The sequence below is a fragment of the Pinus tabuliformis genome, chromosome 5_2 (genome assembly GCF_031772625.1).
Source record: "Pinus tabuliformis cultivar Carrire ecotype Pingquan chromosome 5_2, CPIR1, whole genome shotgun sequence".
Lineage (NCBI taxonomy): Eukaryota > Viridiplantae > Streptophyta > Pinopsida > Pinales > Pinaceae > Pinus > Pinus tabuliformis.
In genome coordinates this window covers 1,035,961,515-1,036,033,603 of record NC_142306.1, presented here as the reverse complement: position 1 = coordinate 1,036,033,603, position 72,089 = coordinate 1,035,961,515, and positions in this window count along the sequence as shown.

Here is a 72,089-nt window from a genome sequence, read left to right as displayed (position 1 = left end):
AAAAGATAGAAAAGAAAGATCAATGCCTTAGAATTCAGCCTCTTCGAGGGGGCAACCTCCTTTACATTACATAAATGAACAATTCTTGGATGTTACAAATGACAAAACCTCCTTTCTATATATAGGAGTCTAAGGAGTCACAATATAATCCAGCCGACCTAACAATAATAATATAAAGCCACAAAAATAATAATAGAGGGATTCTATGGGGCACAGAAATAAAAATATGTGGGTAATAGGGGCAGAACAATATAAATAAGGGGTATAACTACAATAGTAATGGGGTAATCACTAGTATTATAGGGACCCAACATGCCCCTCTCCTTCAAAAAAGTGTTGTCCTCAACGCTTGAGCAGTTCTGGATACTTCTGCATAAAATTCTCATCCTCCCATGTGGAATCTTCAGCGGATAAGTTCTTCCACTTGATAAGATACTCTGAAATTGATCGATTTCGTAGCTGCCGAGTTCTTGTTTCTGTGACTGCTTCCGGTTCCAATATAATTTTTCCTTCCTCGTCAAGTTCTGGCAATATTGTTTGAACTGGGAGCTTGTCGCCTATAACCTTCTTTAAACATGAAACATGGAAAACTGGGTGCAATCGAGAAGCTGCAGGAAGCTCCAATTTGTATGCCATAGTACCAATCTTTTCCAACACCTTGTATGGACCATAATACTTTGGTGATAATTTATTATCCTTCTTAGCTAGCTTTAGGGACATTTGCTTATATGGTTGTAGCCGTAGGAATACCCAATCACCTACATCAAAACTTCTTTCACTGCGATGTTGATCTGCCTGTTGTTTCATTCTATTTTGTGCCAACACGAGGTTATCCTTTAAGAGTTGGAGGACTTGTTGTTGATGTTCGATGTGATGTTCCACTGCTTGAACCTTAGAATTTTCTCTTAAATATGATGTGATTGATGGTGGTTGGTACCCATAAAGTGCCATAAATGGGGTCATTTTTGTTGCTGTATGGAAGGAAGTGTTATACCACCATTCAGCCAGAGGCAACCATTTGACCCATTGTGTCTGTTTATCAGATACAAAGCAACGAAGATATCCTTCCAAACATTTGTTTACTATCTCAGTTTGCCCATCAGATTGAGGATGATAAGATGAGCTATGAGCTAACTGAGTACCAAGACAAGAAAATAATTTTGTCCAAAAATTTCCAGTGAAAATGGGATCTCTGTCACTTACAATAATCTTTGGGTTTCCATGTAGCTTTTGAACTGTTTCCATAAATGCAGTAGAAACTGTACTGGCTTTAAATGGATGTGATAATGCACAAAAATGTGCATACTTGGTAAGTCTGTCAACTACCACCATGATGACACTCTTTCCCTCAGACTTGGGTAAACCTGTGATAAAATCCATTGAAACCTCCTCCCAACGTTGGCTTGGAATGGATAAAGGTTGTAATAGACCCGGTGTCTTAATTGTTTCAACTTTATTTTGTTGGCAAACCAAACATTCCGCTACAAACTTTTGAATATCTGATTTGAGGCCATCCCAAAAAAATTCCTTCTTAATCCTGTGGTAAGTTTTTAAAAATCCTGAGTGCCCTCCTAAGGGAGAAGTGTGCAATTCCATAAGAATATTTTGTTTTAGCTGGGAATTCTTACAGATGTATAAGCGATCTTTGTACCATAACGAATCATTTTTCCAGCTAAATGTATTAGAAGTACTTGAATCTTGTTGTAGCTTTCGAATAAGTTCCCACACTTCTTCGTCATTCTTCCATTCCTCCTTTGCTTCGTTTATCCAATCTGGTTGGATAATAGAAATGGCACACAACAATGCTTCCATATCCTCATCCTTTCTTGAGAGTGCATCTGCCACCACATTTTGCTTCCCTTTTTTGTAGATGATTTCAAAGTCGTAACCCAACATCTTTGTGACCCACTTTTGTTGCTCTTCAGAGGATAATCTTTGTTCTAAAAAGTATTTAAGGCTATCATGATCCGTTTTTACCTTGAAGTGTCTTCCCATTAGGTAGGGTCGCCATTTCTTAAGTGCATGGAGTATTGCCAACATTTCCTTCTCATAAATAGCTTTGCTTAAAAACTTTCCCTTGATTGGACGACTTTCAAAAGCAATGGGTCTTTCATCTTGCATTAGAACAGCACCAATTCCATTTCCTGAAGCATCACATTCCACAATAAAGGTTTTTGTGAAGTCCGGCGTAGCTAAGACTTGTGCTTGGCACATTGCCTCCTTAAGATGTTTAAAGGCCTTTGTTGCTTCCGGAGTCCATGAAAATGAATCTTTCTTCAATAATGTTGTTAGAGGTGCTGCTATTCTCCCATAATTCTTAACAAACTTGCAATAATACCCTGTCAACCCAAGAAATCCTCGCAGATGCTTTATGGATGTGGGGATTTTCCATTCCTTAATGGCTTTAATTTTGCTAGGGTCTACCTTAACTCCTTCATGAGATACAATATAACCCAAATATTCCACCTCCTGGACTCCAAAGAAACCTTTGGATCTTTTTGCATATAATTGTTTCTCCTCCAATAGTTGTAGCACCTTGTCAACATGTTCAACATGATCCTTCCAAGACTTGCTGTAGATTAGTATATCATCAAAAAATACTAACACAAATTTTCTAAGGAATGGTTTGAAAATTGAATTCATCAAACCTTGAAATGTTGAAGGTGCATTGGTAAGGCCAAGAGGCATGACCAAAAATTCATAATGACCCTCATGAGTTCTAAATGCCGTTTTCGGAATGTCTTCAATCTTCATTCTGATTTGATGATATCCTGAACGAAGATCCAACTTGGTGAAGTAAATTGATCCATGCAATTCATCCAGTAATTCATCAATGACAGGAATGGGGAACTTATCTTTAATAGTGAGCTTGTTGAGCTCCCTATAATCTGGACACATGCACCATGATCCATCCTTCTTGTGCACCAATACTACTGGAGCTGAGAAAGAACTTTGACTCGGTTGAATTATACCAGCCTCTAGCATTTCTGCAACCATACGTTCAATTTCACTTTTTTGGACATATGGATATCTGTACGGCCTGATGTTTGGAGGAACACTTCCTGGAATCAGATGAATAGCATGATCATGATCACGCATAGGTGGGAGACCTTTGGGAGTCTCAAATACCTTGGAATGATTGTCCAGGACTTTTTGGAGATCTGGAGAAATAGATGATTCCAATGTGGAAACATCTAGCGAACATAATTGTGCAATTACACCTCTTTGCTCCTTTTTTAGAAGCTTTGTCATGCCATTAGAGTTGATTATCTTTCCTGGTTTCCGTGCAATACCCCTTAATTCAACTTCCTTTCCTTCCACAGAAAATTTCATGAAAAGTTCTTGAAAATTAAAAGCTATTGTACCCAAGGATTGTAGCCATTGGACTCCTAGTACAACATCAACACCTCCCATTGGAATGGAAAGCATTGGGATAGTCAATACATATTCTCCCATGGATAGCTTGATATTATGGCACTTTCCAGAATAATTTATTGTTCCTCCATTTGTAATCATCACTTGACACTCTGGTGCTGGATATAGGAAGCAATTCAATTCTTTTGCTACCCTACAATGAATAAAATTGTGGGTGCTTCCTGAATCAATCAACACTATTACCTTTTTCTTCTTGATTTGTCCTTCTATCTTGATGGTTTGAGGAGTGGTAATTCCCGCCAATGCATTACAAGATATGGTCGGATTTATGTGTTCTTCATCTAGGCTTTGTTCCTGGAATATATCCTCTTCTTTTTACCTTTCTTGCTCCTTTTCTTCTTCCTCTTCACAATCTATGTAGAATAATTTCTTCTCAGCACACTTATGACCTTTTGTGTATTTTCTATCACAATTGTAACAAAGCCCTTTTGCTCTTTTTTCTTCCAATTGTTGTGGTGTCAACCTTGTAGGTTGTGGAAGACTATGGGCAACAACACTTCCGTCTTTATAGTTGTGAATGGTATGCTTCCTAGTTGCCATAATTTTGCTTTCCATTTTTCTTGCTAACATGAATGCCTTCTCTAATGAATCAGGTTCCCAAAGGCGCACATCATGTTGGATATTATCCTTTAAAGACCCTATGAACACATCAATCCTATGCTCCTCTGGAATATCTTTTACCCTTATGTTCAATTTTTGGAACTCCTCAATGTGCTCCATTATTGAACCCTTTTGTTTGAGATTTATCAATTGGCTAAAAAAGGTGTTGCTTTTTGTATCCTCATAATGTGCTATCAATTCTTCCGTAAAAATTGCCCAAGTGATAAACTGTTTACGAGAACAAAGCCATTGATACCATACAAACTGATTTGGTTCCAAATATAAAGTTGCCATACGTACCTTTTGTGTGTTTTGCACATTATTGAGATCGAAGAATTGCTCCATCTGTAATATCCATGTGGCGGGATCCTTGCCATCAAACTTCCTCATATCGATTTTTGGAACATGGTGAGTCTTCGATCCAACATTAGAGTCTATGGAATCATGATTAACATTTCTTTTGTTCTCATCATGAGTTTCCTTTAGTACTCTTTCACCCTTAGTGACCATTTCTTGTAGCAACTTATCCATCTTATCATCCATGCCATCAATTTTAGCGTCCATGCCATTCACCTTAGCTTCCATGCCATCCATCTTAGCTTCTACACCTTTCTTTAAACCATCCATCTTAGCTTCTACATCTTTCCTTAAACCATCCATTTTAGATTCTGTTGCTTTTTGTGCAAGTGACACTCGTTGCACTTGTTCTTGTAATTTTGATATATCATATAGCATTTCTTCTTCTTCTTCATGAGTCATGCTAGAGCTTTCAGGCTCCTTACTAGGTGTTTGCGTTTTCTTTCCTCGGGGCATCAGTTACCGATAATAATTCTCTAATATGCCCTTTGAATTCCTTCAAAATAAATTTTCAAACCAAGCTTAAGAAAAAATTAAAGAAAATCTACACACCTTTTTTCACTTTGTAGGAGCTCGATATTGCCTCCGATGTATCTCTGTACTTTCTGATTATCTAGTTCTGAATTTGTGACCTGTAGTAGCCCTCTGTGTCCTCTTTCTAATGCCACAAGTCTGACCCAAATTGGATTCTCCAAGGAAGAGTTATGCGAAATCTCCCACAGTGACTTGATTATAGACTAGTTCAGTAGATCGAACTTGTACGACGTGCCACATGTCACTGTTTCAACCTTTGACTCTGAAAAATATATAAAAGACAACTACAGTCCGTCCTCTTTCTGTAACTTCTTACGAAATTTCAATCTGATGCTCAGAAAGAAAGTTATGACGATTTTCCCCAGGTCACCTGTTTTGAGTGTAATTCAGGAGTCTGCAAAAATACCAACTTCCTCAGATCATATCTTCGAAAATAGCACGCGAAAACTCTGAAATTCGGACCCAAGGTTCAGCGCGATTTCTTCTCAAATGGGTTTTTTTTGCGACTTCTGAAACGTTACAGAAAAAAAGTTATAGCGAAAATGCCACTATGACCTGTTTGGAGCAGCGAAACCCTAGAATCCAAAGCTTTGATACCAAATGTTATGAAACCAGCTCAAGAAAAGATAGAAAAGAAAGATCAGCGCCTTAGAATTCAGCCTCTTCGATGGGTCAACCTCCTTTACATTACATAAATGAACAATTCTTGGATGATACAAATGACAAAACCTCCTTTCTATATATAGGAGTCTAAGGAGTCACAATATAATCCAGCCGACCTAACAATAATAATATAAAGCCACAAAAATAATAATAGAGAGATTCTATGGGGCACAGAAATAACAATATGTGGGTAATAGGGGAAGAACAATATAAATAAGGGGTATAACTACAATAGTAATGGGGTAATCACTAGTATTATAGGGACCCAACAGTCAGACAGAAGTGGTCAACAAGACAGTGATACAGTTAATTCGAGGATATTGCAGCAAGCATCCTAAACTTTCGGATGAGCATTTGTTATGTGCAGCATGCTTACAACCATGCAAAACATTCTTCTACTCAGATATCTCCTTTTGAGACTTGCTTTGGTTTTGTACCAAAGTCTCCCTTGGATTTTGTCTTTGGTAAAGACATAGCAGTTGATGGACATAACGATGTGGACAAAGCAACCAAGTTTATTGAACAAATCCAGGAAATTCACCAGGTAGTACAAGAACAACTGGAAAGAAGCCAAGAAAAGTATAAGGCGTGACATTACAAGCATCGAGTTGAGCATAGTCTTCAAGTTGGTGATCAAGTTTGGTTGTACATCAGAAAAGAAAGAGTGCAAGGGGAAGGTAAAAAGTTGAAACCAATTAGATATGGTCCTTTCAAAATACTTGACAAAATTGGTGAAAATTATTTCTGCCTAGATCTACCAGCTTACATGCAAATCTATTATGTCGTAAATGTTGAAAACTTGTGATTGTATGAACCCTCATTGATTGAAGATCCCGAAGAGAAAGGTTAGATACCTTCCATTGAAGGTCTTTTGCCTAAGTATCTCAATGAGCTACAGGACAACACAGTTCTTGACAGGAGGATAAGGACTTCGCAATGGGGAAATGTTGAGTATCTTTGAGTTGGGCTCAAAGGTACAAATCCAAGTAAAGCATGATGGATAGAGATTGGAAAAGTGAGGGAACTTTATCCTCACTTACTCGACAGCTAAAACCAACTTTTGGTGGACCAAAAGCTTCCATTTGGGAGGAGTGATTCAAAATGGATTCAGTTTTGCCTCCGGATCAAAGTCTTCAAATGCAGATGAAAGTTGTATCAGAGTAGTGAAGCACAGTTGTTGGATCAGTTAGATCAATGAATGAGATTGAGGGAGATATATGGCTAGGATTAAGTCACGCAAAATAAAGTTAAGAAATGAAGAGATCAGATTAAGCCACGTGTTAGTAGAACAGAGGAGTAGTATTCGTAAGTGGTAAGTAGTATCTTTCGCGCTTATAAAATGGTAAACAAAATTCCTTAATTTCACGTGATTAACCTTAGTGCGTGACATGTTATCATGAGAAAACCAATTTTCTCACACGCTCTCGATCTGATATCTGTTGTGCAAGAATTCACGTGAGATTGCGTGATAGTTGTTGGATCACACAGGATTGATCGACGGTGGAGATTGGCCAAGATAGTTGGCAAACAGGTGACGCGATAGCCGTTGGATCGGATGGGACTTGGTAATGGATATGGTAAACTTGTATTTATTTTGGTGTCAGGATCTCCACCGAAAAAGGGCCAGACGGTTGGGGTCAACCCTATGACTGTTGGTCCTTTGATTTTATGTTATCGCATTATCCCACATTCACCGCAAATTGCAACTACATATGGTATATCATTACCATATCACCAAAACATAACCAAGATGCCAAAGGGTGGGACTTGGTTAACCAAGCCACCAATATTTTAATAAACCATTGCAGGTACCTAACCCACCCTGCCACCAGTGCGCAGTTCGAGGTGGTTTTATGTAGGCGGAGGTGGTTTTTGCCAAACACAGGATGGTTTTGCAGGGACAAAGGTGGTTTTGGACCATTCCAGGGCTCTAGAGGTCACATTGACCAAATATGGTTGAGTTTATACTCGTTTGACTTGAAATTTGGAGCTGAACGTAGTGGCAATGTCCATTTTCTTATTTGAGACTCTCTTTTCGAGCTCATACATGTAACAGAAATTTGAAGACAAAATAAAGAGGTTAGCATTGGAAGTGAAAGGACCAGGAGACGTAGCCAGAAATTCTGGTGAACTCCTTTATTAAATTTGGATGTGTTGATGTGTTTGAATGTGTTTTCAAGTTGTTTATGTGTTTATGTTATTCGCAATATTTTCGATTTGTTGCATTAACATAAGCGAATTCACACATAGTCTATAATACCTTTTTCATTAACGAATCATTGGCATCAATAATTTCTACTTTGAATTGCATTATCTTGCCTTCTAGAGTGATCGAAAGGTTAGGTAAGACACCGAAGGGTCGCAAATTGCACCCATCAAAATCTTCCAGAGTGTTCGGAGATTGGTTCAAAGTAGGAGAACCAATAGCCTTCCAGCATGCGGTCGACATGATGTAGGTGGAGGCACCTTCATTGATGACAGTCTGGTGGATGGTATTCTCATTGATGATTACCTAAATGAGAAAGGGAATTTGATGAGGGAGACGTGGAACATAGTTCTCTAGATTAAAACATATCAAATTTGAATCAATGGGATCGATGCCCCCTGATAGCTGACAGTAAAGAATTTTGCTGTGATGGGCAGCTTTGGAGCACCTCGAGAGCCGACATGACTGCTGGTGCTTGAGCCAAATCCTCAAAAATATTGTAGTGCTGAGAAGATCTGGCATTGGGATTATACGAGGATTTACACAACACACCTCGAGAGGGTGGCCGTATAGCGGAATCAGGGTTAGGGCGCTCAATACGCAGAGGGCCAGAACTCAGGGTAGAAGAAGAAGGTGGGGCTTCTTTGTCTTTCCCAGCTATTGAAGCAACATTTTTATAATCTTTCGATCTAATAGCCACATTAATAGGCATACTCATCATGAAAACTTGAGATCTGGAGGAAGAATATTGCGGTTGGTATACGATTTTGGTTTGTTAAGACGAAGGCTCTTTGAGGACAGTGGGGGTCCCTTTGAGTAAGCGGCTAACTTCAGATCGTCAGGAACAATATTTAGTGTAGTGATCTTCCTCGCAAATGAGGCAAGGATACTTAGGTTTCTGTTGTGAAGATTCGCTAGTAGACGATTTGGGAGGACCTTATTTTGGGGCATCGACTTTACCCTTGCCTTTGCCTTTCTTCTTTCCTTTCAAGGATTTGTCCACTATGGTAGACTGGACAACATGGACCTCTAATGTTTTACCAAGGCCAAGTGGATTCTCGGATGAAATATTAGGAAGAGCATTTGATACTGACTTCTGTTTGGAAGAAGATTTAGCAGGGGTCTAGGATACTAAAACAATAACTCCATCAACGGGAGGTATAGCTTGTGACTTTGATGTTGCGGGATCGGATGATGGTCATGGAGCATTGGGTCATAACTCATACAAAGTACCAGATTGATAGTAAACTAGATCTGAGTACTGGGCACGAGAAATGGCTTGCTCTTCAATAATGCATCCACCCATATCTATATCACGAGCAATTGGGGCCACGAATGATTTGGTGAACCATTCAGTGAGCAACTGATTAGTAATAAAATTCGATCAGGTAATGTCTACATCTCCATTCATGGATGTGATCAGAGATGTGTGTTGCAGTATCTTGCTTAAGCGATGTAAGAAAATAGGTGCCAGTTTCATTGTGAACTGATAATTTCAAATGCGTGACGAAATCCATGGCTAAGGAGTTAAAGTCATGGTAAGTACTTTGAGGTAGCTCAATGTACCACTTATCTGCGGCACCCGTGAGGGTTCGTTGGAAAATACAGAGATGAGTGGAATCATCAATGTACGAGTTTGATAAGAACCAGAGGTGATATGTCATCACATGGGCCTGAGGATATTCTTTTGCTATCCCATCAAACTTTAGACAATCGCTTGGTATCTTGGATGGCACCAAGGGCGAGTATGGTGAATGAAGGATTGGATCATTCGTAAGGTGAGACACATCTAGAAACTCGAGTGTAGCCAAGTATGGAAATTGGGTGTTAAAAGGCATGGGTGGTCAATAAGCGAGTCTGAAAAGAGGATCCCATCCATGTTGGTAAGGATTTTGGCCCCACAAGGGGGGATTTGGCCATATGGCATCTGAGGCTGCCCCATTTTGGATTACCTTGACCATATGGAGGATTTTGACCTTGAATACCTTGGAACTATCTGGCCATAGGTTGTTGATAAGCAACATATGGGTTAAAAGGCTATTAAGCATGTTGACCTTGGACATATGGATATTGGACATGTTATCCTTGAACATACAGGTGATGAACCGATTGCCCCTGAACAAGAGGATTTTGGACCTACTGTCCTTGGGCATAAGGTCGATACATTTATTGCCCTTGGACATAGGGATTTTGTACCTGCTACCCTTGACCAAAAGGATTTTGAACCTAGTAACCTAGGGAATTATGGTTTTGTACCTGATGCCCTTAGCCAGTAGGATTCTGGACCTGTTGACCTAGGACATTAATATTTTGAGCCTACTATTGCAGGACTTGATCTTAACACTGTCCTTACAAGGGTTGACCTTGTTGATATGTATACAAGCGTAGATGTTGCCCTGGTTGGTTTTGTTGTTGCAAGGGTTGACCTTGCGGTTGCAAAATTTGTCCCTGAGGCTGCAGATGTTGGCCCTCCAATGACATGGGTTGGGAGGTGTGTGGAGCATATTACATCTACTGCTACATGGTTTGTTGCAACTGTTGCAAGAGTTGACCTTACGGTTGTTGCTGTTGAGCTTGTTACGGGATCATTTTCCCTTAAAATTGCACGGAGAGCCCTTGATGCACCAAAGGTTGCCATTGTTGTTGTAGAGATTGTCCTTACTATTGCAAGGGTACTTGAACTGTGCCCGAGAAATTTCCGAACTGAATTTGGCCATAGCCAGGCTGAATGCACTACCCAGATTGGAGGGTGTAAGGTTGATTAACCATTCCTTGAGAACCATATGGAACGTAAGGAGTTTGGTATTGGACCTAAGCTCCATAGGGCTACTGATACTGAACATTACTCGATCCAGAAGGACCAACAGGATTCTAAACTTGTTGGTACTAGACATTACTTGATCTAGTAGGATCAATAGGATTGTGAATAATACCAGAAGAAGGTTGGTTCATACCAAGCATGTGAGCTTGTGAGACACTCACATTGGTGGCACCTAACACCATAGAAACACTTAGGTTTTCCCCCCCAGGCGGTGGTACAACCTGGCCACTGACTGGAGGGATGGAAGAAGTAACAGAGACATTCTTCAAGACTATTGGTTATGCCTGGCGTGTAACTGGAATTGACGATATAAGGGTATTCGTAATGGTGGGTTGCACCGAGACTGAGGTAACATCTTGTTGGGAATTTTTGTTCACAACGACCAGACCTGACGCCCAAACAGGGTTATGGTAAAGTGATGAGGCACTAGGTGTACCTGAAACCTATTATGCCAAAGACACATAGTTGGGTGGCAAACTAGCAGGAATACCCCCTGAATAGGGGAAACCCTCAGGCAGAAAAGGCATCTCTTCCTCCTCAACAATGTGTGGAGTAGAAACTTCAAACTCTTTAAGAGAGGTGACTAGAGCATCGCCTTCAGGTTCCATGTCTAGAAATAAACGACGACGAATGGCCGAAGAAGTATGAGGGGATAGTTCCAATGGAACACTCGGCTGGTCATATGGACTGTAAGGATGCTACGGTGATATCAAAATAGGGTCAAATAGAGGATTTGAATGATAGATAACTAGTCCAAGCTGACCATCAGTGGTCGTAGAGTCCTTAGGAGTTTGAATGAGATTGTCTAGAGATTCTGGGCCAAGATCAGCAAATGACCTAGTATTGAAAGTAAGCAAAGGACGAGATGACAAAGGTTGAATACTCGGAACAGTTTCAAGTTCAACACCTTGGTCCTTGAGTGACTCTATTAACTCAGGAAATGGCTCCTTAGACAATCTTTCAGATGGAGGAGAGGAAGAGGAACTGGGTGAACCAAATGGTTCAACCACAATGACCTTGTCTTAGTCGACAGAAAAATTAACTTCAAGGCTTTAAAATGTTCTTTAAAGGAAACTCGTGATTTGGTCTTAGAAAATACTAATAGGGTGTTTTTGGATCATGGGCAATCAATTATTAAGACGCACAAAAGACTGGTGCTCTTTCATTTTTTAAGAGTCGAGAAAGAAACAAAGATGACTCTATCGCTTTCAATTGGAAACAAGCTCGAAATGACAAGTGATCAAACGGTATTTTAAGTTTAATGAGTCAAAAATATCAAATGACTGATTTGGATGATCTAGGTAAACAGGATTACCAGGCAACTGTGAACTGCAGAATACCTCCCGGCGAACCGAGAAGTACGAGCAGGAAATCTCCCTGAATGTTGTGCTCGGTGTATCACGTTTGCAAGGCGGTCAACTCGGCTTCCTAAGGATAGAGGATTGCAGCCTAGAGGGGTCTTCCATTATATAATCAATGGTATGGGGAACACAAATATGTACTAGCACTGTCTAATGTTGAAGCTAACAACAACTGTTGGGTTTAAAGATGCCAGAACACATCTCTAGCCTAGACCTTCTAGATATGATCATTAAATGTCAAATGTGCCTTAGGTTAATTGAATTGATTTTAAAGTTTATCTTGAGTTTTGGTTTTCAGGTCTTAGCAATGCGACTCGAAAAAACTTAAATGCAACTAAATGAGACAAGACCCTTTCAATTCGATGAAATGCCTACACTAGAGAGGGTAGAAACTACTCAATCAAATGAAAACAAACAAACAACTAAAAGTGAGATGATCTTTCACTACCTTACTTTTTCAAAAATTAGATTAATGAAAAATGCATTCCAATTCCTAATTTCCTAACAATCACATATCTAACAGTCCTTTTGAAAGAAAAAAGAGTTCTTTTCCTTTTCCAAATGCCAATTCAATTCTAGTCTTTCAGTGATGCAAGTCATCATAGCACAATTATGAAACAAACTAGAATTTAATACTTTTCATGAAAAAACGAAATAAACTTTTGGCATACAATTCTTTGATGAAAAAGTTTTCAAGACAATAAGCTCTTCAAGCAGATGAAAACATGAAAAGAGAAACTCATTTAGACTAATGAAACACCGACTTTACCAACAACAAGACAATCAATGTAATCCATGCTGGAAAAGAAATGTTTAGACAAGCAAACGAAAACTTTTCAAACTTACATAATAGAGGTCAAAGTCGTAAAAGGATTGAAAACGAAATGCAAGGAGTAAGTACACCTACAACCCGACTTACTGAGTTCACAAATAGTTGAATGGACGAAAAACTAGATGCCCTAGTGTCATTGACCACCTAATGACTCAAGTAATCAAGTAGAAGGATGATAAACCAACAAGCAAACAAAACCAAATGAAAAGCAGCTTTCTAGTTAGAGATAAAATGGTACAAAAGGCTTACGGGGTCAAAATCATAAGAGTAGAACACACTGGCCAAGATTGGGGTCAAACCCTAATCTTCACTTACAGGCATCGAGGTGACTACCTAACTAACAACAAGTGCCAGAGGCTGGTCGACACAATTGTTCCTCAGCATATCGCTGATCGACGTAACTGTCCGCAGATTAACCGTGCTGATCGAGGAAGCTAAGAAAAAAATAAAATAAAAAATTGAAACGGAGACCAGATCTGCAACTACGAATTTCAAAATCAGGCCAATAAGCATGAGAAAAGAAACATAACCAAAGGGAAAAATTGGAACTATAAAATTTCTCATGAAATCATGAAATCCAAGACAAATAAAAGGATTTGTTCCCCAGTATGGTCACCAATTTGTGGTGAAATAAAATTATAAGTGCAGACACAAACAAATTCCTCTAGCTCAATAATGGGTCTAGCCACAACAAATAAATTCTATGTAATATTTCCTTAGGTTAGAACCAATTAAGAGGGCCTACCTCTTAGTATGCCTATCCCCTTTCATGATGTCCTTGCTTGATCGCTCCAGCTATCTTTCGCTTCCTTCTTCAAGCACCTCAAAAAAGTAAAAAACAAAAAAAAACAACCGTGATAATAGACAAATTGTAATTCAACCTACTTAACAAGTCAAGAAACATTAAGTCATGAATATGTAAGATGACAAAACATGTAGGAAATCAATCGATAGTTGCATATATATTGATATCTAATGTTTCTGTTATCCTCTGACAAGACCAGGTTCCCACACACTTTTGCTAACATTCCATGATGGCCTCAATCAACAATAGTTTTAAGGCTCTTCCCTTTAGGCTTCACTCCAAAACAATCACGCCTCTCCCTCACACAACTAGATAGCTACAACTATGAATAGCTTGTTGTTTTACTCCAAACCAAAATAGCACCAGCACACCAACATTAACACTAGCTTGTGCTTGGGAAGAAGGGAGGTTTATATTGGATGAATGGATGGGAGATGGATCCCATTCTCATGGGAGAAGGTCTTATCCCTTGAGGTAGTTCAATCATTATAGGGGAAAGGAGCCCAAACTAACATCCTCGACCCCATCTAGCCAAAACATTTACCATACTTCCGTTATGAAGATTCTAGAGCTGGAAGCTTCAGCTCTTAATTTAAGAAACTTTCCATAACAGGACCAGTGCAACTAGAACACAACTCAGTCGCTCTGTTCAGAACTAGGGATAGTGCTAATCTCTACACATAGGTGCGGTGGAGACAAAGGTCATTAGCGTTGATCTTGTAAACTGGGCAAATCAGAAGTTTCAGTGGAAATGGTGCAAAAGGGAATTGATTTGCGCATGAAGAGGGACACAATGGGAGTTCCTTCATGAAGGCAAAGCATGTGGGGTTCACTGTAGAGGTCCTCCAGGATCAAGGAATGGGGAGTACAGGGACAACGACAAAATGTTGTGTAACAATCACTAATGTGTTTTAGACAATCTTGGCACTTGCGAACATAGGCGTAAGCATCCTTAAAAAGAATGAGCCAATAATAACCAACCATCATAACTTTGTATGTTGTGGTGTCACCCACATAGTGGTCACCTTCCATTCCATCATGTAGATCCTTTAGAACCTTCTATGTATCTTTCAGCTCAATGCACCTTAGCAAGACTCCATTGTGGTGCTTCTGGAGAAGCACTCCATGGACCAATTTATATGATAGAGCCTTTAAGAGGATTTTCCTTTTCTGTTTACTTGATAAGTGTGAGGGCAAGGTTCCATGTTCCAAAAATAGTTGTAACTCTACATACCAAGGTGTTGTGTATGTGGATTGAGGAACACAATCAACATTATACATCTCTATTTTCTGCTCCTATCTCGGTAGATCTTGTTCAGTAGCATCCTTTGCTTCTGTTGCTAATATGCATATGTCGCGACCCTTTATAATATGAACTGGTTTGAATTCCAAATCATATTCTTGAATACATGTCATCCAATTAGCCCTTTTCTCACCCAGTTCTTGTTGTACAATAAATTTTCTTACAGTTCGGTGAGGTACGAATACAGTGGTGTGAGATTTCAATATGTAGGGCCTGAAATAATTCACTTCCTTGTATACTGCATATGCTTATTTATCAACGACAGGGTAATTTACTTCTGGTCCCTGTAGACTAGCGCTCATAAAAGAAATAAGTTGTTCATTTCTTTCATTGTCCTTCTGAGTTAATACATCTGCAATCGATAAATCTGAAGCAAATGTATAGAGCATGAAATTCTAGACTGAATAGTGTGGGTGCATCAATGATAGCCTATTTGATCTGAGTAAAAGGATATTTATCCCATTTGTCCCATTTTTATATTGCATCTTTCTTGATCATATCTTATATAGGCTTGAATATTTGAATGTAATCGAAGATGAATTTTCAGGGGAAATTGACTTTTCCCAAGAAAGACTACATGGCTTTCTTTTTCACTGCAAATGGAATCTATGTAATAGCCTTGACCCTTCCGGGGTCAATCTTGATACCACTCTTTGCTATGATGTTCCCTAGAAAGATCCCTTTGGACACACCAAAGACATTCTTCTTTGGATTTAGATAGATCCCATACTTCTGACACCACTCAAATATCTGCTTTAGATGATGTACATGATCCAAACTCTACTTAGAAAATACAGTGACATAATCTACGTAGGCAACAATGCTCTGACCAATTTGGAAACCAACATGGAATGTATAACTTTGAAGATGAGCCGAGCATCCAAAAACTTTATTAATTCATTTTGAATAAGAGGCTCTAGTGTTAGATGAACTTTTCATAGCTTTTGTTGGAACAATTTCACCCCTTATTTTATAGGAATCATGTGTTGGATGATGCAAGTATCATAAGTCTTTAAGTCATCGTATGTACAAGCAAACAGATCTCAATACTGCTTGAATAGATGAATAACTTGTTGCTACGTGGTGAAAAAAAGGTACCAATATTGACATACTTCGGATCTTGTGGGGTTCCTAAAGTGACTTGTTCAGATGTGAGCTTCGAACTCTAAGTAGTTTTGTTTATTAGCCCTCTAAACCAATTTTGAAGTCATATAATTTCTCCAAGGACACTATGCCTTTTGACATAGTGTTTCCTTTCGGTGCTTGAGATGCTTCTTGCAGATCCCGCTCATGCTCATCCTCCTCTATGGCAGTGTCTTTGAATACATCAACATTCACTATAAAGTGTAGTATATGTTGGTCATCATTGAAAACGTGTAAATTAGTAACAATGTCAGGCAAAAATGGTTTATATAAAATTTCAATAAAAAAATAATTTTCAATGGTGACATCCTAGCAACAGAATTTGCTAATGAATTTTTTGTTATGTTTCTAACTCTTGGAAATTTTTTTTATTGAAAGCTTTAAAATGATTTATCAAATGCCATACCTCCTATTGGTAGTCTTTTAAATGAGGTGAAACATAGTGTGTAGTTGTATAAATTAATGTGTAGATTCAATACTGCTCATGAAATTTACTAAATCACAAGACTTGAAGCTACTCTACTAATCTGCAAAAGTTAACTCACCATCTAGAACACAATTCATAGACATGAAAAATTAAACATCACACATGCACGGATATTTATCTACAAGAAAGAAACTACTCAAAACCCCTTACTATTTGTATTGCATTAATCAAAGGATAGAGATGAAATACATATGCTTGATAAAGCCCGAGCACACTGTTATAGACATATTTGGGCACTGCAACCCCAATCACATATGTCCATAAACCAAGGGCTTCTAAGTCTGTAAAAGTGTTGTTTCATACCCTAAAGGAGCAAGGTCAGCTGATTACACCATATCCCAGAAGTTTTCCATGAAAAACCACTCAGAACTAGTCAAAGCAGGACCATGCAGACTACCCAGTGCAAAGAGTGCGATGCATCTCACCTGCCACATGCAAAAAGTGTGATGTATACTGAAAATCTCTTCTGTAGGGTGTGATGAGCGAGAGCAGACAAATGGCACAAGAAGTTTGCTAAGTGGAGAACCTGAGAATCATCTAGAAGCTGCTCATTTGACACTTGCCTCCCTGAGTTCGCCCAAGGATGAGTAAGAGATCATGAAATCTCCAAGTGGAACCAAGAACTATCAGAGAGATGACACTAATCAAAATCCCAGAAGCTGACTCACCCCCCTACAAATATCTATAAATGGATCCCTCATCCTAGAGATCTAGGAGGTTGGAATTTGGTAATTTGCAAAGAGGTGTTGCTAGTTTCTCTTTGAAGACATTGTTGGGTGATCTTACTTTGTATGAGGTGAAGAGGGCTTTCAAGCTAGGAGGATGGCACTGGGTCAGACCAAGTGGTTGTAATCCTCTCTTCTACTACTTTTACTAATAAAGCTATTTGAGTTTTCCTCCATATTCTTGTGTATCTTTGAATATTGTGTTAGTATATGCATTTGTATGGTCAACATATATCTAATCCTATATTGTTTACAGTGAAAGATCTCTATGCTTTGATGGTATTATGCTGCTACGAATATACAGGTGCTCTTTGAAGCAGGACAAGTAAGGAAGTAGTGGTGAGATTCTGTCAAAGGGGAAAGGAAACAAGCAAGGAGCCAAGCGGAAGACTGATGTTGGTACTCTTTACTTCTTTCTCATCTCTCTCTCGTAAAGGAAAAAACAAGTAACTTTAATTTGTTTGTTCTAAGATAGCTACCTGTCTTAGTGGGACTGGCAGCTCTGAATAGACACTAGATTTCCCGATAAAAAAATTGCAACTCCACTGGGGATTGATTAGTTTGATTGCTTGTATCTATTTTTTTAATTCATGAACCAAAAATGGAGCCTGAAGTTAAGCCAACTAGCCTTCGAACTGCATTTGCTATGCAAGTGCAAAGTAGATCAACACTACCTCAGTCAATCTCTAGGTTTGTTTATGAATTGAACAATTGACTTGCAAAAATCCTAAGTGCCCTAGAGGTAGCTTGAGTAACCTCATTAGATCAGCCCCTGAACTTTGTAGTTACTGACTATCATTTGCTCGGCCTAAATCCCTGAACTAAACTGCAAACTATGACCCAAAACCAAGTTAACGTCTTGTCCCTGGACCATCATACCCTGTCTTCTTGGCAATCTGGATGCATTGCACCTCCCGTGTGCAGTAGGTGGGATGCATCCCTGTTTCCCTGTGTTATAGGTGCAAGGATCAGACAAGACTAAATTTGCCTCCAGATTTTGGTTTTTCTTCACTCTCTTCAGCTTTATTCAGGAGATTCGCTGTCTATGATCAGTAGACCACTGTTGAAACCCCCTTCTTTGCATCATCCAACCTCCATTTTACAAAAAATTGTGAATGTTTTTATGTATTATGCGCCATTTACAGTTCTCTTTTACAAAGAACTTAATCGAACTGTCGTCTTTTGATTTGGAAGTGTCGCAAGTGTCATTTTCAGTCAAAGAAAAGAATCCTATTGTTCTTGATAGTCGATTATATGGTTACTCTTGTATTTGATCTGAATTAGTAGTATTTCAAGTGTTGAAAGTAGTTTTTCAATTCAAAATCGTAAAGTGTCGTCTTGTCCCTTTTTTGTTTTTGAAAAGAAAATTGTTATTACTGTTGCTTTGAAAGAAGGAATAGTTCAGATTTGTACTAAGCATTCTTTTTGTCATTCACACATTAAGAAAGAGAAAAACAAATACATTGCATGTGCATTTTCATTTAGACTACTTGTTGATTGTGATTTAGGACAGTGCATCTAGTGTGTGCTCTCTGCTCTATGTTGAAAAGATTTCATTTCTCTTTCCTTAGTAGCTAGGATTTTCATTGCAAAAAGAAGATTAAACGACTGTTTATCATCTTAGATTTCATTTAGGAATTGTATATCTACATCACGCTGTGAACCTGAAAGGAAAATTTCTTAAGAAATATCAACTATAAAATAAATTCAATGAACATAAAAATGCTTTGGAACCTAACACACAACATCTAGAAGTCTAGGCTAGAGACGTATTCTGGTGTCGTAAAGCCTGGTAACTATCGTGTTCATCGTAGGTTGGGTGATTCCTCCTCTTTGAGACTATAAGTGCCAGTACAAACTTGTGCTCCCACATACCGTCAAGTATATATTCAGAGACCACAATAGGCTATATCCTTTATCCTTAGGAAGTTGTGTCTGTCGCCCTATCGATCACAATGCACCGAACATAGCATTCGGGAAGATTCACTACCGTACTATAAAAAGTATTCTGCAGTTTTGCGATTGGTTTGGTAATCCCTCTATCTAGATTTCCAGAGTAGTCTCTTTCATTCCTTTTAAGACCCCTTAAAGGAAAAGGTCCATATGAGCACTTGTCACTTCAGGCTCATTAAAAATCGAAGGCGACTAGAGTCATCTTTAGCTTTTTCTCGACTCTTAAAAAGTGAAAAAGAAAGTTGTGTCAAAGCATATAAAATTTATTTTAATCGGAATAATGCCGTTGTTCCCTGTTTGGTCTTAGGTTGAGAAAATGGAGTCCACCAACCAAGGATTTCCCCTTGGGGGAAGTCCTAGTCCTTTCTCCTATTGGGGAGATGTTGGTGCACCTCATATGGCCACATTGTCCTTTCCAGGATTGACAATTGGCTTGCCGGTATGGCTTTTCTCAACCTCTGTCGTTCAAAACACCGTGATTCCTGAACAATCGAATGAGCAACTAGATGATACCAGAGTTTCCCCCCAACCTTCTACTTCGTTTGTCTCTCCCTCTCCTTCTTCCTCTTCACTTGGTAAAGATAGTAAAACTAAAAACCAAGTAACTGAGAAGAAGAAGAAGGGGAAGGAGAAGAAGAAGGAGCCAGCAGCAAAAAGGGGCAACCGTGCATCATCTAGCGAAAATCCACACATTGCACCATCCAAAACTAAATCTCCATGTGTCATCTGCAAAGGATACCACTATCACCGAGATTTTCCTTACATCTCGCGGATCCTAAGGGACTGGTCTCCCCACTTGCACAACCCGGTGTCGTCAACCTCTGACGATCATGTTGAAAGTACACCATCAAGTAATGAAAGTGAAGTCCCTAGACAAAAAGGAAAATCTAAATTTCCTTGCAGACTATGTGAAGGCAATCATGCCCTCCACCGTTGTCCCTTCTTGGATGAAGCTAAAAGAGTCTTGGATCGTCCTATATCACCGCAGCAACTCCCTCCTGGGTACAAGAAACTCTTACCAAATCCATTGCTAGTTGAAAATCTGACTGACCCACCTTTGGAGTTGGTCGAAGCACCTATCATTGAAGATAAATCCTCTGAGTCCACATCAAACCAAAGTCAATAGGTCGAGGCCGTAGTCAACCCCATCTTGAATTCAGAAGATTTACCTTCAGATGATACAGTCACCAAAGAGAATGAGAACGACACCGTTCAAATTATTTTCATAAACATAGACTCCGATGAACATGGGGGAAATCTGCCCATTCCTTTACCGCAGGAAGGAAATTCATCAGAGTTGTATCCGGCCATTTATTCGGTCCCACCTCCAAGCAACCTAGTTGTTTCCTTCAATTGGAATCTACTAGGCAGACCCCGTTTACCATCTAATGTACCATTTCGAATCATAGTGCAAACTTACAGAATGGTCATGGTTGGTACCATCATAGATGAATGGGCTTCTATGAGTATCCTTTCCTCAACTGCTTGGAAAGCGCTTGGTTCGCCATCACTTTTGCCTAAGATGCGATATCTGATAGGCTTCGATAAAGGAACCAGTCGACTGTTAGGGATCCTTCCAAGTTTGCCTATAACTTTGAGAAGGAAAACTGTTTATCTGAACGTAATGGTAGTCCAAGGACCTTTAGATTACAATCTACTCCTTGGGTACGACTATATTTATAGCATGGGAGCCATCGTCTCCTCACTCTTTCGAGTAATGTGTTTTCCGCATGAAGGCAGAGTGGTCCAGCTCATAGACCATCTTTCATTCCCTGGTTCACACATAGCTAATAGTCAGATGCCATCCCTAACGGGTCTTTTTGCACAAGGAATGTCTCATCAATCTCCAATCTATCCACCTAATGAGCCCGAGTGATTCAGTGGTTGTGACTGAAACCTAGGGGGCATGCACCCTGGTCTGCTTCGGCAGGAAAACTTCAAGTATAGGGTAGGTTTCTGCAGAGGATATATGACTGGTATGACACACCCGTCCATTTAGGAAAATGGGATTAGACTGGAATAAGATACCTCTGTTAGAAGGTAGGCCTTTCCCAATAGAACAAATGTTTTGTCTGCAAATTGAAGGGTAACCTGGAGAAGGTAGGCCTTTCCCAATAGAACAAGTGTTTTGTTTGCAAATTGAGGGGTAACCTGGGAAAATCTACTTCGCTATACCTGGGGGCATGAAAACCTTTTTGCATGAAAGTGAAAAGTGGCCATTTATTTTCTTAGTTTGGAGGTTCTTAACCCTTTAAACTCATAGGATTGGTCGTTCCTAGCTTACATAATAAAAGGAGTCAGAGCATAATCTCGAATGGTGCAAGCTCCCTAAAAAATGAACCTATCAATGAGACATCCTTATTATACGACTAACACGAGCAGTTTTACGTGAAGTTCAAGCTCGTTAAGAATTAAACCTAGCAATGAGCATATGTTCCACCAGAGTTTAAGCTCATTAAAAAATGAACCCATCTCCGATAAATAACCATTGTGAATGATTATCATCAGCTTTTGAGCCTTGGTTGTGTTCTTACCATCACCTCCACTCTGTTTTAGCCGATCATTCGCCTCCATATGATTGTTTACCCCTTTTGAGGAATAGTTGTGACAAGTGATCCTATTAGCCACCTTCTTTACACTGCCGTGATTGGAAAGTTCTAAACCTTCCTTGGAACTAGCTGCTATCTAAAAACATCACTCGTTCCTCAGAAAACGAGTATCCTTTAAGCTCTTTTCATCTGACTCGTAAAATATGAAAATATTGCTGAGAGATTGGCCTCTCCAGCTCATTAAAGTGATTGGAAGTGTTATCCCTCCTCTAGATTTTAATATTTTTGGACCTGAGGGATTATTACACAAAAAGATCAAGCGTTTGTCTTGTTCGGCTCTTTAAAACTATCAAAAAGTAATCCCTTTCGAATTGTTTTATACTTTTTCGGACTTAAGGGATTATATTACAAAAAAGGAATATTGGAGTCTTCTTTCCGTCTCTTTTCAAAATCTCTAAAATTGAAAAGGACTGAGTTATCCTTGTCGTTAAACTCGTTAAAACAATAGCGAAAAACTTGTCCATTCAGACAAGAGCGAGCTTCACTGTTGCTAGGCTCGTTAAAAAATAGCAATGGGTTTGCCCGAAGGGCAAATTATAGAACAGGCATATGTTATCCTCTTCAAGCTTGACAAAAATAAAGTGGTACTGGTCAGAAATGACTGGGGAAAATTGGGAAGAAGACTTGAGGAAACTTTATTAGTAGCAAGTCGCTCTTGAACATGACACTTTCACTCCATCACCATGATTGAGTCGGGTTGGGTTACCCATTCATTGGTCATATCACCATTGGTACACGTACCATCTACTTTTGGGGTTAACGCTACCAATCCATTTTAGTGAAGCCGATATGTTCAAGAGAAGTCGCTCAGAGAATTCACCTACCCAGCTTGTGTCTCATCCGCTACAATACCTTCACACTTCATTCTTTCATGACTGCCACCCTGAACCTTGTATCATCAGATCATTTTCACCTCTACAAAATCATTTGCTCCGTTCTGTGTCATAGATGTGGGATCCATTAATGCCCTCCTATTATGGGTCACTTATTGTCGACATCAGCTCATTATCCAAGAAGCCGACCTAGGGACAACCCTTCCAGTACTCTGAAGCTTGCATGCCTCAATGGCAAGTTTCTCACCTCTAGTGACATGTTTACACTAATGGCCTTCGACTGAAAGATTTTGCGTGGTGTTCAACATCAACTCATGTATTCGCACCACGTGAATTGTACTGCAGTACCTTGAGGGTCATCATCATTATTGGTGACTCCTCTCGCACCTGTTAACAACTCACATCATTGGCTGGTAATCAGGTGATATCCTTCCATGTTCAACATCAAAACATATTTTCACATGGATCGACTTGTACTTTCAGACGAAGATTGGATGAGTTTTAAAGACCCCAGATCTAGTTTCATCCATCCAGGCTGCGATATATTCAGGAAAATAAAGACATCAAATGTACATCATTGCTGCATAGATAATCATCCAAACTAAGGGATGATGGCTCTACTAGAATCATCAGTCTGCACACAGATGGTTTTCTGTCCTATGTACATGAAAATGAATTTATCAAGCTGAGCATGGGAATGCCCGCCTCAGCTAGATCATGAAAATATTATGAAGATAATGTATTGTATTGTATCTTATTACAGGTCACCTTCCAGTGCGAAAAACCTCGAATCCTCATTATAAAGCATTTCACTCGACATCAAAAGATTTATGACATCATGCTTTAGGGGGCAACCGTTATAGACATATTTGGGCACTGCAACCCCAATCACATGTTGGAAATAATACTGAGAGGGGGGGTGAATCAATATTATCTAGCAATTTAATAAATCTTCCTTATTTGATCTTTGAATTATTTTTGCATGTCAGTACCATAAAATAATGAGCATGAACAAAGAAAAATAGATAGTCACACCAAAGAACACAAGATGTAAGGTGGAAACCCAATTTGGGTGAAAACCACCTGCTGCAATATGTCTCTATCTTCTTTCAAATTAGAAACTTCTTTTACAATGATTTTGTACTGGTGCAGTCCTTTACCAGTACGCAGGTTGCAACCTGCAGAGAGCTACAACTCTCTCTCTCTCTCGTTTTCCAGTCTACTCCTGGAAGGGAGCTACAACCCCCTACTTCTTTTCATAAAGCATCAGATGATCAACAAGTACATAACAGTTACAGTCCACTACAGATATCAGATCAGTAATAACAGAAGTAACCCAGAACACCTTATCAACAGAGAAATTCAATCAACAGAATATCTTAAGACAGAGACGCAGTTTTCCCTTCTGTGGCCTGCGACCAGACGCAGCTAACCTTCTGCTCCCCTGCGTCCACACGCAGATATCCTTCTGCTGCGCTGTGTGCCCACGCACTGTTCCTTTAACTGCTCTGCGTTCTGTTGCTTCAGGGATGCATCCAGAAACACTATCGCGCCGCGTCTTTCTGCTACAGGGACGCACCCAAAAACACTATCGCGCCGCGTCCTTTGCTTCAGAGACGCACCTGAACCTTGATCGCTCTGCGTCCCCACGCAGATCTCCAGTCACTGAACTGCGTCCCAGACGCACCTGAACTTCGTCTGCCCTACGTCCCCACGCAGATCTCCAGATTCTGCACTGTGTCCCGGCGCGCTTTCCTTTCACAGTACCTGCGTCCCTTCGGGTATGAATGATTTCAAGACTTTAAGTGTAACCCAAACAGTCAGATCTACAGATCTGATCTTGCAGCCAAAGAGATCTCAGACCTTCAGTAGATTCGCCTTTTAGATCTAGACCATATCTCACCTAATAAGATATTCAACCAAAGACATCCTTAAACCAAATGATCTCCTTTGCTTTATATAGGCAAGCTCCTCCTCAAATCATGGAACAATACCACGAGCCGACACCACAATAACACAATACCGTCGGCTAGATACCAAGAGTAAAACACAAGAAACCCCCACGTGTGCTTTTCTCTGCCTTAAAATGTGTGCACTGGGTGGACGCACCTCCTGACCGGCTGGCCTGCGTCTCTGGACGCGGCTTCTGCATGGTGTACCTGCGGGTATGCACTTTCTGTAAGGTATACCTGCGTCCTCCTTATTTCCTTCAATATTTGCTGCTGACTTGAAGAACAGTGACCTGTCACCTGAATGGGTTGCCATCAAGGACAACACTTTAGTCATAATGCCAACAATCTCCCCCTTTGGACTTGATCGCAACCTCACAAACTTCAGCTTCATTCTCCCCCTTTGACATCAAGGGCAAAAGGGGTATGCTCCCCCTAAGAACATGCTCCCCCTGAATATGAACCAGATCTGCAACAAAGAACCATAATCCACCAGGAAAGAGATAGAGACATATTGCAGCTGTTTCCAAGACCTCCTTCTGACCATCCTCCATAATGCCAACAATGCATTATATGCTCCCCCTGAACCTGTACCATCAATCAGAAAAGATTCAACAACAAGATGATGCATCAACAATCCCCAGCTTTTGCCTGAGGTACTCAAAGGTGTCCCTGGGCAATGGTTTGGTGAGAATATCAGCAACTTGTTCCTTAGAAGGAACATACTCCAACTTGACCTTTTGTTCAAGCACTTGTTCCCGGAGAAAATGATACTTGATTGGTATGTGCTTGGTTTTTGAATGCATAACCGGATTCTTTGAGATGCTGATTGCACTTGTGTTATCACATAAGATGGGGATAGGTGGTGTACAAGTGATTTGAAAATCCTGCAAAGTCTGCATCATCCAAAGAAGTTGGGTGCAACAAGATGCAGCAGCAACATATTCCGCTTCAGCTGTAGACAAGGCAATCGAACTCTGTTTCTTGCTGAACCAAGATACTAGTCTGGAACCCATAAAGAACGCACCACCACTTGTGCTTTTCCTGTCATCCACGCTTCCGGCCCAATCTGCATCTGTATAAGCATGAAGAGTAAGATCTGTATCTCTAGGATACCGTAAGCCATAATTTTGAGTCCCTTGAAGATATTTGAAAATTCTCTTCACTGCCTGAAGATGAGTCTCCTTTGGATTTGCCTGAAATCTTCCAGCTATTCCAACTGCATGCATGATGTCCGGTCGGGTACCTGTCAAATATAGTAAACTTCCAATCATAGATCTGTAGGTTGGTTGATGTACTGCTGCAGATCCATCATTTGCACTAAGACTACATCCTGTGATCATGGGTGTACATACTGGTTTTGCATCTTCCATGCCGTATTTCTTCAAAATCTGTTTGAGATACTTGGTTTGAGATAAAAAGATTCCTTCTTCTTTTTGTTGGATTTGCAAACCAAGGAAATATGTCAGTTCTCCTAGCAAGGACATTTCAAATTCTTTCTGCATGACCGAGGCAAAGCTTTGACTCATAGCTTCTTCATTGCTGCCAAAAATAATGTCATCTACATACACAACAAGTATTAGCAATTTGTCATTTTCAACTTTTATATACAGATTGCTATCCGCTGAACCTTTTGAAAAACCTTGTTGATGAAGATATTTGTCCAACCGGTAGTACCAAGCCCTTGGAGCTTGTTTGAGACCATAGAGAGCCTTTTTTAATCTGCATACAAGATTTGGATCATTTCCAAGAATGAACCCATCTGGCTGTTCAATGTACACTTCTTCTTCCAAGTCTCCATTCAGAAAGGCTGATTTCACGTCCATTTGAAATACTTTGAAGTTTTGAAAACTTGAGAGAGCAAGGAACATTCGGATGGCCTCAAGTCTTGCAACAGGAGCAAAAGTTTCTTCAAAGTCTATTCCTTCTTGCTGCGCATACCCTTTACAAACAAGTCTGGCTTTGTTTCTAATTACTTCTCCATTTTCATTCAATTTATTTTTGAAGACCCATTTTGTTCCGATAACATTCTTATCCTTTGGTCTAGGAACCAGCTCCCAAGTGTTGTTCTTTTCGATTTGCTCAAGTTCTTCATCCATTGCTTTCACCCAACATTCATCTTTGCATGCTTCTTTCACATTTTGTGGTTCAGTAGAGGAGAGTAATGCCAAATAGCTTGAGGCTTCTGCAACTGTTCTTCTTGTTTGTACACCTGCTTCTTTCTGCCCCACAATCTGAGATTCTGGATGATTCTTCTGAACGTATCTGGATGGAGTCTTTTCTTCTATTCTTGTTTGCTCCTCTGGCTCTTCTTGAGGTTCTTCTTGAGGTTCTTCTTCTTCATCATTCTGTCTTTGAGGGTAGCCTTCATCTTCTTCGATGTCTTCATGATGGACTTGCCTAGGAATGTATCCCTTCTCATCAACCACTACATCAATGCTGTCAACAATTCTGCCAAGTCTTTTATTGTAGCACTTGTATGCTTTGCTATATGGAGAGTAACCAAGAAGAATGCCTTCATCTGCCCTAGGTTCAAGTTTGCCAAGCTGCTCATCAGTATTCTTGATATAGCATTTGCTCCCAAAGATTTTGAAGTGCTTTACCGAAGGAGTCCTGCCACTCCAAAGCTCATGAGGAGTTTGAGTGCTATTCACCCGGACATTTGTTTTGTTGAGAATAACAACCGCAGCATGTGCAGCTTCACCCCAGAAAGTTGCGGGAGTTCCTGATTCATCAAGCATAGCACGAGCCATTTGTTGGATTGTTCTGTTCATTCTTTCAACAACTCCATTTTGCTGAGGAGTTCTAGCTGTAGAGAATTCTCTCCTTATCCCATGTTCATCACAGAAATCGAAAAATTCATTTGAAGTAAATTCCCCACCTCTGTCGGATCTGAGGCACTTAATTTTGTGACCTGATTCATTTTCAACCAAGGCTTTGAAGGATTTGAATTTTTCGAATGCTTCATCTTTGTGCTTCATAAGTCCCAACCAGACAAACCTGGAGAAATCGTCAATAAATAATATCAAGTATTCCTCTCCTCTAGGTGTTCTTTTCCTGAATGGACCACATGTATCTGTATGTACTAGCTCAAGAGGCATGCTAGCTGATCCTTCTTTCTCTGGAAAGTTAGTTCTGGTTTGTTTTCCAAACTGACATGATCTGCATATGGTGTTGTCAGGAATTTTGATATCTGGAAGATCGCGAACTGCCTGATATTTGCATGCTTTCCTTATTTGTGAGAAGCTTAGATGTCCCAACCTTCGATGCCATAACCAGTGCTCTTCATCCTTGCTCAGATAGCATTGTTGTTGTCCTTCTTCAAATATGTACAGATTATTTGGAGTTCTTTTGCCTTTGAGAACTGTTTTACCTGTATCAAGATCACGAACAAGACATCCATTCGATCTGAAAATAACCTCGGTTCTTTGATCACACATCTGACTGACACTTAGAAGATTATGCTTCAATCCATCAACATACAGAACATTTCCAGCTTTGACCTTTTCTTTTAACTGAGCAATGCCTTTTCCTTTTATAGTTGCAGGAGTATCATTTCCAAAAGAGACTTTCTTTCCCTTTTCTAGAGAAGAATAAGATTCAAGTTTTTCTTTATCACCTGTCATATGCTTCGAACATCCACTGTCAATGTACCATAGATTTTCCTGTCCCTCTGCATAAAATGCTATTCCACATCTTTCTGTTTGAGGTTCCTTTATTCTCCATGTTTTGGTGCTTGAGGCTTGCTCCTTTTTCTGCTGAAACCTGCTCCTGCATTCAGATTCTTCATGACCAAAGTTATTGCAAATAGAACATTCGACTTCATTTTCAAGAACCGAAAAGTTGTTATAGGTCCTTTTTGTAATCCCTGTCATACTTCTTTGTTTTTGAGCTTCCCTAGTCATGATTGTTTTATATGCAACACATTGAGCTGCTTTGTGACCAAAGTTATGACAAGAAAAGCATTGTCCATTGAAGAAACTTCTGCGGTTATCGAATCTACCAGCCAACTGATTGTAATTTCTATTTTCATCTATTCTTGGACCAAACTGAGAAGATTTTACCTGTGGCTGGTTCACCCTTAAGATGGATTGCCCTTGATAGTTTCTGTTTGTAATTCGTCCCTGCTTTACCTGATGATCTTCATTGTTCTTTTGCTCATTTCTTCTTGCTACATCAAGATAACTCTTTGAGGTGGATGCTTGAGAGGTTTCTCCATTGTAGCCCAGACCTGTCTTGTTTAGAGGAGACCGCTGCACATTGATAATCTTATCCAAAGTTTCAGATCCTTTGACAAACTTAAGATTAATAGCTTTTGTTTTCTCAATCTCTTTTCTAAGACCAACAATTTCTCCTTCTAGTTTTTCAAGATGTTTTTCCTTTTCATCAATTTGAAATTGTAGAGTATCAATGATCACATTCTTTTCTTCTATACATCTCTTGAGTCTAGTGATTTCATCATAAAGGTTATCCACATCTATAGCATCCATATAATCATCATCTTCAAATGCCATTAATAACTTATATTCATTACCTCGTTCATCTTCATCACTGTTTGATAGACCATCACTATCTTCATGGGTGTAGTAGCTTTTCTTATTTGCACTTTGTTTCTTGTTCCATCTAGCAGGTTCCTTTCCTTTATCCTTATAAGGACATTTTGCAGCATAATGACCTACTCTTCCACAAGCAAAGCATTTGAAAGGTAGCTTACCTCTGAACCTTCCAGAACCCCTTTGAAGATTTCTGACAAAATTTGATTCTTCTTCCTCTTCTTCTGGAACATGGCTTGCTTCATAGTAATCTTCTTTGCCTGATGCCTTGAAAGCAGCTTCCCTTCTGTCTGATGGACCTCCCTTTCTCATTTCATAAGCAGTTAGAATTCCATGTAGTTGAGACATAGTGAGAATCCGGAGATTTTCCTTTTCTTCTATTGCAGATACTTTAGATTCAAACTTGGGGGATAATGATCTTAGAATCTTTTCAACTACTATAGCCTCTTTTATTTCTTCACCCAAATTTTTCATACAATTAACAATCTCATCTACCCGAAGAAAATAATTAGCCACGCTTTCATCATTATACATCTTGAGAGTCTCATACTGAATCCTGAGAGTTTGAAGTTTAGCTCGCTTTACCTGTTCATCTCCTTCATAGCTCGTGACCATTTTGTCCCATATCTCTTTTGCTGATTTGAAGTGCATTACCTTCATGAATTCCGTTTGGGATATACTTCCTAATAGAGTACTGACTGCTTTTGCATTTGTTTCATACTTCTTTTTCTCAGCTGGATCTGTAGGAGTAGCTGAAGGAAAAGCATAGTCTGTTTCTACAATGTCCCAAACTTCTGTACCAAGAGATTGAAGATATGCAGTAACTCTTACCTTCCAATAATTGAAGTTTGTCCCATCAAAAACCGGTGGCCTGATTGATGCTTCTCTCTCGTAGTTGCTCATGATGAACGATCTACCTTCAAGCGATCAAGCTTCTCTGAAGGACCTGCTCTGATACCAATTGTTGGAAATAATACTGAGAGGGGGGGTGAATCAGTATTATCTAGCAATTTAATAAATCTTCCTTATTTGATCTTTGAATTATTTTTGCATGTCAGTACCATAAAATAATGAGCATGAACAAAGAAAAACAGATAGTCACACCAAAGAACACAAGATGTAAGGTGGAAACCCAATGTGGGTGAAAACCACCTGCTGCAATATGTCTCTATCTTCTTTCAAATTAGAAACTTCTTTTACAATGATTTTGTACTGGTGCAGTCCTTTACCAGTACGCAGGCTGCAACCTGCAGAGAGCTACAACTCTCTCTCTCTCTCGTTTTCCAGTCTACTCCTGGAAGGGAGCTACAACCCCCTACTTCTTTTCATAAAGCATCAGATGATCAACAAGTACATAACAGTTACAGTCCACTACAGATATCAGATCAGCAATAACAGAAGTAACCCAGAACACCTTATCAACAGAGAAATTCAATCAACAGAATATCTTAAGACAGAGACGCAGTTTTCCCTTCTGTGGCCTGCGACCAGACGCAGCTAACCTTCTGCTCCCCTGCGTCCACACGCAGATATCCTTCTACTGCGCTGCGTGCCCACGCACTGTTCCTTTAACTGCTCTGTGTTCTGTTGCTTCAGGGACGCATCCAGAAACACTATCGCGCCGCGTCTTTCTGCTACAAGGACGCACCCAAAAACACTATCGCGCTGCGTCCTTTGCTTTAGAGACGCACCTGAACCTTGATCGCTCTGCGTCCCCATGCAGATCTCCAGTCACTGAACTGCGTCCCAGACGCACCTGAACTTCGTCTACCTTGCATCCCCACGCAGATCTCCATATTCTGCACTGCGTCCCGACGCACTTTCCTTTCACAGTACCTGCGTCCCTTCGGGTATGAATGATTTCAAGACTTTAAGTGTAACCCAAACAGTCAGATCTACAGATCTGATCTTGCGCCAAAGAGATCTCAGACCTTCAGTAGATTCGCCTTTTAGATCTAGACCAGATCTCACCCAATAAGATATTCAACCAAAGACATCCTTAAACCAAATGATCTCCTTTGCTTTATATAGGCAAGCTCCTCCTCAAATCATGGAACAATACCATGAGCCGACACCACAATAACACAATACCGTCGGCTAGATACCAAGAGTAAAACACAAGAAACCCCCACGTGTGCTTTTCTCTGCCTTAAAATGTGTGCACTGGGTGGACGCACCTCCTGACCGGCTGGCCTGCGTCTCTGGACGCGGCTTCTGCATGGTGTACCTGCGGGTATGCACTTTCTGTAAGGTATACCTGCGTCCTCCTTATTTCCTTCAATATTTGCTGCTGACTTGAAGAACAGTGACCTGTCACCTGAATGGGTTGCCATCAAGGACAACACTTTAGTCATAATGCCAACATCACATATGTCCATAAACCAAGGGCTTCTAAGTCCCTAAAAGTGTTGTTTCATACCCTAAAGGAGCAAGGTCAGTTGATTACATCATCTCCCATAAGTTTTCCATGTAAAACCACTCAGAACTGGTCAAAGCAGGACCATACAGACTACCCAATGCAAAGGGTGCGATGCATCTCACCTGCCACATGCAAAAAGTGTGATGCATATTGAAAATACCTTCTGTAGGGTGCGATGAGCAAGAGTAGACAAATGGCACAAGCAGTTTGCTAAGTGGAGAACCTGAGAATCTTCTAGAAGCTACTCATTTGACACTTGCCTCCCTGAGTTCATCCAAGGATGAGTAAGAGATCATGAAATCTCCAAGTGGAACCAAGAAATATCAGAGAGATGACATTAATCAAAATCCCAGAAGCTGACTCACCCCCTGCAAATATCTATAAATGGATCCCTCATCCCAGAGATCCAGGAGGTTGGAATTTGGTAATTTTCAAAGAGGTGTTGCTGGTTTCTCTTTGAAGACATTGTTGGGTGATCTTGCTTTGTATGAGGTGAATAGGGCTTTCAAGTCGGGAGGATGGCATTGGGTCAGACCAAGTGGTTGTAATCCTCTCATCTACTACTTTTACTAATAAAGCTATTTGATTTTTCCTCCATATTCTTATGTATATTTGAATATTGTGTTAGTATATGCATTTGTATGGTCAATATATATCTGATCCTATATTGTTTACAGTGAAAGATCTCTATGCTTTGATGGTATTATGTTGTTGTGAATCTACAGGTGCTCTTTGAAGCGGGACAAGTAAGGAAGAAATGGCAAAAGGAAACAAGCAAGGAGCCAAGTGGAAGATTGAGGTTGGTACTCTCTGCTTCTTTCTCATCTCTCTCTCGTAAAGGAAAAAACAAGTAACCTTAATACGTTTGTTTCTGAGATAGCTACCCATATTAGTGGGACTAGTAGCTCTGAATAAACACTAGATTTCCCGATAACACACACCCTGCAAGTGTATATTCTATCCCTCTGCTTGACTAACTAAATCTGGCCAACACTTAGCCAATTTTCAAGCCCTCCAAGCTCCCATTCCCTTGCGTTTTTCTCTTGATATATTGACACCTATTATTTATGAATTTCCCACTATTAAATTGTGCAATTCCCTAGGGTCCTTCCTCTGACTACATGCACCACCTGTATGCATTAGAATATGCCACAACAGATAGTACACTACCATGGAATCTCCATATCAACTAGGTAACTCAAATTCTCTACATCAAACAATTATTTTAGGTTGATTTATCAGTTAACTGTTTGATCACTGAGTGTGGTTGAATTTCCACTTCCACAACTTTACCTCCATTAGTTCTTCTGACAGTTAGAACTAGTTAAATTGACAATAACTCAAATTAACTGAAATATATTGCTACAAATTCATAATCAAACATATTGAATCGAACTCAAGATTCCAAAACTAGAATTAACTTAGTTAACTTAGTGACAAGTGTCATGTCACCCCACTTAAATACCTCCAAGATTTCTTCTAAAATAGAAATTTGAATTTTCTCTTGTTTGACCAAGGAAAAGTCAAAATGATATTTTCTTGTTGCATTTTTAACACTCCCTCTCAGAAAGAAAGGGATTATCAACCACCCCTATCCTACACCTGTGGAACTTGGACTTCCCTCTTGACAAGGTCGTTGTCAAAATATCATCATTTTGTTCCTCTGTTGGAATGTATTGCAACAACATAATCCACCTCTACACACAATCCCATAGATGGTGATACCAGATGTCAATATGCTTGGATCGATTGTGAAAAATAGGATTCTTAGAGAGTTTGATGCAACTCTAATTATCACATTAAGTTGTAGTAGGATCCATCATATGACCAAACAAGCCAACAAGTATCTCTCTCATACAGATCGCCTTCACATGTTGCTTGACTTGCAACCATGTATTATGCTTCTATCAAGATGAGTGCCACAAATATTTTCTTCCTTATGTTCTAAGAAATCATTGCAAACCCAACACTGAAAATTCCACCTGATGTACTCTTCTGGTCTGATGAACTCCTCACCCAATCTATCAGTGAAGCCACACAACTTCATTCCCTCAAAACTGTGTATTTCCTCTGAGGTACCATAGAACATGCTTAGTTACCCTCCAAAATATTTTTGGTTTCCTAACCATAGCTTGAATCAGTCGGTCATCTGCAAAGCATATGTTTGGTAGTTTTTTCACAAGATACATGAGTGAACCCACCAACTATTGGTAAACAATTGCATCCACTTCCTCACTTAAGGTGGCATCCTCTTTCCTCCAGTTGGTCGCTAGAGAAGTCTCCATGGATTTGCACCTGTCCATGCAAAACCTCTGAATTATCTCTTTGGAATACTTTCCCTGAGATTCAAATATTTCCCGTCACCTTTCCATACTTCCAATCCAAGGAAGTAGTGCATGAGACCCATGTCCTTCATCTTGAACTCTCTTGCAAGGTCCTCCTTTCAAGATCTAATCAACTGCTCATCACCATTCAAGATCAAGTTATCAACATATAAAACAATAATCAAAAATTTAACTTCTACCAAAATATGATAGAGGTTTGCATCCACTTTACTTTTGGTGAAGCCCAAACTAGTGAGATAGCTATTGATCCTAGTGTGCCAAGCATGTGGTGCTTTCTTGAGAGCATAGAATGCTAGATTGATTCTGCACACATGAGACTCTCAATAAAAAGTCTTGAATCCTTATGGTTGCTTGATATACACATCCTCCTCAATAACTCCATTGAGGAATGCAATTTTCAAATCCATATGGTGGATCTTCTGCCCCATCTATGAAGCCAAAACAAGGATTGATATGATGGATGAGTACCTTGCTATAGGAGCAAAGGTATCCTCATAGTCAATCCCCTCCACCTAAGAGTACCCCTTGGCCACAAATATGGCCTTATACTTTTCTATGCTTCCTTTTGTTGCTTGCTTCACCTTGAAGGTCCATCTCAAACCCACAACTAATTTGTTTGTTGGTCTTGGGACCACTTCCCAAACATTCTTCTTCACAATGGATTCATACTCTTCCACCATTGCATCAACCCATGTTGGTTTCTCTATTGCTTCCTCAAAAGAGAATGCCTCAGTATATACTAGCTTAGTCATTAGAGTCATGTATCCAATGTATTGATCTTGTGACCTTCTCTATCTGCACTGAATTGAAGGAGCACCCACATTCTCCTTTGCATCTTTCACAAGTCTCTCAGTCTCTATAGTTCTCTTCCTACTTCTTTGGATGGTTATGCTCAAGTGGTTTTCTCCACTCTCTTTTCCTCAACTTGTGGATGCTCCACAACATCGAGAGGCTCCTCCTTTGGACTTAAAATCTCCTCCTTTGGTGGGATCTAAAGCTCCCTCTCAAGAGAGAACCACATAGCTTTGTCTTCATCAAATTTGACATCCTGTCGCACAATTATCATTCTAAGGGATGGAAAATACAAACATTAGTTGTGGGGATTTTTTGTGTAACCCACAAATACCCCCAACTCTATTGTAAACTCTAGATTCTTCCTTGGGTCTTTGGAGACATGGAAATAGATAGAGGATCCAAAGATCCTGAAGTGTGACACATCCAGCTTCCTCCCGAAGAAATCATCCTCTGGTGTGATCATGATAATAATTTGATGAGGACTCCTATTATGCAGATAAACTGTTGTGTTGCATGCTTCATCTCGCAAGTGTAGAGGTAGGCTTTGGGCATGAAACATTGCCCGTGTTTCTCCCACAATGCTTCAATTCTTCCTCTCAGCCACCCCATTTTTTTGTGGATTGTGGGATGCTATCAACTCTCATCGAATGCCTTCTTTTGCACAAAATTTTTTGAACTCATTTGACACATACTCACCTCCATTATCACTCAGGAGAGCCTTCACCTTCTTGCCTGTTTACTTCTCCACTAATGCCTTGAACTCTAATAAATTGGAGAAATTCTCATCCTTCTTCTACATGAAGAAGATCCAACACTTCCACAAGTATTCATCAATAAATATGATAAAATAATTGTGCCTGAAAATGGAGGTTGTCAAGAAAGGTCCACAAACATCACAGTGGATCTTTTCAACGACTACATGTGCTCTTCTTTCCCGATCATGGAAAGTGGCTTTTCTGTACTTCCCCAAGGTACAACCTTTGCATGTGTCCGTCTGCTCTACTGATACTTTGGGGAGGCCTGTGGTAATCTATTGCATGATCTTCAAACCACCATGATGAAAATGGCGAAGTCTTTTGTGCCAAATTTCACCAACATCATGGCTCTACACCTTCTTTGCATTTATGCTCAATGAAACATAATCCTTCACATCTAGCTTGTAGAGGTTCTTCACATGGACCCTAATCTTCTTCAGATGTCTTGTGGCTATGTGTCTCAAGAATACCTTTCCTTTGCTAAAAATCACATCATAACCATGGTCTTCTAAAATTCCAATGGAGACAAGATTCTTCTTTAGACCTGGAAAAAAAATCACATCCTTAAGCCTGGGAGGGGATCCTAACTCCCTCTGAAAGTTGACTATATCGTCGTGTTGTACCTTCCATCACCTCCCATCTCGATGTGCATCTGGAGATCCTTCTCCTCCAAATTATTGAAAAGATATTTATTCCCTATCATATGGAATGAGGCACCACTGTGGAGGTACCACACGCTTCTCGTCACTGTGTTGGTCATGCATGCAATGAGAGTAATATAAAGCTCAAACTGTGAAGCCAAAGCTTCACCAGGTCCTCCTCCTGAAGTATTCTTGCTTGTATTCTTGTGTGGAAACTTCGCGGCATAATTCCTGAATTCATGATAGTGAAAGCACTTGATTCTAGACAAGTCTATCTTCTTTCCCCTTGACTAGATTCTACTTTGGATTGGGATTTCTTCCCTCTCCCTTTCTTTTCCTTTCTATCCAAGGCAAAATTATCCTCATCCTCTCCCTTGGATGAAGTCTCACCTCTAGCATTCCTCCTTATTTACTCTTGTACCAGGTCAGACCATAAGCACTCCTAGCATGGTAGTTTCTCCCTACCATTTATTGAATCTTGATAGTTATGCCAACTCTTGGGAAGGCCCAAAAGGGCTAGAGCTACCAAGTATTATTCAAGGAAATTAACACTAACACCACTAAGTTCATCACAACATTGTGTAAACATGTTCAGATACTACGAAATTGTGTCATTCTTCTTCATCCTGATACTTTTAATCTTATCCTTGAGTGTCAGCTTCCTGTGGTCACTATTATTCTTGAACAATTATGTTAATGTTTTCCACATTGTGAACTGAGTCTCTTTTCTATGGAGATTTGAGGCAATATGATATCGTACTCCATCCAATCTAATTCTCCTTGCCTTGGCCACATCTTTCCTCCATTGAGAAATATTTGGGCATCAAATGATTGGGGTTTTGCTACATATTCCTTGATGTATTCTACTAGCTTATTATCATCCAATACTACCTCCATGCAGTCCTTCCATGTAACAAATTTTGAGGTTCCCTCCAAGGCATACTTGAGCTTGAGTTCATTGAAATCCATCTTCTCAATCCTAAAGAAAAATTGCAACACTGATCTTGAAATTTGAACCTCCTTCAATGAAAACTTCAAAATCTTTGTTCTACATTGATTCCAGCTCTGATACTATGTAGAAATTAATGGGTAGATTCAATAATTCTCATGAAATTTACTAAATCACAAGACTTGAAGCTACTCTAATGATCTGTGGAAGCTAATTCACCATATAGAACATAATTCATAAACATGCAAAAGTAAACATCACACATGCACAAAGATTTATCTAGGGAAAAGCAACTGCTAAAAACCCCTTACTATCTATATTGCATTAATCAGAGAATAGAGATGAAATACATACGCTTTCTCAAGCCTGAGCATGCCCTACAAGTGTATATTCTATCCCTTTGCCTAACTCACTGACTCTGGCCAACACTTAGCCAATTTTCAAGTCCTCCAAGCTCTTATTTTCTTGTGTTGTTCCCTTGAGAAATTTTCCCCTATTATTTAGGAATTCCCCACTATTGAATTGCACAATTCCCTAGGGCCCTTTCTATGGCTGCATGCACCACCTATACACATTGGGATATGCTACAATGAATAGTAAACTGCCTTGGAACCTCCATCTCAACTGGATAACTCAAATTATCTGCATGCAACATTATTTTGGGTTGATTTATCAATTAATTGGTTGATCACTAAGTGCGATTGAAGTTCCACTTCCACAACTTGAACTCCACTAGTTCATCTAATAGTTAGAACTAGTTAAATTGAACATAACTCAAATTAACTGAAATATATTGATACAAATTAGCAATCAAACATACTGAATTGAACTCAACCTTCACCCACTCAAATTAATTGAGTTAACTAAGTGACAAGTGCCATGTCACCTCAGTTAACTACCCCCAAGATTTCTACTAAAATAGAAATTCAAATTTTCTCTAGTTTGAAGAAGGGAAAGTCAAACTGAGTTTTTCTTGCTCCATTTTCAACAATAGTATCTCATACCTGACAAGTGACTACCTCTAAGTCATCGATTAGCTTCAGAAACTCTACCTTCAAGTCTATAGCTTTCTCAAATCCAAGTACGAGTTCTTTGTATTCTGTAGTATTATTAGTGCACTCGAACTCTAGACGACATGAAAGTACATGCTTCTTGTTATGCAAGTCTGTAAGGACCAACCGGCTTCGGAATCGTCCTGTGTCTTAGAACCATTAAAATAGAGAGTCCAAAATTTACAAGCTACTAAGTTATTTCTTGTACAATTATTGTTTTTATTACTTGTAATATTATGTACAACTATATTACAAAAATCATTCGCACCAGCTAGAGAGCAAGGAAGGAGCTCCAGCTGTGTATTTGGTGGAATAGGTGATGGTTGTGTGAGATAGCACCAAAGGTCAATTTCCAAAAAGAAATTTCCAAAAATTATATTTGAGAAAGCAACCGTTTCATTTTTCCCTCCAAAGGATGTAACAATGTATTTCATGTAAGGTTTTGATTCTACCTGGATTTGATTGTTCTTTCCCCTATATGGAAGCCACAGATGTGACCAGTCGACCACAAAATACCCTTGTAATTTTTTTGACTAGTCTCAACTAAGGAGTAAACCATATGCTTACAGTATGTCCACAATTACGATATATATACATTGATGAACATGATCATCTTTAAATGATCTGATAAACATAAGTTCACCAATAACCTGGGCCAAATATTTGTCCAGTTGAATAATCTATGACTTCATTTTTTCCCATTTGGAATTTATTTTCTGTACGATAGATAGTGTCATTACATTTACAAACGCACCAAACAAATGGCTAATTACTTTTGTTAAATTCAATAATTAGAACTTTGTCTTAGCTTCCCCGGTCCAAGAAGAAATTAGGAAAATTGAAAGAGATATATTCACTAGAAATGTGAAAATGGAAATTACAATTGCTCTTGACAGGGATTACATTAAAACTACGGTGAATGGATTTTTTCAACAAGTCATGAACACATAATACATATAACAGAAGCACAATCATGGAAGACACATTTTTATAGTGTAAGTATTCTCAAATTGTTCAACATTTGATTTTCTATTAGCTAATATTAGATAATTTAGCTTTGTTGATTATGTTATGATGACCTTTGCTAATTATTGTATACAAATTGTTGTTTTCATTGCAAATTCATTTATTAATGTTATAGTTTACAAATTCGTAAAGTCGGTTTCCGTTAGAACAAACACACTTACTTTACAGTTCTCCTTGCTACAATTCTGACTATGTTAGATGTTAAGCTTCTGTGGTAGTTTTTTGCAGTGGTATGATCCGGATTATCCACAGTTTCGCGTTCATTTTGTCGACGTTTCAAACCCCAAAGGGGGTCCATCATCAGGACTAAATCAGAAAGAATATGAATGAAAACTTATTGAGAGAAGAGCTATAATGACCTGGGTATAAATAAACCTAGATCCCTAATTTTAAGAAGCCGACACTTATATATATATATATATATATATATATATATATATATATATATATATAATTTTTCATTTATTTATATTATTATTATTATTTTCAAAAAAAGTTTTTTATAAAAGTTTTAATTAATTATTTATTTAGCTTTAATTATTCCTATTAATTTACCTAGAACCTAAAATATTTTAATTGATATATCTGATTCATGAATAAGTTTAATTTTTCATTTCTTCCAATGGTTTTTATTAATTTAATTAACAAATTTTAATTTTTTAATTTTATTTGATTAATTAATTAATTAATTTAATTCTTACTTATTATTTTTATTTTCATTTAATTAATTAATTTGAATTTAATTGATTAATTAATTTAATTTATTGTTATTTACCATTCTTCATTGTTTAGCCCTAATTTTTAATTAATTAATTAATTACTTTAATTAATTAAATTAATTTATAATCTTAATTTTACTTATTTATTTATTAATCCAATGTTAATCCTTGGTTATTATTAATTCTTTTAATTAATTAACTAATTTTATTTAATTTTTATTTTAATTAGAATAGAATAACTAAATTAATTAATTTTGCTTTAATTGATCTACTTAAATTAATTAAATAATTGATTTATAATCCTTCCTATTATTATTATTATTATTAATTAATTAAATTAAATTTATTGATTAATTAATTTTATTTAATTTAATTATAACCATAATTCTTTTTAATTAATTATTGATATTTACCATTTTAACCTATTAAGCCTTAATTGCCTAATTAATTAATTGATTAATTAATTAATTAATTAATTTTATTTTATTTTTCTTTTATTTTATTATTATTAATTATTTGAGAAATTCTATTTAATTCTTATTTAGAATTAGTTACAATTTTTATTTAATTAATACAATTAATTAAATAATAAAATAAAATAAAATTAATTAATTTTGATTTAATTAATCTAATTAAATTTTAATTAAATTTATCTAATTAAATTTTATTAAGAGACCCTGATACTATGCTTCCAAAGGCCTGGAGGGGTTTATTTGTCTGATCAGGGGAAGCCAGTTTCCACTAATTTCACTCCCATTGTCCTTGTTGAGGTTTTGAGGAAATTTCATAATTTCGATGGCCTCTTTGATTTTTCTTTTGTGATAATTATCCTCTCTTGCAATCACTTTAGTGTCCTCCAGACACACATGATGTTTGGTTTTGGACGAGTGTTCCGCAAGGGCCGATGTACAGGATCTCTCATTCTTTATATCAGCTGCGTGCTCCTTTAGTCTTATTTTCAGAGATCGACCTGTTTCCCCAATATAACTCTTGCCACAAGAGCAATGAACATGAAACTGTGGATAATCCGGATCATACCAATTCTGACTATGTTCAATAATGTTGTCTTTTATGACTATGTTTTGAATATGATCTCGTACATATATGAATTATGGTTGTGGTCATTAACATTTGAATCTAGATGCAATTGTCACTGAATCTGACCTTGTATCAATGTTATGATAATTTTTTCTTTAAATTTCCGAAGATATGCTTTGAATTTTTCTATTATATTCAATGTTGCGCTATTGCTTTAAATGAAATTGAACATTTGATAATACTTTTGGATCTCAGACACACATATGTAACTAATATAATATTAGCATGATGTATTCAGAAATACATATATTTCATTCCGTAGAATACAGAAATCCATAGAAACTTTTCATTGTAGTTGCTCCACATTACAGCATTCCACACAATCAAAGCTCGATTTAATTGTGCATATGCATATTAATTAATTAATTAATTATGTTTTTGACGAGCCCTTTCTTCGGACAAAGAAATAACTCTCAATATTATATTTTTTTATTATGTTGAGAAAGTTTACTTTTAATGCTATGTTTTGAATATGTTATAGTGCATTAAATTTGTATTATTTTAGTGTGATGAAACTTTAATTAGCTAAACAAGCTTTAAAATATTCACTATTTACAAATTGAACTACATTAACTATTTTCCATTTAACTTACTATCTAACTTTGTATCGATTTTATGATTACGTCTTTAACATAGTTATCGATCAAACAGGAACTATTACGTCAAAATGGATACTCTAGCCCAAAAACGCCAAAAGAACATGGAAAAACAGGTTGAAAACGAAAAGTGTTGATGCTAGAATAACATTTATTTTTTGGGGTACATTTTCAACATTTTTTAAAAATGACAATAAGAACCAAAACATTTTGTGCAAAAAACACCCTGAAAACGAAAAGTGTTGATGTTGGAATAACATATTTTTTTTTCAGGGTACATTTTCAACATTCTTTAATAATGACATTAAAAATAAAATATCATGACCCTAGAAAACTTTAAATTTCCAACGATTTTCAAGCATAACATTAAAGATAAAATATCACGTCTTTGAAAAGCCTTAAAATTCCAACGATTTTTAGCCATGACATTAAATTTAAAATATCATGTATTTGAAAAACCTTAAAATTCCAAAAATTTTCAGGCATGGTGCTAAGAAAAAATACTTATCATTGTTTTCAACAATAGCTGATCCGAATTTAAATGGGAACGCAAAAAATTATAGAGATAACCATAAATACAGAGATGCAGTGGAAATAATACTTCATTTCATTACTGTAAAATACTAAAATATGCTTACAAATAGAAATGGAAATAAACCAGCGAGGGCGATGGTAGCTTATCTTTGAGAAGAGATGTGGCGGCTACATGCCTCTCATCTATGTTACAATGAGGCTCGCAGGCTTATTTATTGTTGAGAAACAATGGAAAACCCTAAACATCCAAAAACCTAACCCTAGAAGATGAAAGACCAAACTGTGGGCCCTGTTTGGGTAAATTGGTACATCAACTTCCCGGGGTCGTAACTTTGGCATATGATCTTCGTTTGACGTGCACAATATCTCGTTAGAAAGATCTATCTGAGAACTACAACTATAGAAAGAGAAACATTAGTCCATGGACCCATGTTGCTCCCAGATTTCCCAAAAAATTTCGTTCAGGGCCTTAAACGACTCTAGAAGTTCAGGACCCGAAAAACTACTAAAAATAGTAAATTGTGCTACAATTAAGGAAAATGAAAAGTTGAAAGAAACAATGGTTGGGGTCCTAGTGGTCTTGGTGGGTGGCCACCAATATCCACTTGGATCATTCCTCCCCCCTTAGGAAGCAATGGTCCCCATTGCGTTGAGTTCCTCCATGAGATGAGGAAAGTTTTGTTGAACTTGGTCCTTGATGAGCCACTTGCCCTGGTGAAGGAGTTGGTTTGATTTGACAATTCAATACAATTGGATATTCTATTGGTGAGTGTGATTGATCTGTGTGTCCATGATCTAATCAGTTGCAGCTTATTCCATGCAATCTGGATTTAACTCTGTGGGTGTGAGTTGTTCTGCAATGTCAAATGTGTCTAGTAATGGCGGAAAGTATGGCTGAAGGTGGTCCACATTGAACACTAGGTGCAGACCAAGGAATGGGGGAATGCAGAGCTCAAATGCATTGTCTCCCATAACCTCGGTAATGGTGTAAGGACCATATCGAAGTGGTCTGAGTTTCTGATAGGCTCCGGTAAGGCGTTCCTTTTGCAAATGCAACCAGACTTTGTCGCCCACCTGAAACTTGTGTGGCACCTGACGTTGATCATGCTGTTGCTTATACTTGGCATTTGATTTCTCCAGAATATCGTGGATCTACTAGTGAATAAGTTGGATGTGCTCAATGAAGCTGCTTGCCTTATCTGTTTCAGACTGGACATGAGCCAAATCTACATGAGTAGCGGCAAATGGCATGGCCACATCAATGGGACATAGTAGCTAGAATCCTAAGCCCACCTAAAAAGGGTTGTGGCCAGTCAAGCTGTGGAGAGCCCAGTTGTAGCTATGTTGAACATAGGGGAGGATCTCATCCCATGTGCGTGGATTCTTTGAGTTGTACATGTGCAAAATGTGTACGATCATCCTGTTCACAACGTCTATCTGGCCATCAGTTTGAGGATGGAAAGTTGTGGACTTAGTGAGTTTGGTATCCAGCATCAACCAGAGGCTGGAACAAAATGTACTGAGGAACCTGTTGTCCAGATCTGAGATGATAGACTGTGCGATCCCAAAGTGTACCCACACTCGTTCAAAGAAGAGTTTAGCAGTGGCTTCTTCTGTGAATGGCCATCTTCGAGAACCTGTCGACAACAACAAAAACACATTTACTTCCATGCTTAGTAGAAGGAAGGCCCAACATGTAATCCATGGAGATGGATTCCCAAGGTCAACTAAGGGCAGGTAGTAGGGTATAGAGGACTTGCTTCTTGATGGTCAGTTTGGCAATGGCGTAGGCAGTGCATGATTTGATGTACTTGCCGACATCCTATCGAAGATTCGGCCAATAGAAATACTTTTGCAGTATTGCCACCGTTTTCTCGACCCCGGAATGCCTAGCAGCCTTATTGTAGTATGCTTCCCAAATCAACTTGGCACGCTCACTTGAAGGAACACAAAGGTTACCCAGGTGGCATAATAGGGCATCCTGGAGGTGAAAATCTGGAACATGCTAACCCTCCAAGAGTTTCTGGTATGCGTGGCCAAATTCTAAGTCACTTTTGTAGAGAAGTGGCCAATCAGAAGTCTTGTGCCCACAAGAGTTGAGCACGGTGGTTAACGCCATGATCGGTGGTCGACTGAGACAATCTGCAACATTATTGGTGCTTCCCTTCTTATACTTGATATTCAAATGGAACTGTTGCAAGTATGTGGACCACTTATGATGGCGATCATTCTACAATTTCCCTTGGGTCTATATGAACTACAGGGGTTGGTGGTCTGTGTGGATGACCATTTCCTTCCCCAAAATGTAATGTTTCCATTGTCAACAGGTCTGTACAATGGAATACATATCTTTGTCATAAGTGTGATACTTCCGGATTGTGTCTGAAAGTGTCTCACTGTGATATGCCATTGGATTCCAATGTTGAGTAAGGACTGCCCTAATAGCATAGTCAGAGGCATCTGTCTCGACCTCAAGTGGTTGTTGCAAGTCTGGTAATGCGAGCACTGGTGCCGAGCAAAGGTGATATTTCAACTCTGTGAATGCCTTTTGTCGAGACTCAGACCAAGAGAATTTTTCTTTAGCTCCTCCCTTGGTGGCTTGACTCAAGGGCCAAGTGATATGAGAAAATCCCAAATGAACCTACAATAGAAGTTGGAAAGACCTAGAAAGTTGCAGAGCTCTCTCAGAGTGGTTGGAGATGGCCAATCCCAAATTACTTGGATCTTGGCTAGATCCACATGCACCCCGGTCATCAATAATATATCCCAGATACTGAACTTGGGTCATGCCAAAAGTGCATTTCCCCAAATTGGCACATAACTTGTGTTGATGCAATGTTTGGAGAACCTGACGGATGTGGTGAAGGTGCTCTTCCCAACTCTGTCTAAAGATCAGGATGTCATCTAAGTATACCAATACAAATGAGTTGGTGAATGGCCACAAGATGTCATCCATTAGCCTCATGAAGTTTACAGGAGCATTCGTCAAGCCAAAAGGCATAAACAACCATTCGAAAAGGCCCTCCTTAGCTTTGAAGGCAGTCTTCCACACATCGAAGGGTTGAATTCGTACCTAGTGATATCCTGACTTCAAATCAATCTTGCTGAAATATTTTTCCCCTTTAGTTGGTCCAGGAGGTCATCAATCCATGGGATTGGGTACCTATTACAGACAATGATCTTATTCAGTGCCCGATAGTCAATGAAGAGTCTCCAAGTCCCATCCTTCATCTCTACCAACACGATTAGGCTCCCACAAGGCAATGAACTTAGACGGATGTGTCCTTCCTGCAACAGATCCTGAATTCGCCTCTTGATTTCATCGTTCTCCAAAATGGAGCACTGATAGATTGGTCCATTGGGTAGCGGCGCACCTGGGGTCTGATTGATGGAGTGCTTGACCTCACAATGAAAAGGAACCCCCGTGGGGGGCGTGAAGATGTCCTCATACTCCTCCATGACCTTGTCCATCTGTAGTTGTCGTGCAGAGAAGCCCTGTCTGGAGGTTGTGGCTACTGTCTTCTTCTTTCCTTGAGGGTGTATCATCAGGAAAACAAATTTCCTGGCTTTGGAAATGAGCTTACTGCATTGTTTTTCAGTAACCAAAGAGATGGTGGTAGGAAATGCTACCTCTGTTATCCTGTACAACTTATTTCCCAAAGTAACAATAATAGCACAAGGCCTTGATTCATACATAGCATGTCGCTTCCACAAGTATGATTGCCCTAATAATACATCACAAACATCAAGGGGAGCAATATCACACAATACCTCATCCGTGAAGGGCTTGATGTTGTATGGAAGGCGACACTGTTGGCTTACATGAAGATCCTGTCCTTGGTGAAGCCACCCGATGGTGTACGGTTGTGGATGTACTATGGTCGGTAAGCCCAGCCGCTTCATGACCTCTACTGAAATGAGGCTCTTTTGGCTCCCATTATCGACAATGAACTATAGCGAGGAGTCTTTTACCCACATCTGGGAGTGGAAGAGACGCTCCTCCTCCTCTGGATCTTTGGGTTCCTCCTTCTAGATCTTCATGGTGGCAATGGTGGCATTAGGCTCTGCATCGATAATATTCTTCCCTTTGTCATTCCCTTTGTAGGGTTCTAACTCAGAGTCGGAACATGCATCTGATTCTAAAACCCTTAGCTCGGCCATTAGTGACTGCTTGGCCCAACACTGACTTGTGTTGTGAGTGGAGCTCTTATGGAACTCACGCTACTTTCCCGTGTCCTTTTTTGGCTTCTCAACGTTTTTCTTTGCGTGTAGCTTTGGTGGGTTGTCTTGGGCTGCCCCGCCTTGGCTTTGTCCTTTTTTCTGTAGTTTTGGGGCACCTTTCCCTTGCTTCGAATTCGTAGATCCAAAGTCTCGCTTCTTCTGTTTAAACTTTTGCTCGACCTTGACGACATATTGGTATGCTGTGCCGAGCGAGAAGATGTTCAAGAATTCTATTTCTTCCTGGATGTACTTGTGTAGGTAGCCGTGGTATAGAGTACCAAATGCTTCTATGAATCCTTAATACCCAACTTTGTGCGAAGGGTATGGAGAATATTGGTAAACTCCGGCACATCTTGGTCCCTTCCCTACCGTAGTGTGGTCCACTTTATGTATTGATCCTCATATCTTTTGACAGGGTAGCACTGCTCCTTGATGGTAGTCTAAAATGAATTCCAAGTGGGTGTGGCTGAAAAAAGTGAGTCTGTACTTTCATCCTTCAACTCGCAGTAGGTTTCCCACCAGTCCTTGATGTGGGGGGCTGCTTTGAGAAGAGCAAAAATAATCTTTTCCTGACTTGAAAAATCATGAATATAAAAATACCCTTCTAGCAAATTTAACCATTTATCTATTGAATCTATGTCTATTTGACTCTTGAAGATGTGGACATCAAAATTAACTTGTACCTTAAAGGGTGTGGTGTTTTCGGAGTAGCTGTTGGAAGCCGATGCGTCGCCTCTGGGTAGCTGCTGAAGGATCTGGGAAAAGTTTTCCATGCTCGCGTTCCTTTGCCACTCGAGGGCTTCTTTGAGCAAGATTTTGATAGGATCTCCTACCCCCTCATCTTTCTTTTCATTCGCCATGGGAGGCCATCGAGATTTGTGAGGCTGGTCTTGCAAAGGTTCGACCAGTTCAAGCCCTAACTCCTTATATCTCGACCTCATTAGGGAGATGCAAAGAAAAACAGAGAAAAACAAACCACTCTAATTCTACTAATCCAAATTTAAATGGGAACACAAAAAATTACAGAGATAACCATAAATATAGAGATGAAACGGAAATAATACTTCATTTCATTACTGTAAAACACTGAAATATGCTTACAAACAGAAATGGAAATAAACCATCAAGGGTGGTGGTAGCTTATCTCTGAGAAGAGATGTGGCAGCTACATGCCTCTCAACTGTGTTACAATGAGGCTCAAAGGCCTATTTATTGTTGAGAAACAATGGAAACCCTAAACATCCAAAAGCCTAACCCTAGAAGATGAAACGACAAACTGTGGGCCCCGTTTGGGTAAATTGGTACATCAACTTCCCAAGGTCATAACTTTGGCATACGATCTCCATTTGACACGCAAAATATCTCGTTAGAAAGATATATTCGAGAAATACAACATTGGGAAGAAAAACATCGGTCCATGGACCCATGTTTCTCCCAGTATTCCCAAAAAATGTCGTTTAGGGCCTCAAAACGACTCTGGAAGTTCAGGACCCAAAAAACTGCTAAAAATAGTAAACTGTGCTACAATTAAGGAAACTGAAAACTGAAAGAAACAATGGTGGGCATCCAAGTGGACTTGGTGGGTGGCCACCAATATCCACCTAGATCAATAGCATTAAAGATAAAATATCACGACTTAGAAAAATATTAAAAATCTTGACAATTTTTCAGCCATGGAATTAAAACGAAAGATTATGACTACAAAACAATCTTAAGTTTTAAAAATATTTCTAGCATGACATTATGGAAAAATGTTATGACTAAAAAAACTTTAAAAATGAACACCTAAATGAAAGAGTTATTATAGCAAGAGTATTTTTTTTAAATGCCAAATGTATAGCGATCTTAAAATCTTAACCTAATACAACTTGATATATTCCAAAAAAAATAAAAATCAACCATCAAATTGACACGCAATGTAGGTAAACTCGACCCATTGTAATGAAAACTTAAAGAGCAACAATGGAAATAACACATTGTGGGTGTGATGCATGAAAGTGTTCCCTCTGTGGACAGAGGCAACCCCTCTAGCCCTAGAGTGGGTCTAGTCACAAACAAGGACAAATCAACAATAGCTTTCCTTAAATAGTCATAGTTAGAGGCCTACCTCAACCGGTGGTCAATGGAGTTTCGTTGCACTGCTTCAGCTTTCGCTTCCTTCTCCTAATGAGTAATCAACCTGAAACAATGCAAAGGAAATGCAACAAAGCACGTAACCGAAAACAACAATGATCTATTTACTCAACAAAGTCAAGAAGTAATTAGTTATCAAGTACATTACATACAAGACATAGGAAAACATCATTGATTTTATTAATAATGAAATAAGAGTAAGCTTACAACCAAAGTCTTGATGTCACAAGCCTTCTCAGAGGGATCTAGCCAGCATGTTCTTCAAGAATTCACTCTTTGAAGATGGATCTCCCAACAGACAAGTCTCTCTCACTTATAAGTTTTACACAAGATTAAGGGCACTTTCACAACCTTCCACAAGCTATCAACGATCCCACACTTGTCACACTCACACCAGCTATCTAGCAAACTCACAAACACTAACAACCCTGCTCAACTACCCAACTATCAAAAACTAGCAATGGTGAGAGTTTAAATAGGAGAAGGAGTCTCCATGAAAGGTGGAATAGTGAGCTTATCTCCAAGGAAGGTAGCATAAATGACGGAACATCCATGCCAGAGAAAGGAGGGTGATACAAACTATGCCAACAACCAGGTCTGGAGTCATCTGGAAGGCCGACTGTTGGAACAAATTCGCCCAATATGGATCATCGCGGGGGCATAACTGATATATAGCACTGACATCGCTATTGAGTAATGCAGCCAGTCAGGTCATCACTAAAGATTACAAGTAACCTCGTGCTGGGACATGAAATCGGACCATCGCGGGAATTAGGTGTACTTTCGTGATGTCAGCGCTTCTGGACTGTTTATGAGCACCCTTCAGCGCGTATATCTAGTCCATAGTTGTGATGAGGCAGATAACTTAGGAAAAGTGGATCATTTGGCAACATCATAGAGCATTTCTCTAATATGAGCATGTTTGACTTGGACACATGACACAGTAGAAGGATTGGAGCAAAGATAGTGACAAATTACTGTGTAACAGATGCCCCCTAAAGTATGAAGCCCGAGAGAGTGGGAGGGGTGAAATGCTTTATGAAACTGACTGAGCTGGAATGCCATCTGGAAGAACTTGCACTCAAGTACAACTGATATCTCTGATAATGAAGTACATGTAGTCTAGGCATGGGCACAGCCATCCAAAAGACATACGAAATAGGTTTGTGGTATGGACGCAACCATCCAGCTAATGAGACCATGATAATGATAAAGGTATGGTCATAGCCATCCATGAAGACTTAGGTATGGTCGTATCCATCCATCAATGAGTCATGTAATCATAAACCAATCCACGTAGCCCGAACATATGTAATTTGAGTTCGGGGTCTTGAACCCATCCGATCATAGTACAAATTCTAGCATGCGAATAGATGTGTTGAGGTCGATCATGATAGAAAATTGCTTGATTATCGGTCAATGATGAAAACCGTTAACAAGCATAGATGTATTGTTGTAGCTCTGATACCAATTGTTGTGGCTCTGATACCACTTGTTGTAGATCTGATCCAAGAATATAAGATAATAGCAATAACCCAATAATAACAAGATGAAATAAGATGAAATGATTCTTTATTAATCAAAACCCTTACGGTAGCGCAACACCATACATTCACTCCTTAAGGAAGGAGAACACTCCACAAGCCATATGCCTGTTCATACAAGAATACTTCTCTTCATATCTCTCCATGTGGAGTCTCTAGCCTCTATATAGGCCTCATACATACAATACCATGCATCATTACCATGGTTTCCTCATACCATCAACTAATACCATGGGCCCTTTACATTATTATTAACTACTTGTGGTCCCTTACATGACATAGGTTAACCACCTTATTTATTACTATGGCCCATCCCATTATTACATTATTACCTTGGGTACCTCCCTTGGTACCCCATATTATCCCCCCTAGGTATATAACATTCCACCCCCCTAAGCATGTTTCGTCCCCGAAACATGGGAAGAACACAAATAATAAGATCTACTCAAAAGAGTAGTCCATTGATACCATGCACGTGCATCTAGCCATCCAAGAGAAAGGTGAACCCTCACTCTCGCTGGTGTCTCGCTCGCTTGAGATGGAAGTTGACCGTGGCAGCTCTTCTGTGTTGATGTGTAGTAGGTGGATCGTCTCTCCTTTCTATCCGTCATGTGACTACTTGGTTTCCATCTTGATGGTTGTCTTGTGGGGTGATGTGGGTGATGATATGTTGAAGTTTTAACCCACGATGGCTTTTGATTGACTTCACCCGGCTGTGGTGCCTGTTGTGGTGTCTTCTTTTTCAATATGACTTCAACCACTGAGCCCTCCTCTGATGTATCATCACCTGTAACCTTTTCTTCTGCAGCCTCTGTTTGTGTTTGATTGTCGATCATCAAAGGCTCATCATCTGATATGTCAGTCCCTTGAACATCTTCTGCTTCAGCCTCCATGTGCTCTACCTGTTTATGGATGGAAATATCCTGTAATGTAATTTTCTTCTTTTTATACCATAGCTTCAGGAATTTCTTCTGCACATTAATATTGATAGTACCCACGGATTCCATCCAAGGATATCCTAAAACAACATCCCTATTATCCATCTCGAAAGTATAAAAATCACCATGCAACACATACTTATCCATAGAAATCTTCAAATCCTTGTACACTTGAACATCCTCACCATCCACTTGTGTGTTTTCCACGTGTTTTGCTGGAATTTGCAATTTTTTTGCCAAGTTGACATTTATGAGATTTTGTTTGCAACTCAGATTTATAGACACAATGACTTTCTCCTTCTAAATCAATCCATGAACCTGTAATAAGGAGATACCAGAAGAAAATAACCTTTTAGGTTCCTTGGTTTCCTTCTTTTCTATAAAATCTTTGCTAGGCTGTGTGTCTGTCTGTGTGATCTTATCCACAAGATTAGCTTTACGGTCAAAGTGGTCCATAAGATCTTTTGTGAATGTGTCCCAAGTCAAGGGTCTTTGATAGCAACGTTGATGCCATTGCCACCATTGTTGTCTTTCATTGTCCAAGTACATTATTCCCACACCCAACTGAGTCTCATCATCCATGATGTAATTCAATCTAAAATATTTCTCCATTTGTGCTAGCCATTTGGCTAGATGAGAGCCATCAAATTTATACAAGTCCCTGAAATTCTGACCTAGGGCCGCCATAAAGAAAAAATTCACTTACTTGGAGAAAATTTGTAATTGTCACAGTTTCGTCAATATTGCTCAGAATCTCTATTATAACCTGTTTTTGGAAATGGAGCAACCATCCTGCATCTGCCCATGTGATAGAAATCCTGATTCAGACACTGGAATTACAGATCTGCGCTGCTAGTTTCCCGCCGTCACCCAAAAATTCTGCAAAAAAGAGCTGATTTTAAATCAGCGATATCTCCCTCATCCGGACTCCGATTCGACTGATTTTTTTTTTGAAATTGGGTATTTTTTCCCAAATAATCCAGATCTACAATTAGATTTTGCAGATCTTGTACCAAGATGTCTAGATCTGCGCCGAAAACTCGCTGCCCTGAAAATTGTTTGCAACCCCACTGATTTTTAAATCAACGATATCTCTTTCATCCGGACTCCGATTCAACCGATTTTTTTTTTTTTTGAAATCGGCTATTTTTTCGCAAAGAACACAGATCTATAATTAGATTTTGCAGATCTTGCACCAAAACATATAGATCTGACCTGCAAAGTCGCCACCCCCGAAACCCTGCAAAAAAAAAAAAAAAAATCTCCACTGTTTGCCCAAGAAAGTGCTCTGATACCAATTGTTGTAGCTCTGATACCAATTGTTGTGGCTCTGATACCACTTTTTGTAGATCTGATCCAAGAATATAAGATAATAGCAATAACCCAATAATAACAAGATGAAATAAGATGAAATGATTCTTTATTAATCAAAATCCTGACGGTAGGGCAACACCATATATTCACTCCTTAAGGAAGGAGAACACTCCACAAGCCATATGCCTGTTCATACAAGAATAATTCTCTTCATATCTCTCCATGTGGAGTCTCGAGCCTCTATATAGGCCTCATACATACAATACCATGCATCATTACCATGGTTTCCTCATACCATCAACTAATACCATGGGCCCTTTACATTATTATTAACTACTTGTGGTCCCTTACATGACATAGGTTAACCACCTTATTTATTACTATGGCCCATCCCATTATTACATTATTACCTTGGGTACCTCCCTTGGTACCCCATATTATCCCCCCTAGGTATATAACAGACGCAACCATCCAGCTAATGAGACCATGATAATGATAAAGGTATGGTCATAGCCATCCATGAAGACTTAGATATGGTCGTATCCATCCATCAATGAGTCATGTAATCATAAACCAATCCACGTAGCCCGAAAATATGTAATTTGAGTTCGGGGTCTTGAACCCATCCGATCATAGTACAAATTCTAGCATGCGAATAGATGTGTTGAGGTCGAGCATGATAGAAAATTGCTTGATTGTCAGTCAATGATGAAAACCGTTAACAAGCATGAGAGAAACCACCAATAATGCCAATGGTTCTCAAGGTACTAACTAGTACAATCCACGAAGTGTGAAGAAGGAGCTGAAGTCAAACACTCATGGAATCACTTAATCGACGACCAATGATGAAAGTCGACGATCAGATGCGAAGAACTTACCATTGAGGCATGCAAGCTCTCAGGTACCAAAGGGGATCTCTAGATCAATCTCCTGGATAATGAGCTAATGTCGACAGGAGACGACCCATCACAGGAGGGCCATAATGTTTCCCCCATTAACGACACGAAATAAGGAACAAGCGGTAGATGGTGAAACAGAGTATCAGAGGAGAAGGCGAGGGTGTAAATTACAGAAGGATTATACTCTTGAACATGTCGGCGACACGACTCCGGAGGGTGGCATCATTCAGGTACCAAGGGATCAGAGGCACGATGGAAATAGCGTAAATCAGATGGAATGAGGCTAAATGACAACCCAAACCCGCAGAAGGCCAAATGACGATGTATGGATGTCCCAACCTGACAAGAAGAAAAAGTGTCAATGTTCAAGAGTGATTAGCTGCCATGGACAATCAATGATAAACCTGTTGTTGAATCCAACCTAGTAATAATTTAACGATCCCTAGGGCGGAGAAGCTTGAGTCTCGTCATGGTGATGATTCCAATGTCATCAGGGTTTAACGAGTCCGACATAGGTAAAACTCAGAGTATTTTTCATGTTTAGAGAGTTTGAAAAAGACACGGAAAAGAAAACTCTAGGGGGGTCCTTTTTCGTAGATTTGTGTCTCTCAGGTTTTTGTAAATATTTTAACCTATTTTTCCTCAAGAACTAGATAATACACTTTATCTTTTTGTGCAATGACAGGTGATGGATGTTCGACGATGATGACAAGTCACATTTCAGCTCTTTTCTTGACTCGTTAAACTCATATGAAAATATTTCCAAGTGTTTTTCCCTTTTGACGTGTAAAAGAAAATAAAATGGGTGTCCACTTTCAAGCTCTTTTCTGACCCTTTAAAAACGAAAATATGGCCGAGCCCTTGTTGTTTCAAACTCATTAACGGACGTGAAATGTTGTGTGCCCAGTATAAGTTTATCCCTTTTTTGGACTGGGAGGCACTATTTACAAAAAAGGTACTCCTTGACTAAAATGGTCAAGAGGTTCTCTCAAGTATTGTTATCTACCTTTTTGGGCTCGAGAGACACAAATGTACGAAAAGGGACCATGTGGATTTTTCTTTTACGTGTCTTTTTCAAACTCTCTAAACATGGAAAAGATACCGAGTTACACCTTTGTCTGAGTCGTTAAAATTTTAAATGACATCGGTTTCATCACCATGGTGAACATGAGCTTCTCTTTCCTAGGGGTTGTTAACCTTACTAGGTCGGATTCGTCCAAGGGATGAACTTACAGTGCAAGCATATGCTATCCCATTCAAGCTTATGATTAAAAAAAATGTGGTACCTTCTAGGAATGGTGGGGGAAAATTTGGAAATATATCAGTTGTATCAACAAGTCACTCTTGAATATGACACTTTCTGCTTTGTGTTGGGTTGGGATATCCTCCTTTGTATCATTGACCTTCCTAGGTTGGGCCATTCATTTTGGCCTTCCATTTGATCTCTACCACATCATCATGACCACTGATCCTATGGATCCAAAAGCTGCCAAACTTCCGGTCGTGTCATTGATATGTTCAAGAGTTGTCCTTCTATAGTTACACTTACCTCTGATTCTCTGTATAATCCAAAATCATTTTGCATCCTTTCGTCTCAAGTCGATGACGTTGGAAACATTATGGCCCTCATTCAACATGGTCACTTCCTGTCGACTTCAACTCATTATCTGAGAAGTTGACCGAGGGACTCCCTTCCAGCACCTTAAAACTTGCATGCCCTGATGGCAAGTTATTCACCCTCGATGACAAATTCACATCAATGGCTTTCGATCAAGTGATTTCACTAGTGTTCGACTTCAGTTCCTTTATTTGCATTCCATGGATTGTGCTGATAGTACTTTGAGGACCATTGTCATTATTAGTGATTTCTCTCACTCTTGTTAATGGTTTACGACACTGATTGGTAATCAAGTGACTTTCTAGAATTTTTGACTTCAACACATCTATTCGCATGTTAGAATTTGTACTTTGATCAGATCGTGTTGGAGTGCAAGACCCTGGACTCAGATCACAAAAGTCCAGGTTACGATGTGATGTGACATGGTTATGTTGATATGCATGTCTCTTTCAGATGGATGGCTGCAACCATACCATGAGTTATCATATGTGATCCTTCTCATTATTGGATGGCTGCGACCATACCTTGGTTTTGTTACAATCCTCTTTGACGGATGGCTATGCCCATACCTAGATCCATTTACATGATCATTCTCTGGATGGCTGTGTCCATGCCATGATTCATGTATCATTTGACAGAGTTCTCAGTTATGTATATGTATCTGTACTTGCTTGCAGGTTATCCGACGGTAGACTACGATTCCCCGCACTGATTCATAAAGCATTTCATCCATCACTCTAGCTTGACCTTCACGTTTTAGGGGGCATGTATTACACAAAATTTTTTCACTATCCTTTACTCCCCATTCCTTGATCCTGGAGGACCTCTACAGTGAACCCCAAATGATTTTGCTTCATGAAAAGTTCCCATTATGTCCCTCTTCATGAGCAGATCAATTACCTTTTGCACCATTTTTCATGAAACTTATGTTTTTCCCAGTTTACAAGACCAGCAGTAATGACATTTATCTCCCCCGTGCTGATGTGTAGAGATTAGAACTATTCCTAGCGCTAAATGGAGTGACTGAGCTGTGTTCTAGTCACACTGGTCCTATTATGGAAACTTTTTTAAATTAATAGTTGAAGCTTCTAGCTCTAGAAGCTTCGTAATGGAAATATGGTAAATGGTTTGGGCAGATGTGGTTAAGGATGTCAGTTTGGGCTCCTTTCCCCTATAATGATGGAACTACCTCAAGGGATAAGACCTTCTCCCATGAGAAGAGGATCCATCTCCCATCCATTCATCCTATATAAACCTCCCTTCTTCCCAAGCACAAACTAGTGTTAATGTTGGTGTGCTAGTGCTATTTTGGTTTGGAGTAAAGCAACAGGTTGTTCATAGTTGTAGCTATCTAGTTGTGTGAGGGGGAAGTGTGATTTGGTTTGGAGTGAAGCTTAAAGGGAAGAGACTTAAAACTATTGTTGATTGAGGTCATCATGGAATGCTAGCAGAAGTGTGTGGGAACCTAACCTTGTTAGAGGAGAACCACAATGTCAAGACAATGGTTGTAATCTCTCTTTGATATCAATATATATGCAACTATCGAATTATTTCATACATGTTTTTTCATCTTACATATTCATGTATTAATGTTTCTTGACTTGTTAAGTAGGTTGAATTACAATTTGTCTATTATCACGGTTGTTGTTTGCTATTGTTTACTTGTTTCAAGTGCTTGAAGAAGGAAGTGAAAGATAACTGGAGCGAGCAAGTGAGGACATCATCAAATGGGATAAGCGTACTAAGAGGTAGGCCCTCTTAATTGGTTCTAACCTAATGAAATATTCCATAGAACGTATCTGTTGTGGCCAGACCCATTATCGGGCTAGAGGAAATTGTTTATGTTTGTTTGTGTCCGCACTTATAATTTTACTTCACCACAATCGTGATGAAAGGTCATTTGCCCCACTGCTCCCAGTAGCAGCTGAAGAACCATTCCAACAATGAGGCCTTGATATTATTAGAGAGATTCTTCCACACTCGTCAAAGCAACATAATTATATCCTCATAGCTATAGATTATTTCACCCGGTGGTCAAAAGAAATTCCACTCAAACAAGTAAATGACCAGGAAGTCATTCATTTTATACAACAGAACACCATCACTAGGTTTGGCATTCCTACATCACTTTTCTTTGATAATGCAACTTATTTTTCATCACTATAATGTTATGAGTTTGCACAAGAAAATGATATTTTTCTCAAGCATGCATATAATTATCATCTCCAGGGAAATGGTCTAGTTGAATCCACAAATAAAAATCTTATTCGCATTATTAAGAAGACTATTTCCTTTGAAAAGAAGATTTGGCATACTACCTTGACTAATGCAATTTGGGTTGATCGTGTTACCCCTAAGCCCTCCTTGAAGACCTCACCATACTTTTTGGTATATGGTAAATAATCTATCTTGCCTTCGAACCTATACCTCGCAACCTTGCAACTCTCTCAAGAGTCACAAGGTAAACCTTGCTTACTAGTTCATAGCAGGATAGACACTTTAATAAAGCTCAAGGAAGAGAGGGTCAAAGGCATGGACCAGTTTTCTATGCATCAGAACCGTATAAAGAATTAGTTTGATAGAAAATATGCAGGGAAAAGAGATTCGATGTGGACAACCTAGTTCTAATATGGGATAAACCCCAAGAAGACAAAGGTAAACATACAAAGTTCCAACCATTGTCGATTGGACCATTCACAGTTGAAGAGAAACTTGACCATAACACTTTCAAGCTCAAATATTTGGATGGGAGGATTGACGCCCTACCCATAAATGGCCGATATCTAAAGCATTATTTCCAGTAGAAGCTATGGGTTGTACTTCCTATACATATTGTATTTGTGCTTTCTTTTCTTTTGTTTAAGTCAATTGTGAGTCACTTTTTTATTATGTTTTGTTGTGTCATGTCTAATTGATCCAGATATATTCACTTCAAAGATGCATACAAAATTTTATTTAAAAGGACATGTAACCATAAGATACATACACATAAAAGAAAAAGAAATAAATGACAACCATGAGAAGCAAAGATACAACAGGTTGATAACGGAGTTCACCCAGTGGGGGCTATGTCTCCAAGCTTTTCTCAATGTGGGGAGGCCTCTTTCATTAATATTTAGCACAAATCAAAGTACATGCACTTAAAAAATACACCTTATACCTCCACTTCCAGGGATGGCCTGAAAATGCATACATGTGTTGAAGAAATGGACCGCATCATTGAATTATTGTCGAAAAATCATGAAAAATGATTGTAAACTCGACCCCTTTCTCACTCGGTCAAAATATGGACCCCAAGAATCTCAAATATTCCCCAAAGATTCCTTGCGAAAAACTTATAAAAATGAGTATCAAGTTGGCTTGGTTCTGACACTATCAATCTCAGGCCTTAGGGAATCTTTTAGATTCCTCAAGATTCCACAAATATTCTCTTCGTAGGTTGATTGAAATTTTGTTTCTTAGATTAGGAAACTGATTACACCATCATGTTCCCTTGCGAAACTTAAAAGAATGAGTATAAAGTTGGCATAATTCTTGCTCTGTTAAAAATTTGGCCCCAAGGGAATCTATTAGATTCCCTGCATATTTCCTACATTAGGGTTTTTCTCTTCAGTTTCCATGCTTGCTCAGGGTTCTTTGCCGCTCTCCTCTATCCTTCGTTGGTTGAATAGTAAAATGAGTTTATATATAAAATTAAAAGATGAAATATCAGAGATGTGCCCATTGGGCTCTTGGCTGGTGGAAGTATATTAAGGTAATTAGTTGGAGGAGGTCCCGGGGTCAAACCTATAGGCCTGCCCCACCGCGGGGAATGATTTTATCTTTTATTTTCATTAGAGGTTGTGTAAGGGGTTGCCCGTGGGTGGGGCAGCTGGAAGGCCGAGTGGGTTCGAATCCTATTGATCCCCAATCATTTGAACCCAAGTATTTGAACCCACCTATTCCCACCCAATCATAGTGGTTCATTACTATGTGGTTGGGTGGGGTTCAGGTCACCAGCGACCCCAACTCACACACACACACACACACACTATATCTATGTATATGTATATGTATATGTATATATATATATATATATATATATATATCTATATATATATATATATATATATATATATATATATATATATATATATATATATATATCTATATATATATATATATATATATATATATATATATATATATATATATATATATATATTTGGCGGCCCACCGACCCTTCTTTTAATATTTTTTTGATTTTTTAATAATATATTGTTTGAATTTTTCTCGCCCGAATTTATGGGTCAATGATATTTTAAAGTAGGTGATAATTTCGCTTGTTCCAGTTGCCAGAATCCATCACCAAAAAGTGACAAATAGTTTCCTCATTAGTGTCTACCAAATTTAACGGCTCTACTAGATTTAGCCAGGCTCCAAATTTAGTTGGTGCTCTATTAACTTTAGTCAATGGGCCTAACTAGCCAAAACATTGACTTGTCATAACTTTCACATACGATGTCGGATTGAGGTGTCGTTTGTGCTATTGGAAATCTTGCAACGAGCTCTTCAGTCTGACCTTGTTTGTATGAAAATCCAAGGACTTTTATTTTGAGCCTTTTCAAAGCCCTCTTTGACCTCTGAGTGTTTATGGAGCCACCTGGATCATTCCTCCCCACTGAGGAGTTTTTGGTCCTTCGAAAGCATGAACACAATCTACAATTTTTTGTACTCCCTGATCTGCACAATAAGTTCCTAACAGATCACACTTCCTTCTCCTTCACCTTTTTTCTTTGGAGCCATAAGAGATGAATCGACACCTGCATCTGATTTAAACCTGTGGCACAATCTTTGCAAAATACATGTTCTACTACAAGACCAACCATGACCCATTCAAACCCCATACTTTCCAAGAGTTTATAACACACTCTTTATTCAAGTTTACGTCATAATCATAACAGAAACCAAACGCAAGCTATCAACAAAAATACCAAAATATCGTCATGTTGCTTTCATAAGTGATGGAAAACACGTCATCAATTTTACAATCATTTCACAACATACGATTTATAAAATTGGGCCATGACAAGCTACTATATCTAGTAAAACCATTTCTTATTGAAAAAAGTGAATGGGTCATCTCCTTGTGGCGGATTCGCTTGTTGAAAATCTTCACCAGATGGTTCCTTCATAGGTGCTTTCTAGGTATGGAGTATCTGACATGTGGCTCTTTGGTGTCTATCCTTGTTGCAATGACTACACTGATTCTTTCTCCTTGTTGGGCATGGAATCCCCCCACGACATGTTTTGGGGCTCAAAGCCCAAGTTTTGAGATGATATTATTGTAAAGCTCTGCGAATTATGGGTGCGAAATGTATGTTAGAGTCATAGGGCTGTCCACCCTAAGTTTGAATGTAATGTCGGCCTACCCATGGTCTGCGGACCATGGGATTGTATAAATAAAGCAAGGCTCTAAGTTGTAAAGGGAAAATCGAATAAAGAATAGGCATGAAGGGTCTTAGAGATTAATTGTAAGTGCGAAGTTTGTCTCGGGTTGTAGAGTAGGAAAAGGCTCTTTAGCTGAGTGCCCAGAGGCCTAGTAGAGTTCATCGCTGAGTACGTGGACCCCTATATCTGGGTGCATAGGGCGGAATAGAGTTTGTCACCAAAGGAAGAGAATAATAAAGAGAAGTTTTATCTGAATTGTATGTATCTATTATCGTGTTGTTACATTTTTGATATCAATTGCTAATGTACTGTGTATTTACTGTGTGCACTTGTTTGAAAGATTTATATTGCTAAGTATAATTTACACATGCAAGTAAGATAAGTTAATCGACTAATATCAGGTTATTAGTAAAGTCTTGGGTAATAACATTGTTTGGCCCCTGAGTAGGGTTGCATGAAGGCAATGTCTCAGGCTGCGAGGTACAGGAAAGTGCGCATAGTGGGGTCAAACCATGGACCACTTGAAACTCATCAGACATCTTCGGGGTGCAGAAACCTGGTTCTAGTACCCTCCCATACTACTTCGGGTGAGACCTCAGTCTACGCTTCACGGACTGTTGCTAAAAGGGCCAGTAGTACCGAGATTTGTTTGGCTAAATCAACTCCGTACCTAGGTCAGGCCCCAACAAGCCAACAAATGGTTCCGTTTCCAGGACTGGGATCTGCATAAGGGATGTCTGATGTCATGTCACTAGAATCCAACAAAGAAAAAAATTGAAGCGTGGTTGGACAGAAAGATTCACGAGTTCGCGGCACAGGAAAACAAGAATCCGCGAGTATCAAGGGAACAATGGTTAGAGCGCTACTTATATATGGAAATCCATGAATTTTTCTTTGCATCCTTCCCCTCTGAGTTGTATGACTAGATCACGAAACTAGCAAACAGTCAAGGAAGGTGTAGGCTCGATAAAATGATTATGTGGACTCCAGAATTGGTGTGTAGACTAGAAGCATCAGAAGATAAGATTATCCACTCTGTGGACCATTGGCTCGATCAAATTATAGGAGGGTTTATTACTGAGTTCACGGCAGATAGTTTGGTTTGCTACAACGAGGCTGAACCATGCTTCCTCAAAGGGTTGTGAGGTAAGTATATTAAATCTTTGAACACTTGGATTAAAATGCTACTGTGTGAAAAACGTGTTATGTGAATAAATTGATGTTTGGGGCTACGTGAAGTGGGAGGATCTACAGAAATGAAGGTAGCATAGAGATAGAAAATAGCCCCTTGATTTCACCTTGGCGGGAAAGTGAGGAAGAACTAAAAAAGTTTTCTCCGAGAAGCGTGATCAGTCTAATAAGGCAGCGAATTCCACTCATACCACCCCCACCTACACCACCACCGGTTTCACCATCATCACCCCCATCTCTGCCCACACCACCTCTGCCACCACCACAGTTTAATATGGCAAGCTCGATAAAATTGTTGGTGTTCAAAGGAGTAGGGAACGAAGATCCATACCAATTTTGGTTCGTAGTAAAGGCTGTATGTGAAGCACAGGGAGTCATGGATGACAATATAAATAAGGCAACACTGGTAAGTGCATTGCAGGATAGCGCATTGACATGGTACATTGAGCATTCTGATGACCATCCAAATGCGGGGATCGTAGATATCCAGGCTGCGCTAAACAAGGAATTTAGCAGGCCAAAATCGGAGACACAATTGATTATTTGATTTAAGGAAATCACGATGCTTCCAGGTGAGACTCCCTAGGAGTTGGATTAGAGACTGAATAGTATGATTCACGAAGGAAAAATGACCTTGACAGATGGCTAGCACCTTGCATGATTTGTAGCATCATTAACGCCACATCTAAGGATGGCGTTGTCACAACAGAAGTTATCCACTCAAGTCAAAGCTTTGGAGATTGCAATGAGACTGCAGAGACCCCAATACAAGATCTTCACCTCGGAGTCCAACAAATCCACATGCAACTGAAAAATTTGTGTCTAGAAATGCAGAGTTTGAAACAGGATAGGACAACTCACCTAGAAGCGCGCGAGGAGGTATGGTGCATAAAATGCAAAGGCCAGGGGTATGACAAGGACCATTGTCCAGTCTTTGCAAACTACCTAGCGGCAGGAGGTTCAATGCCATTGAGACCAAAGGCAGAAGTAGGACCGAGCGTGGTGTAGAAATTCCCACTGTAGATCACCTGGTAATGCAATATACTAAAGCAAAACACTTGATCTACTTCTACAAACAATTTAGTGGAAGCTTAATCGAACATGAGAAACATCAATAAGAACACATATAACTGATATGGAGAAATCAATCACACATAACACAAAAGATATAACCTGGCGAAAGCCTCAACCTAAAACCCCAACTCTGTATTATCATAGAGTGGAAATATAGCCAGTATTACAAAACGAATCAGCTCAAATGCTATCCTGCTCTCTCTGCAATTCCTCTGCTACTCATAGATAGTGAAAGGCCTCTATCTAACCTCTGGTTTGCCCTCCAAGCCTCCTATTTCTTTATGCAATTATGATTGGGGTCCAGTGCAGCCACTTGTGTGAATTGGCCTCTTCACACACTCACTAACCTCTGATCCAACTACGCAGTCCTGAAGGAGATAAATCCTCATCATGGCTGAACTTCTTTTATAGGAAAAATATTCATCCAACTGATAGTACACTGTCCCTTCTCTGATCTCAACTGGGTCTTTGTCTGAACTAACATGCATGAGTTATCCATGAGTGAATACTCAGTTATCTAAAATATAGTAGTTACATGCATGCAAGCATTAACTAACTGAACTCTCATTAATTTAACAAATTGTTAAATTAATCTAACTAGACTTGGCTCAGTTAACTGATCCAACTAATTACAACTCAATACTACAACTCACCCTTATCTCTTTAACTGATGGATAAATTCCTCAATTAATAGATAAAATGTTGCATGTCCTCATATAGACTTCAAGTTTGTTTTTCCTTAACTAATAAACTGTTAAATTAATCTAACTGGACTTGACTCAGTTAACCGAGCCAACTAGTTACAACTCAATATTACAACTCATCCTTATCTCTTTAACTGATGGATAAATTCCTTAATTAATAGATAAACTGTTTCATGTCCTCACATAGACTTCAAGTTTGCTTTTCCTTAACTAATTAACTCAAGATGAATTAATTAATTAATTTACAAACTACTATTAATATCAAATTCGAATTTTACTTCCTATTTCTAGTCCAGGGACTGACTAAAATAGGAATCTATACTGAACTACTAAAAATAGAATGCTATTTTGAGCACTTCCATTTTTCATTCCTTGTTGCCAAATCCATCACTGGTACCCAAACTGCTATTTTTAGTAGTGTTATTTTTAGCATTTATTGTTGCCATTTTCAACACTCCCTCTCAACAACAAAGGCTTCATCTCGAACCCGATCCTATACCTTCAGAATGTTTTGCATGCAACACTTCTACCAAGTGTGGTTGCTCCAGCAACTCTCGGAAAAAAAAAAACTCCCAACTGACCTCTCTATTGGGCTAGAAACATACTTTGATGCTGAAGCTCTACTTGCTACTGACAAGTGCTCCCTCTCTGACCTCTGTGCTACTGAAAAATCTCCATGCATCTCGCACCATTGCACACCTCTCTGTGCCATCATGCACTGGTGAAACACACTTGTGCCTCTCGTGTTGTTGCAGGCTACTAGCTATGCATTGTCCTGGGATTCATACACTGTAGCTCTCTCTGTTGGTCCATCCACATCTGTCTCTACCCAATCAGTCAGTCCTGCTACTCCTCATTGGGGGTCCTGTAAAAAAGTCAAATCAAAGAGGTTGGGTACCTTAAGGATCTTGCCCCTCCTCCTTGGGACGATCACTCCACATCGCCCCACCTCCTACCTAGAGGTATGGCTACATGTGATTCCTCTGCCCACCTGGATCGAAATTTCCCCTTACTGGAGGTCTCTACATGAGTGGATGCCTCCACTCTATCTCCTCTCAGCTTCCCCAATTGTGGCTACTCCACAACCTCCTGAACCTGCTTCACCAATTGTGGCTCCTCCACAATCGTCTGAGACTTATTTTGGTGCTGCATGTTGAGAGGTAATTTACTCTCCCTCTCAACCACCAAGTATCTAACCTTTTCATTTCTCCTTAAGGATTTGCATTCATCTTGTACCTCAAGGGCATACAGGTTCTTGGATAGCACACCAATCTGTTTCCACTTTCCTGCCGTCAGGAAATTTTCTGGAAAAAGAAATGATTTTAAATCAGTGATTCTCCATCATCTGAACTCTGATTCAGTTGATTTTTTTTTTGAATTTGGGTCATTTTCTGCAAGGAATCCAAAAATTTTATTTGTTTTTTAAAATTTTGTCTAGAAATTTTTAGATTTTCTCTGCAAACTCTCGGCCCAAAACTCAAAACTTTGAAATCTCCTCTCAGTATATTGTTCTCTCCTTTGATCACCTTTGCTCTGATACCATGTTGAATTTTTCTACAAATCAACTAGCTCTGATACCATGTAGAAAATTTTCTACAAACCATCTAGCTTTGATACGATGTAGAAATTCCCACTGTAGATCACCTGTTAATGCAATATACTAAAGCAAAAAATTTGATCTACTTCTACAAACAATTTAGCGGAAGCTTAATCGAACATGAGAAACATCAATAAGAACACATATAACTGATATGGAGAAATCAATCACACATAACATAGAAGATATAACCCGGGGAAAGCCTCAGCCTAAAACCCCAACTCTTTATTATCATACAAGTGGAAATATAACCAGTATTACAAAAAGAATCAGCTCAAAAGCTATCCTGCTCTCTCTGCAATACCTCTACTACTCATAGATAGTCAAAGGCCTCTATCTAACCTCTGTTCTTCCCTCCAAGCCTCCTATTTCTTTGCACAATTTTGATTGGGGTCCAGTGTAGCCACTTGTGTGAATTGGCCTCTTCACACACTCACTAACCTCTGATCCAACTACACAATCTTGAGGGAGATAAATCCTCATCATGGATGAGCTTCCTTTATAGGAAAAATATTCATCCAACTGATAGTACATTTCCCCTTCTCTGATCTCAACTGGGTCTCTGTCTGAACTGACATGCATGAGTTATCTATGAGTGAATACTTAGTTATCTGAAATACAGTAGTTACATGCATGCAAGAATTAACTAACTAAACTCTCATTAATTTAACAAACTGTTAATTAATCTAACTGGACTTGACTCAGTTAACTGAGCCAACTAATTACAACTAAATAATACAACTCATCTTTATCTCTTTAACTGATGGATAAATTCCTCAATTAATAGATAAACTGTTGCATGTCCTCACATAGACTTCAAGTTTGTTTTCCCTTAACTAATTAACTCAAGATGAATTAATTAATTAATTTACAAACTGTTGTTAATATCAAATTTGAATTTTACTTCCTATTTCTATTCCAGGGACTGACTAAAATACGAATCCATACTGAATTGCTAAAAATAGAATGCTATTTTTAGCACTTCCATTTTTCATTCCTTGTTGCCCAATCCAGCACTGGTACCCAAACTGCTATTTTTAGCACTTCTATTTCTAGCATTTCTTGTTGCCATTTTCAACACACAATGCTTGCATTATGGTGCGTGATTTGTCAGATAGGAGGAAAACATGCTACAAATAACTGCCACCTATTATAGAAGTATATACAGACATACCAGCAATTGCTCTGTAATTTCTGCAGGTTGGTAGGCCATGATGAGCACACCTGCAGAAGTTATGAACTGATGATGGATCGAACTCCTACCTATAGAGTGCAGACCGAAACATGAGCCCATGATCCAAATGTAGGGATGGCGCACATTGGATTTCAAGGGCGTGGACGAGGTCTTGGTGGAATGGGACCAGGAAGGGGTCTCAGATAGCTGATTTGTTACAATTGTGGAGGGCCAGGGCATTATGCCCATGATTATACAAATCCAACAAGACCATCATGTTTATATTGTACCCAGTTTGATCATGAGACAGAGGATTTCCCTACACTGATAGCGTGGTTGCACGATAAAGGAATACTTCATCCTCCCCTGACTCAAAACCTACAAATGATGAGGTCTGAGCCACGCAAAGAGGACCCAAATGTAAACATCGTGCTTAGAAGTGGTATCACAACAGGAGATGACAAAGTAAGTAGCTTGAAGAAAGTGCGTGGGTTCGCAAGGCTCCTACAAAGAAACATGAATTTGATTTGGAGCACGCGAAGGAGACATTCATGGAAGCTAAGAAGAGCTTCACAGAGGCCTCCAATTTAGGTAGTAAGGATCAATTAGAACCAGGGATGGATCCTTCAGTGCTCACTACCTTTCTATAGACATGCATGAAGTTGCTACATGATAGCAAGATTGTGAAGGGATTGTAGGAACTCATCACTAGGTGCACTGGGTCAGGAGAATCGTACGTAGTCTGGAAGCTCAGAAAGCACACATTGTGAACAAGAAGGGAAATGAGATTGACTATGTAAATAAGAGAATATGAAATGGATCAAGTGATTCTAGATCTAGGATAGGACGTGAATGTACTGCCAAAACAGACATGGGAATGCATGGGCAGGCCCACGTTGCAGTGTTCTCCTATCCAATTGCGAATGGTTAACCAACATAAGATCCTACCGATGGGAAGATTGTAGGGGATAACAATAGACATCAAAGGTGTGAGCATGCTTGCAGATTTCAAAGTAATAGAGATTGTTGATGACAACAATCCCTATCCCGCGCTACTGGGAATAGATTGGGCCACTGATATGAACAGAGTGATAAATCTAAAGAAGCAAAAAATGGTTTTTAAGAAAATGTCACTACGTGTAGTGGTACATTTAGACCTTGTGGAAGGATCGTGCTACATAGAGCCAGTGCGCGATGATGAGCTAGACTGTATCTACAAGATAACCACTTGGGAATAGGATTGGGTAAATCCTACAGCCAATGGCAGGATTTCATGGGAGTGCGAAAGCTCCTGCACATCAGATTCAGATGAGGAAACATAATGATGGTATAACTGGTTACACAAGGTAACCACACTCAATTGTAACATGATGGTAAGATCATTGCGATGCATGACAACAAAGGTAAGGGATCTATCTATGTATGATGAGTTGACAGCAGTGGATGAATTCCTGAACACATTTGAAAGAGAAGTGCCATAACAACAGTGGTTTGATGCTCTCAAATGGGCACTATGTGCTATGCCTGCAAAGTGGTGGAGTACACACCAACAAAATTTCGGGGACTGTCGCGAATGGCGAAAGATGATGTGCTTACGATTTGGGAAGCCTTAGATGAAGATGGAAGCCATGAATAATGAATGAGATAGCCTACGTACCCACCTTTCCAGATGGGTACAGGCGTATGGTACGCAACCCACACAAACGGACACCACTCTCACAATAGAAAACATGAACAACAAACAGAAGGAGGCAGGACAAGTGCTCGAAAGGTGAAGTACAATAAAACCTAGCATGCCAAAAAACATACATGGGGAAGCCTTTGACAAGATGTGCGAAGTGCTGAACAGGGTCCACCATGTGAGATGCACCGACTAGGACCCACACGTACCAGCCGTTGTATGGGCTTATAGGACCATGTGAAAAACTATGACTGTGCAAGTGCTTCTAAAGTTGAAGTATGAAGTAGGGGCTATAATCCCTGTGGAGCATGCGAAGCTGAGTCAGCGCATTGTTGGGCATGGAATCCCCCCACAACATGTTTTGTGGCTCAAAGCCCAAGTTTTGATCAAATGTATTATAAAACTCCATGATTCGCGATCGCGGAGTGCGAAGTATAGGTTGAGTCATAGGGCTATCTTCCCTAAGTATTGTAATGTAATGTAATGTCATGTCGGCCGACCCATGGTCCGTGGACCATGGGATTGTATAAATAGAGTGAGGCTCTAAGTGTAAAGATAACAAATTGGAGAGATAGCTGAATATGAATGGTTCGAGCATAAAGTAAGAGTCTAAGGTATTGGGTCGTAGTAGTAGGAAGAGGCTTTGTAGCTGAGTGCGCAGAGGCCTAGTAGAGTCCACAGCTGAGTGTGCGGACCCCTGCAGCTGAGTGCACAGGGTGGTCTTGAGTCTGTAATCTTGAACGAAGAATAATAGAGAGAAGTTAAAGTTGTGCATCTACTTATTTATTGCCTTCTTTACATTTATACTGTTTTGTTTGTCGTGCACACTTATATGATTGCTGGATATATTGTTAATTATGACTAGTCTTACACCGATAAGTTAAGTAATTAGGGAATAATAGGTTAAATAAGCAAGGAACTTGGGTATAATATGGATCGCGCCTTGAGTAGGGTTGTGCGAAGGCAACCTCACAGGTTGCGAGGGACTAATAGGTGCACGTAGCGTCAAACCGCAGACCGCCAGAAGCTCATTAGACATCCCCAGGGTGTGGAAACTTGGTTCTAGCACCCTCCCATACTACTTTAGGTGAGACCTCAGTCCACGCTCCGCGGACTGTTACCAAAAGGTCCAGTAGTACTGGGATTCGCTTGGGTAAATCACCTCTGAACCTGGGTCAAGCCCATACAAGCCAACAAATCGTTTTGTTGCTGAGACTAGGATCTGCATAAGGGATGTTTGATGTCATGCCACTGGAATCCAACAAAGAAAGAAATTGAAGAGTGGTTGGACAAGAAGATTCACGAGTTCACGATGCAGTAAAACAAAAATGTGTGAGTATCTAAGGAACAGTGGTTGGAGCACTACTTGTATATGGAAATCCATGAAATTTTCTTTGAATCCTTTCCTTTTGAGCTGTATGAGTGGATTGTGAAGCTAGTAGATAGTCAAGGGAGGTGTAGGCTTGACAAACCAATCACATGGACTCTAGAATTAGTGCACAGACTAGAAGCGTCAGGAGATAAGATCGCGCGAGCTGTGGACCACTGGCTCGACCAAATTATAGGAGGATTTATCACTGAGTTTGTGGTAGATACGACCATCAACTACAATGAGGTAGAGTGACGGTTCCTCATGTTGAAAAGTGTGCAACAAGAAATTCTTGTTGAGATTGCAACAAGATGATGGAGCTTAGTGAAAAGAGTCACCTTCACTAAGTGGACCCACAGGAAAATTATGGCGCAAGTTCTATTTTTGATCCCAGCGGGGATGATCACAGTGTGGGTGATCACAGTGTGGATGATCACAGTGTGGGTGATCATAGTGTGGGTGACCACAGTGTGGGTGACCACAGTGTGAGTGATCACAGTGTGAGTGATCAAAGTCTATTTTTAGACTGGCTGTCAAAAATAGAAAAGTCAAATATTATTGTCTCATAATAATATTTGGACTATAAACTTGATCTTATTCTCTTGGAGCACTTCAGGATGAGCTACGGATGTGGTACATGCAGATCCCAGAAGGAAATACGTGGTTACCTATGGGATGACTAATATTTGCATGCAAGACTTCAGTTAGAACTCAAGTGAGTTGAGTTTAGTGGACTGGAGGTGCAGTTGATGGAGTTGTGTTCAGTTTAGCTTTGTTAAATTGGTTGTATTTAGTCTAACTGATCAATAGACTAGAGATGAGTTGGGTGAATTAGTTATTAATTAATTCACAAGTTATTAACTCATAATGCAACTATAGAATACATCAGTTAACTCAGTTGCATGTCAGTGCATGTTCAGTTCAGCAGGGACAAGTGTTAGAGGATCAGATTGCTATCAGTTGTGACTATAGTTGTGCATGATGATTTGCACAATCAGAGGGATTGAGTATGCCAATGAATTGGCCAATATCAAGAATTGTAGCCTGTTCTCACGTCCAACAGAGTGTGAGTGATTATTTGCAAGTCAAATACAAGTTTGGTAAGCCATTCACATCAATTCTTCAGCAGGTATTGTGCAGTGGAGGCAGGCAAGCAGCGGAGGAGATTTGGAGATCAGATCTGAGCTGTATTGTGTGTAACATGTGGAGATAGTACTGAGTACTTGTGAGGAGTATTGTACTATGTATTGTTACATGATTCAATCACTATAATATACAGATAGTTGGGGTTTTTAGCGAGATGCTTTCCCCGGGAAAATACTGTGTTGATATGTGTGATTGATGATTCTATGTACGCCTGTGAATGTTTCTGCTTCTGTAAATTGATGATCAATGTAGAGGAGATTATGTATTATACATGTTCCACTTATAATTGTATGATCAGGATAATCTCTGTGAATATGTGTTAAATTATTCAAAATTTCTACATGGTATCATAGCTAGATGATTTGTAGAAAAAGTTTCTACATGGTATCGGAGCTGCTTGATTTGTAGAAGAGATTTTTACAGGATATCAAGCGAGGATTGATCATCAGATCTATTATTCAGAAAGTGTTTACATTTTATTTCTTCAGGTAGAGTCTGTAATCGGGCCAGGTAGCCTTTGGATTCATCCTTATTTTGGAAGGTGATATATCCAGTAAAATCCCATACAGTCGATATCTGTACGAGAAATACTTTGTTCTCACGAATTTTAGATCAGAAGCGGTTGAGTTTTGTGCTGGTGGAATTCGAGAGGAAGCCTTTCTTGTTGAGAGGAAGTGTTGAAAAGTGTGCAACAAGAAATGCTTGTTGATATTGCAACAAGATGATGGAGCTTAGTGAAAAGAGTCGCCTTCACTAAGTGGGCCCGCAAGCAAATTATGGCACAAGTTCTATTTTTGATCCCAGCAGGGATGATCACAGTGTGGGTGATCACAGTGTGGGTGACCACAGTGTGGGTGACCACAGTGTGAGTGACCACAGTGTGAGTGATCACAATGTGAGTGATCAAAGTCTATTTTTAGACTGGCTGTCAAAAATAGAAAAGTCAAATATTATTGTCTCATAATATTATTTGGACTATAAACTTGATCTTATTCTCTTGGAGCACTTCAGGATGAGCTACGGATGTGGTACATGCAGATCCCAGAAGGAAATATGTGGTTACCTATGGGATGACTAATATTTTCATGCAAGACTTCAGTTAGAACTCAAGTGAGTTGAGTTTAGTGGACTGGAGGTGCAGTTGATGGAGTTGTGTTCAGTTTAGCTTAGTTAAACTGGTTGTATTTAGTTTAACTGATCAATAGACTAGAGATGAGTTGGGTGAACTAGTTATTAATTAATTCACAAGTTATTAACTCATAATGCAACTATATAATACATCAGTTAACTCAGTTGCATGTCAGTGCATGTTCAGTTCAGCAGGGACAGGTGTTAGAGGATTAGATTGCTATCAGTTGTGACTATAGTTGTGCATGATGATTTGCACAATCAGAGGGATTGAGTATGCCAATGAATTGGCCAATATCAAGAATTGTAGCCTGTGCTCACGTCCAACAGAGTGTGAGTGATTATTTGCAGGTCAAATACGAGTTTGGTAAGCCATTTTCATCAATTCTTGAGCAGGTATTGTGCAGTGGAGGCAGGCAAGCATCGGAGGAGATTTGGAGATCAGATTTGAGCTGTATTGTGTGTAAAATGTGGAGATAGTACTGAGTACTTGTGAGGATTATTTACTATGTATTGTTACATGATTCAATCACTATAATATACAGATAGTTGGGGTTTTTAGCGAGATGCTTTCCCCAGGAAAATACTGTGTTGATATGTGTGATTGATGCTTCTATGTACGCCTGTGAATGTTTCTGCTTCTGTAAATTGATGATAAACGTAGTGGAGATTATGTATTATACATGTTCCACTTATAATTATATGATCATGATAATCTCTGTGAATATGTGTTAAATTTTTCAAAATTTCTACACCTCAAGGGACCATGAGGTAAGTATATTAAATCTTTGAACACTTGGATTAAGATGTTATTTTGTGAAAAGCAGGTT